Genomic DNA, 54,872 nt, shown 5'->3' with positions numbered 1-54,872 from the left:
GGAGGTAAAATTGCAGCAGAAAAACACTGTTTATAGATAATTGGGAGAGACAGGTAACACTCGAGGAGAAAACAGTGAGATGTTAGGTGGGATCAGAGTCAGAGGGAATGTAATGGAGTTTAAATTAGGTTTACTATGCAGGTATATGGTTGTGCAGAGTGTGGGTAATAAGGTTAGTGAGCTGTAGGTGCAGATAGCCACTCCGAAATATGTTGTGGTGATAAAGAAGTGCTCAAACCATGAGACAACTGGACAGAGTAAAGAGGGAGAAACTGTTCTTGTTGGTGGAACCTGGGAAAGGGAACTGGATAATTATCTGAAAAGATCAGCAAAGCCACAGGGTAAAGACGGGGAAGTGGCAGAGTTTCTGTTGCAAAGTTAGTGTGGACACGATGGGCTGAATGGTCTCCTATGCTGGAACTCTCATCTGTATGGCAACTGATTTGCGGTCAATTATTCATTTTGAAGATGGAATTAATAGTTTTTTGTTAAGCAGGATGTCAGGGGATTTGGGTCAAAGGCAGTTTGTGAATTTAGGTTGCAGATTAGCAATGATCCCACAGAATGGTGTAACACGTTTGAGCCAGTAAGCAGCCTATTCCTATTCATTGACTCAGCACCTCTGGCTGAAGGTGGTGGCAGATGCTTCAGCCTCGTCTTTTGGGAGGAAGGGAAGACTCTGCTACAGTCAGTTATTTAATTCTCCACCTCCATTTCCAACTGAATATGGAAGGGCTGGTCGACTGTTTGAGGAATCGCTTAGCTCTGCCTACAGCCTGCTTCTTACGCGGTTTAGCATGCATGCAGTTTTATTACATTGGTACATCTTTTTAGTTACGCCTCGTGCTTTTCCTGACATTTTCTTCTACACTTTTCATTGAACCACGTTGATCCCCTGCCTTGATGACAATGGTAAAGTGAGGGGTGTGATTACCTATCAGGCATCATTCTGTAAAATAAAATTCTGCTGCTGCTGATGGCCTACAATGCCTCAATATCCAGTACTGAATTACTCTGTTCTGAAACTCTGATTAGCACAATGGTAATGCCGCACAACATAATGGAGGCTGTCCTTAGTGTCAGCATAGGACTTCTATCCACCGACCTTGTCAGGGACAGGTGCATCTGTGGCAGGTAGATTGAGGAGGACAAAGTCAAGAAGGTGTTTACATTTCCTACAATTCTCACCACCTGTCACAGACTCAGTTTGGAAAATGCGTCCCTCATTCTCAGCCAGCTCAAACAGTGCTGGTGTTGCCAAGCCACTTAGTGACAGAGCCAGCGTACATTCTGTTCCTTGCCAAGCTCAGTGCTTCCTGTGTTCACCATGGAGGAGTACTGATTCATCAGCTGGGGGAGGGTGTACGATAAGTGGTACACAAGAAACAGGAGTAGATCATACAGCCTGTCGATCCTACTCCAACATTCAATATGATCATGGCTGATTTTGGATTTCAACTCCACTTTCTCACCCGCTCTGATTTCTCAATTCCGTGAGACTTCAACAATCTGCCAGACTAAAATGGATTCAACGATGGAGCATCCACAACCCCCAAGCTGGAGAATTCCAGAGATTTACAACCTTTTGAGTGAAATAATCTCTCATCTCAGTCCTAAACGATCATGATTTTATCCTGAGACTCTGCCCCCGTGTTTTAGATTCCCTGACCTGCGGAAACAATCTCCCAGCATCTACCCTGTCAAACCCCTTCAGAATCTTGTAGGTTTTAATGAAATTGCCTCTCAATCTTCTAAACTGCAGAGAACGTCAACCCAATTTACTCAGTCTCTCCAGGGCCCCAATCTAGTGAATCTTCACTGTACCATCTCCAATGCAACTATATCCTTCCTTCAATGTGGAGACCAGAACTGCTTATGTTCCAGCTGTGCTCCCATTGAAACTTTAACTGTAGCAAGACTTACTTATTTTTGCACTCCAATCCCTCTGTAATAAAGGCCAACGCGCTGTTTGTCTTCCCGTACTTGCATGCTTACTTTGTGTTCCTTGTACAATCACACCCAAGTCTTTTTAAACACCAACACTTTTCTCAGCTTTTAAAAAATATTTTGCTTTTCTATCCTTATGTGAATAACTTAACACGTTCCCACAATAACTCCATTTTCCATCTTGTTACCCACTCATTAACTTGTCTATATCTCCTTGCAGTCTCTGTCATCCCCACAGCTTACCCTTCCACCTCACTTCATATCATCAGCAAAGTTAGATACATCACACTCTGTCTCTTCTTCTAGGTCATTAATATAGATTGTAAATAGCTGAGGCCCCGGCGCTGATCCTGGTGACACTCCACTATTAACTGCCTGCCAACTTGAAACAGCCCTGTTTGTACCTACTCCGCCAATCCTCTATCTATGCTAATATATTATCCCTAACTCCATTAGTCTTTATAATGCTTAATTAACCTTTTGTGCGCCACCTTATTGAATGCCATTAGGAAATCCAGGTATATATCTACTGGTTCCCCTTTCTCTACCCTACTAGTTACATCCTCAAAAGACTCAGATAAATTTGTCAAGCAAGATTTCCCCTTCGTAAAACTATGTTGTCTTATTCTAATCATACTGTGCTTTCCTTATGCATTTTTAAGACTTCCTTAATAAAAAATTGCAGCATTTTCGCAACAACTAATGTCAGACTAACTGGCCTGTGGTTCACTGTTTTCTCACTCCTTCCTTTCTTCAAAGGCAGCGTGCCATTTGCCAGCTTCCAAACCTGCTCCCAAATGTAAGAATTTTGGAAAATCATCAACTATCTCTGCAGCTCTTTTAGAACCCAAGGGTATAATCCACGAAGTCCCAGGAACTTGTCAAATTTTAATCCCTTGACTTCCTCCAATTCTTGTTCCTTAATACAATCCTTAAATTCCTGAGTGAATCATGGATGGGTATTTCCCGCTGGGTTTTTGTTTTTTAATGGAATGTATTTTTGTTGAATATTTTGAATTCTTTCTTGAATTGTTTCCTACTGTTTGTTTATAGCCATACCTTTGGGGTTGGGACAGGAGAGAAAGCTGTCTTTGCATTGGGATGTAACTTCACTTTCACTTAGTCTATTTATCCAATTAACTGTAGCCACTCCTCCCCTCATACCTATGTAACTGGCTTTAAGATTCTTGCTTGTGATTAGAAAATACCATTTTAACAGGTATTATGATCACTATTTCCCAGTGGATTATTATGACACTACAATTAACCTTGCTTCATTACACATAGATCCCTAGACAGTTCCACAATGTATTGTTCCAAGAAATTGGAACAAAAACATTCCACAAACTCATCTTCTAAACCATTCTTGCCAATTTGATTGTTCCAGTCTATATGAAGTTTAAAGTCCCCCCCAACTATTACATTTCCAATAATGTCTTGTTCAATGGTATAATATTGTCAGGGGCCCTTAAACTGCTGCCAACAGTGTTTTCTCACTCTCCTAATTTCCTAGAATCCCATACCGACTCTACTTCATGATCATCTGAGCCAATGTTCTTATATCACCCTTTACTGTCAGGGCTACCCCTCCTGCTTCACCATTCCGTCTGTGTTTCTAAAATAGTGTGCCCTGGAATATTTATTTTTCACTCCTGATCTCCTTGCAATCATAGAACATTACAGCGCAGTACAGGCCCTTCGGCCCTCGATGTTGCGCCGACCTGTGAAACCAATCAAAAGCCCATCTAACCTACACTATTCCAATATCACCCATATGTAATATCATCACATTTGGAATATTGTGTGCAGTTCTGGTCACCTCACTATAAGAAGGATGTGGAAGCGCTGGAAAGAGTGCAGAGGAGATTTACCAGGATGCTGCCTGGTTTGGAGGGTAGGTCTTATGAGGAAAGGTTGAGGGAACTTGGACTTTTCTCTTTGGAGCGGAGGAGGTTGAGAGGAGACTTGATAGAGGTTTATAAGATGAGGGGGATAGAACATAGAACATAGAACATTACAGCGCAGAACAGGCCCTTCGGCCCACGATGTAGCACCGACCAGTTAAAAAAAAAACTGTGACCCTCCAACCTAAACCAATTTCTTTTCGTCCATGAACCTATCTACGGATCTCTTAAACGCCCCCAAACTAGGCGCATTTACTACTGATGCTGGCAGGGCATTCCAATCCCTCACCACCCTCTGGGTAAAGAACCTACCCCTGACATCGGTTCTATAACTACCCCCCCTCAATTTAAAGCCATGCCCCCTCGTGCTGGATTTCTCCATCAGAGGAAAAAGGCTATCACTATCCACCCTATCTAAACCTCTAATCATCTTATATGTTTCAATAAGATCCCCTCTTAGCCGCCGCCTTTCCAGCGAAAACAATCCCAAATCCCTCAGCCTCTCCTCATAGGATCTCCCCTCCATACCAGGCAACATCCTGGTAAACCTCCTCTGCACCCTCTCCAAAGCCTCCACATCCTTCCTGTAATGTGGGGACCAGAACTGCACACAGTACTCCAAGTGCGGCCGCACCAGAGTTGTGTACAGTTGCAACATAACGCTACGACTCCTAAATTCAATCCCCCTACCAATAAACGCCAAGACACCATATGCCTTCTTAACAACCTTATCTACTTGATTCCCAACTTTCAGGGATCTATGCACACATACACCTAGATCCCTCTGCTCCTCCACACTATTCAAAGTCCTCCCGTTAGCCCTATACTCAACACATCTGTTATTCCTACCAAAGTGAATTACCTCACACTTCTCCGCATTAAACTCCATCCGCCACCTCTCGGCCCAACTTTGCAACCTGTCTAAGTCTTCCTGCAAACTACGACACCCTTCCTCACTGTCTACCACACCACCGACTTTGGTGTCATCAGCAAATTTGCTAATCCACCCAACTATACCCTCATCCAGATCATTAATAAATATTACAAACAGCAGTGGCCCCAAAACAGATCCCTGAGGTACACCACTTGTAATCCACCTCCATGATGAATATTTACTATCAACCACCACCCTCTGTTTCCTATCCGCTAGCCAATTCCTGATCCAATTTCCTAGATCACCCCCAATCCCATACATCTGCATTTTCTGCAGAAGCCTACCATGGTGAACCTTATCAAACGCCTTACTAAAATCCATATATACCACGTCCACTGCCTTGCCCCCATCCACCTCCTTGGTCACTTTCTCAAAAAACTCAATAAGGTTAGTAAGGCACGACCTACCTGCCACAAAACCATGCTGACTATCACCTATCAATTCATTACTCTCCAAATAACTATAAATCCTATCCCTTATAATTTTTTCCAACATCTTGCCGACAACAGAAGTGAGACTCACCGGTCTATAATTCCCGGGGAAGTCTCTGTTCCCCTTCTTAAACAATGGGACAACATTCGCTAACCTCCAATCTTCTGGTACTATACCAGAGGCCAACGACGACCTGAAGATCAGAGCCAGAGGCTCTGCAATCACTTCTCTTGCCTCCCAGAGAATCCTTGGATAAATCCCATCCGGACCAGGGGATTTATCTATTAGATAGATAGAGTGAACGTTCAAAGACTATTTCCTCGGGTGAATGGAGCGGTAACTAGGGGGCATAACTATAGGGTTCATGGTGGGAGATATAGGAAGGATGTCCGAGGTAGGTTTTTTACTCAGAGAGTGGTTGGGGTGTGGAATGGACTGCCTGCAGGGATAGTGGAGTCAGAAACTTTAGGAACATTTAAGAAGCTATTGGATAGGCACATGGAGTACTTCGGGATGATAGGGAGGAAATAGCTTGATTTGGGTTTCAGCAAAGCTCGGCACAACATCGTGGGCCGAAGGGCCTGTTCTGTGCTGTACTGTTCTATGTTTATCCAATAACCATTTGAATGCTCTTAATGTTGGCGAGTCCACTACTGCTGCAGGCAGGGCATTCCACACCCTTACTACTCTCTGAGTAAAGAACCTACCTCTAACATCTGTCCTGTATCTCTCACCCCTCAATTTAAAGCTATGTCCCCTCATGTTAGCCATCACCATCCGAGGAAAAAGGCTCTCACTATCCACCCTATCTAATCCTCTGATCATCTTGTATGCCTCTATTAAGTCACCTCTTAACCTTCTTCTCTCTAACGAAAACAACCTCAAGTCCCTCAGCCTTTCCTCATACGATCTTCCCACCATACCAGGCAACATCCTGGTAAATCTCCTCTGCACCCTTTCCAACACTTCCACATCTTTCCTATAATGCGGCGACCAGAACTGTACACAATACTCCAAATGCGGCCGCACCAGAGTTTTGTACAGTTGCAGCATGACCTCCTGGCTCCGAAACTCAATCCCTCTACCAATAAAAGCTAACACACCGTACGCCTTCTTAACAACCCTATCAACCTGGGTGCCAACTTTCAGGGATCTATGCACATGGACACCCAGATCCCTCTGTTCATCCACACTACCAAGTATCTTACCATGAGCTCAGTATTCTGTATTCCTGTTACTCCTTCCAAAGTGAATCACCTCACACTTTTCCGCATTAAACTCCATTTGCCACCTCTCAGCCCAGCTCTGCAGCTTATCTATATCTCTCTGTAACCTGCCACTTCCCTCCGCACTGTCTACAACTCCACCAACTTTAGTGTCATCTGCAAATTTACTAATCCATCCTTCTACGCCCTCATCCAGCTCATTAATAAAAATGACAAACAGCAGTGGCCCCAAAACAGATCCTTGCAGTATACCACTAGTAACTGAACTCCATGTCTCTGTAATGGTGATTAGGTCTAAACCAGTTACCTCTATTTGTGCCACTATCCATCCGATTGCAGATACTTCATGCATTTAGATAAACAGCTTTTAATTTCATTTTTGTGTTTATTTCCTGCAATAACCTCGATTGCTGATCTGGTAATGAGTAGCAGGTTTCCTTGCCCATATTTGACCTGATGCCATGAGACTTCATGGGGTCAGGAATCAATGTTGAGGACTCTCAGAGCCATTACACAAGTTCCAGATGTTGATGAGGCTTTGCAGAGATTACTAAACTGATGCCAAGGTCGCTGCTGGCCCTTTTCTCTGGTTTAATTATCTTCATTCAGGTGGTCGAACGGAAACCACGACAGAAGTTATGAATGGAAACTAAGGAAAATCAAGATCAGAAACAGAAGAGGGGAACAGCTATGCTAGACCACCAACCAGCTGATTACCAGGAGGCTGAAGGTGCTTTCCTGGTACGTGTGGCCCAGTTACCCCCTCGAGCTATCAGACACGCAGCACGATGGAGATGAGGCACCTGTTGACTCACCGAGAACTCTTTCAATCTTGCCAAGGACCTGGTTGTTGGGAATGGCTTTTCCACATTCATAATCAGCAATGACCTGGGGCTTTTCACTGATTCTCTGAAGAGAAAAGAAACCAGGTTAGATCGGAAAGAGCTCTACTCCTTGCACTCTTGAGTCTTGCTGTGTTGGGTGTGCTTCACATGTGTGAAAGTGAAGTTATACCCCAGTGCAAAGACAGCTCTGTCTCCTGTCCCAACCCCAATGTAGAACATGCAAAACCAACCCCCTAAATCACACTCAGACATCCCATTCTTCATAGCCAGAGTGCACCCTGATTCCCACAGAATGGAATATGCCCTGACCACACCCCCCTCCCAAAGATTTCATTCCACAGAGAAATGATCAAAGGGATCAGTGATGTCAGTGGTGCTGTGTACTCACTGTGGCCAGGTCCTTTTGATTCATTCCCATATTCTGTCGGCCCTGCTGGATCAGTTTGCCAACAGTAAGTGACACTCGCTCGTGATGCAGCTCCTCAGTTTCCCGGTCCAGTTTTGCAGTGTTTTTAGTGATTGTGTGCTGCTTATTTTGTCCTGCAGACCCTGGGCATGAAACAAAGCACAAGTCAGCCCTCACTCAGTGTTTTCTCAATACGGACAGTTCAAGCAAGTGGAGTGAAGTGTTCAGATATTAGAAAAGATTAATGGACATTCATCACTCCCTGAGCTACTAAACAACAGGTTAGCTACCGCGTGAAGCTCTCTCGACATTATAATGATCCTTTCAATATTCCCAGAGCCGCTACATTTGGGTTAGCCAATAGGGTAAAGCTCACCTTACACTGCCCAAACATTCCAGAATAGATAGGTACAAAGTCAACATTCACCCTGAATCTCCAGATCCCTTTGTGCCTCTAGTCCATTTCCTCTTGCCCAAACAGTATGCCTCCTTGTTCTTCCTACCTTATAGCTGTCCATACTGACAATCAGAGAGTCACTACAGTGCACAAGGAAGCTATCTGGCCCATTGAATCTGCACTGACTCTCCAACAGAGCATCTTACCCAGGCCCACACCCTGTTCATTTGACAATTATACACTTACCCCACGAGTTAATGTCCCATATTGTTTTGCAATTTTCCGTATTATTTTCACGCCCAGTAAAGGTAATTCATATTATAAAATTTCAGTCAATGCTTGTAAAATTGAATACAAACAAGCTATAAAGATGGCTGCCAGAATACATTTGACGATTAAACTACTGACCGTCAAATCTCCGGCGAATAGCTTATTAAGCACAGACACAGTTCAGGGCACCTCACAGCCATTTGTGGAATTTATTTCAAGACTATTTAAAAAGTTGAAATCTGAATTACATAAAAGAAAGGCTTGATTTGAATTTCCATGACCACCAAATGTCCCAAGTTGCTTTACAACAATCAAATACTTCCAGTGTTGTCACAGTTCAAATGTGGTGGGTGATTTGTACTCAGCAAGCTCCACAAACAGCAATGCGTAATTTTTGTGAAGTTGACTAACTCGGCAGGGGTATAGCAACCAAAAGAAAATATTAGGGAGGAATACCAAGATGCACAAAATGCTGTGTCCAGTGAAACAGGAAAGGATGCACTGTTGGACCTGGTTCTTGGAAATGAGGTGGGCCAAGTAGATCGAGTGTCGGGGGAGCATTTAGGAGACAGTGATCATTGTATGGTAAGGTTTAAGATGATGAGAGAAAAGGAAAACAAGCAATCCAGAATTAAAATGATTAATTGGGGGAGAGCGAACTTCAATGGGACAAAAGGTTGGCGGAACAAACCATAGCTGAACAATGGTCGACCTTCAAAACAGAAATAGTCCGGGCACAGTCAAAGTATATTTCTTCAAAAGGAAAAGGCAAGACAAACAAATCCAGAGCTCCTTGGATAAAAAAGGAGATAGAAATTAAGATAAGGAAGAAATAGTGTGCCTGTGACAGGTGTCAGTAGGAAATATAGTTGAGAACCAAGAGGAATACAGAAGGTTCAGAGGGGAGGGGAAGTAGCTCATTAGAGAAACAAAGAGGGGTTATGAGAAAAGACTGGCAGTCGACATAAAGGGGAATCCCAAAGTCTTCTATAAGCACAGAAATAGTAAAATGGTAGTAAAAGGAGGAGCAGGACTGATTAGGGACCTAAAAGGGCATTTACACACGGAGCCACAGGGCATGGCTGAGGTATTAAATGAATACTTTGCATCCGTCTTTACCAAGGAGGTAGATGTTACCCAGGACATGGTGATGGAGGAGAAAATTCCGTCTTTAGAAGGGTTCAAAATTTGTGAGGAGGAAGTGTTGAACGATCCTCTTGTTCACATAGTAGACTACTATATAAGCACATGGGATTGCAGGTAGTGTCTTGAGATAGAAAGCAAAGATTTGGAATAGAACATAGAAAGCCACAGCACAAACAGGCCCTTCGGCCCACAAGTTGCGCTGATCATATCCCTACCTCTAGGCCTATCTATAGCCCTCAATCCCATTAAATCCCATGTACTCATCCAGAAGTCTCTTAAAAGACCCCAACGAGTTTGCCTCCACCACCACCGACGTCAGCCGATTCCACTCACCCACCACCCTCTGAGTGAAAAACTTACCCCTGACATCTCCTCTGTACCTACCCCCCAGCACCTTAAACCTGTGTCCTCTCGTAGCAACCATTTCAGCCCTTGGAAATAGCCTCTGAGAGTCTACCCTATCCAGACCTCTCAACATCTTGTAAACCTCTATCAGGTCACCTCTCATCCTTCGTCTCTCCAGGGAGAAGAGACCAAGCTCCCTCAACCTATCCTCATAAGGCATGCCCCCCAATCCAGGCAACATCCTTGTAAATCTCCTCTGCACCCTTTCAATGGCTTCAACATCTTTCCTGTAATGAGGTGACCAGAACTGCGCGCAGTACTCCAAGTGGGGTCTAACCAGGGTCCTATAAAGCTGCAGCATTATCTCCCGACTCCTAAACTCAATCCCTCGATTAATGAAGGCTAGTACGCCGTACGCCTTCTTGACCGCATCCTCCACCTGCGAGGCCGATTTAAGAGTCCTATGGACCCGGACCCCAAGGTCCTTCTGATCCTCTACACTGCTAAGAATGGTACCCTTCATATTATACTGCTGCTTCATCCCATTGGATCTGCCAAAATGGATCACTACACACTTATCCGGGTTGAAGTCCATCTGCCACTTCTCCGCCCAGTCTTGCATTCTATCTATGTCTTGCTGCAACTTCTGACATCCCTCCAAACTATCCACAACACCACCTACCTTGGTGTCGTCAGCAAACTTACCAACCCATCCCTCCACTTCCTCATCCAGGTCATTTATGAAAATGACAAACAGCATAAATGGGTCTTTTCTGATTGGCAGGCTGTGACTAGTGGGGTACCATAGGGATCTGTGCTAGGACCCCAACTGTTCACAAAATGACTTGGAAGGGGGAACTAAATATATTATCTCCAAATTTGTAGATGATAATGACCAGAGGCTGGTAATTAGAGTCATAGAGGTTTACAGCATGGAAACAGGCCCTTCAGCTCAACTTGTCCATGCCACCCTTTTTTTAAAAAAAAACCCCAAAGCTAATCCCAATTGCCCGCATTTGGTCCATATCCCTCTATACCCATCGTACCCATGTAACTATCTAAATGCTTTTTAAAAGACAAAATTGTACCCGCCTCTATTACTACCTCTGGCAGCTTGTTCCAGACACTCACCACCCTCTGTGTGAAAAAATTGCCCCTCTGGACACTTTTGTATCTCTCCCCTCTCACCTTAAACCTATGCCCTCTAGTTTTAGACTCCCCTACCTTTGGGAAAAGATATTGACTATCTAGCTGATCTTATTTTATAGACCTCTATAAGATCACCCCTCAGCCTCCTACGCTCCAGAGAAAAAAGTCCCAGTCTATCCAGCCTCCCCTTATAACTCAATACATCAAATCCCGGTAGCATCCTAGTAAATCTTTTCTGCACTCTTTCTAGTTTAATAATATCCTTTCTATCATAGGGTGCCCAGAATTGCACACTGTATTTCAAGTGTGGCCTTACCAATGTCTTGTACAACTTCAACAAGACATTCCAACTCCTGTATTCAATGTTCTGACCGATGAAACCAAGCATGCCGAATGCCTTCTTCATAACTCTGTCCACCTGTGACTCCACTTTCAAGGAGCTATGAACATGAACTTCCAGATCTCTTTGTTCTGTAACTCTCCCCAACGACCTACCATTAACTGAGTAAGTCCTGCCCTGATTCAATCTATCAAAATGTATCACCTCGCATTTGTCCAAATTAAACTCCATCTGCCATTCATTAGCCCACTTGCCCAATTGATCAAGATCCCGTTGCAATTGGAGATAACTTTCTTCACTGTCCACTATGCCACCAATCTTAGTGTCATCTGCAAACTTACTAACCATGCCTCCTATATTCTCATCCAAATAATTAATATAAATGACAAATAACAGTGGACCCAGCACTGATCCCTGAGGCACACCGCTGGTCACAGGTCTCCAGTTTGAAAAACAACTCTCTACAACTATCCTCTGGCTTCTGTCAAGAAGCCAATTTTGTATCCATTTAGATACCTCGCCATGGATTCTGTGAGATTTAACATTATGCAACAACCTGTCATGCGGTACCTTGTCAAAGGCCTTGCTAAAGTCCATGTAGACACCATTAACTGCACTGCCCTCATCTACCTTCTTGGTTTCCCCTTCAAAAAACTCAATTAAATTTGTGAGACATGATTTTCCACTCACAAAGCCATGCTGACTGTCCCTGATCAGTCATTGCCTCTCTAAATGCCTGTAGATCCTGTCTCTCAAAATACCTTCCAACAATTTACCCACCACAGATGTGAGGCTCACTGGCTTTTCCCTGCAGCCCTTCTTAAACAAAGGCACAACATTTGCCACTCTCCAATCTTCAGGCACCTCACCCGTGACTATCGATGATTCAAATACCTCGGCTAGGGGACCCGCAATTTCCTCCCTAACCTCCCACAATGTCCTGGGATACACTTCATCAAGTCCCGCAGATTTATCTACCTTGATGCGCTTTAAGACTTCCAGCACCTTCTTCTCTGTAATATGTACACCCCTCAAGACATCACTATTTATTTCCCCAAGTTCCCTAACATCCATGCTTTTCTCAACAGTAAATACTGATGAGAAATATTCATTTAGGATCTCACCCATCTCTTGTGGATCCGCACATAGATGACCCTGTTGATCCTCAAGAGGCCCTACTCTCTCCCTTGTTACTCTTTTGCCCTTTATGTATTTGTAGAAGCTCTTTGGATTCTCCTTTGCCTTATCGGCCAAAACAATCTCGTGTCCCCTTTTTGCCCTCCTGATTTCTCTCTTAACTCTACTCCTACACCCTCTATACTCTTCAAGGGATTCACTTGATCCCAGCTGCCTATGCATGTCATGTGCTTCTTTCTTCTTCTTGACCATAGCCTCAATATCCCGTCATCCAGGGTTCCCGACTTCTGCCAGCCTTGCCCTTCATTCTAAGAGGAATGTGTTTATCCTGAACCCTGGTTAACACACTTTTGAAAGCGTGCCAGTTACCAGACGTCCCTTTGCCTTCCCACAGACTCCCCCAATTAACTTTTGAAAGTTCCTGCCTGATGCCATCAATTGTTCTGCTGTTCCTCTTTGACTCGTGCTGTGGGAACCATTGTTTCCAGACAGGGCCCCAGTTCAATGCCTCACCCAAATGCAGAGACCTCTGACAGTGCAACACAAGGAAGTGTTGCACAGGGTATTCGCCTGAAAGTTTGTCCTATGCTCAGACAGATTAGCTGAGGCACAGAAAACAAGGGCAGGGAGGTTGTGACGGAGCTGTATAAAACACTGGTTAGATCACAGCTAGATCACGGTGTGAAGTTTTGGCCGCCACACTATAGAATTTCACCAGAGGGTGTAAAGGAGATTCATCAGGATGTTCCCTGGACTGGAGCGTTTCAGCTATGAAGAGAGTGGCTAGTTGGCTGGGGTTGTTTTCCACTGAGCAGTGAAGGCTGAGGGGGGATCTGATTGAGGTACACAAAATTATGAGGGAGATAGAGTAGACAGGAAGAAGCTTTCTCTTTAATAGACGGGTCAATAACCAGGAGCATAGATCTAAGATAAGGGGCAGGAGATTTAGAGGAAAAGTGTTTCACCCAGAGGATGGTGGGAATCTGAAACTCACTGTCTGAAAGGGCGGTAGAGGCAGGAACCCAAAGGTTTAGAAGAAAGAAAGAAAGAAACCCTACAGTGCAGAAGGAGGCCATTCGGCCCATCGAGTCTGCACCGACCACAATCCCACCCAGGCCCTACCCCCACATATTTACCCACTAATCCCTCTAACCTATACATCTCAGGACACTAAGGGGCAATTTTTAGCATGGCCAATCAACCTAACCCGCACATCTTTGGACTGTGGGAGGAAACCGGAGCACCCGGAGGAAACCCATGCAGACACGAGGAGAATGTGCAAACTCCACACAGACAGTGACCCGAGCCGGGAATCGAACCCGGGACCCTGGAGCTGTGAAGCAGCAGTGCTAACCACTGTGCTACCGTGCCGCCGCTAGTATTTAGATGAGCACTTGAAGTACCAAAGCATGCAAGGCTTCAGACCAAGTGCTGGAAAATGGGGTTAGAATAGATAGGTGCTTGATGGCCAGCACAGACACGAGGGCCGAAGGGCCCTTTTCTGTGCTGTAAAATTCAATGACAGTCAAGAGGATAGAATCCCAGATGAAGAAATGTAGACTCGATACAGCAGCACAGAGCAGGAAGGGGCAAAAACATCATCGATCAAGGAGAAACTGCATCAGCTCTAACTGCGCAGCCAGTTTCCCGGCAGGATTGTAAGCTGCAGCTCAGAAAACAATACTTACATTTCTTTGTAGTCTCCACATCATCTCCTCTACGTTGGGCCGATGTGATTGCCTAGGAAGGAACAGAGAATCGAAAGGTCAAAATGTGAATTCATTCCTGGTTAAAAATAAACTCAGTAAGAAGTCTCACAACACCAGGTTAAAGTCCAACAGGTTTATTTGGTAGCAAATACCATAAGCTTTCGGAGCGCTGCTCCTTCGTCGGGTATTTGCTACCAAATAAACCTGTTGGACTTTAACCTGGTGTTGTGAGACTTCTTACTGTGTTCACCCCAGTCCAACGCCGGCATCTCCACATCATAAAAATAAACTGACATGGAAAAGCCACACCTTTCATTGGTTAAATCAATTTACAGAATCTCAGAATTATTACGGCGCAGGAGGAGGCCATTCGATCCATTGTGTCTGCACTAGTTTTCCAAATGAGCATCATGACTTAGTGCCTTTTCCCCGGACCGCTGCACATTGTTTCAATTCAAATAATTATCTAATATCCTCTTGAATGCCTCGATTGAACCGGTCTTTGTCCCACTTCCAGGCAGAGCATTCCAGAACCAAAAGAGAACTGGGCGAAAGAGATTTTTCTCACATCACATTTCCTTCTTTTGCAAATCACTTAATCTGTGCCCTTTCGTTCTTGATCGTTTAAGGAGTGGGAACAGTTTCTTGATCGTTTAAGGAGTGGGAACAGTTTCTCCCGATCTACTCTGTCCAGCCCCCTCATGATTTTGAACATCTCCATCAAATCTCCTCTTAGCCTTCTCTCCAAGGAGAACAATCCCAACCTCTCCAATTTATCCTCATAACTGAAGTTTCTCATCCCTGGAACCATTCTTGTAAACCTCTTCTGCACTCTCTCCAATGCATTCACATCCTTCCTATAGTGTGGCACCCAGAACTGAACACAGTACTCTATCTGAGGTCTAACTCATGTCTTGTATACATTCAGCATAACCTCCTTGCTCCTGTACTCTATGCCCCTATTAATAAAGCCCAGAATACTGTATGCTTTATTAACTGCCCCCGTCCCCCTGTCCTGCCACCTTCAATGATCTATGCACAGGTACACCCAGCTCAGCTCCCTCTGCTCCTGCACCCCTTTTAGAATTTTACCCCCTTATGTTATGTTGTCTCTCCATGTTCTTCCTGTCAAAATGCATCACCTCAACCTTCTGCATTGAACTTCATCTGCCACCTATCTGTCCACTGCACCAACTTGTCTTTTCAAGTTTTACATTATCCTCCTGACAGTTTACATTTAAGGTCATGGAATCGTAGAATCTTACAGCATACTAAAAGGCCACTCGCCGCATCTCTGACTATGTTTATTCTCACTCATCTCACTTCCCATGCCCTTTAATATTCCCCACTTCTTACTGAAATAGCCACTGGGCCAATCTAACCCCGCCAAACCCCATCTCTCCTGGCTGAACTTGTTCTCACATTTTAAACTTTTCCTTTAACTCTATTCACTTCCTCCAGGTCAAAGGTGTTGCCATGACAATAGTCCTGTGTATACCTGTCATTGTCAAAGGATCCAGACCCCCCGCTGATCCATTTTGGGATTATACAGATGACTGTGTTACACTGTGGTTATTAAGCCACGCACCACACTTCTACAGCTGGCCCTTCAAATTCAGACAGCTGACATAACTCTCAATCATTCCCTTCACGCCTCAACTCCTGTTTCTCTCTTCTACATTTGTAAAGTAATTGAGACTGCGCCTTTAGGCAAAAGATAGAAGTGACTGTTAAATCAGGAATGTGTTCTCCGTCAGAAGCACATGGTGACAGCACAGGCAGTCATTCTACCCGTAGAATCAGTGCCAGTTTATTACGGAGCCCACACTCTCCCTTCCAGTATTGAACTATTCCATTTTGAAAGTGACAATGAAACCTGCCTCCAGTACACTTTCAGGTCGTTCAATCCCAATCACAGCCACATGGTTTCTACATGTCATCTTTAGTGCTGTTACTAATCACCATGGATCTGTGCCCTCTGATTCTCAAGCCTTCCACCAATGGAACAGTGTCTCTCTCTGTCCAAATCCCTCATGATTTTGAATTCCTGTGTCAAATCTACCCTGACCCTTCCCTACTCCCAAGAACACACCTAGCTTCTCAGTCCTTCAACAAGTCCCTCACTCCTGGAACTATTCTAGTAAAACCTTTCTCCAACCTCTCTAAGTTCAGAAACAATAAAAAGTACTGGTGTGTACAGGTCCGTCTCTGTATAAAACTGGGACACAGTACCGGTGGGGACGGGTCTGTCGCTGCATAACACTGGGGCACAGTACTGGTGAGGACTGATCTGTTCACTGTATAACCCTGGGGTACAGTACCAGTGGGGACAGGTCTGTCGCTGCATAACACTGGAGTATAGTACTGGTGGCGACTGGTCTGTCACTGTAGAATACTGGGATACAGTGCTGGTGGGGACAGGTCTGTCACTGCATAACATTGGGGTACAATACTGGTGGGGACAGGTCCGTCACTGAATAACAATGGGTACAGTACTGGTGGGGATGGATCCGTCACTGTATAACACTGGGGTACAGCACTGGTGGGGATGGATCCGTCACTGTATAACACTACAGGATAGTAGAGATAGAACATAACAGCGCAGTACAGGCCCTTTGGCCCTTGAGGTTGCGCCGGCCAGTGGAACCAATCTAAAGCCCCTCTAATCTACACTATTCCAATATCATCCATTCAATTCGAAACATGAACTCTGTTTCTCTCTTCTTCAATGCTCCAGTCATGCTGATGATTTTCAGCACTTAAAGGCAGGAGATTAAATTTGGAATCTTCAATCTATATACTAAATTATCGATTAAATAAGGTCTTATGAGGAAAGGTTGAGGGAGCTAGGGCTGTTCTCTGGAGCGGAGGAGGTTGAGGGGAGACTTAATAGAGGTTTATAAAATGATGAAGGGGATAGATGGAGTGAACATTCAAAGACTATTTCCTCGGGTGGATGGAGCTATTACAAGGGGGCATAACTATAGGGTTCATGGTGGGAGATATAGGAAGGATGTCCAAGGTAGGTTCTTTGATCAGAGAGTGGTTGGGGTGTGGAATGGACTGCCTGCAGTGACAGTGGAGTCAGACACTTTAGGAACATTTAAGCGGTTATTGGATAGGCACATGGAGCACACCAGGATGATAGGGAGTGGGATAGCTTGATCTTGGTTTCAGATAAAGCTCGGCACAACATCGTGGGCCGAAGGGTCTGTTCTGTGCTGTACTGTTCTATATGTTTATCCAATAACCATTTGAATGCTCTTAATGTTGACGAGTCCACCACTGCTGCAGGCAGGGCATTCCACGCCCTTACTACTCTCTGAGTAAAGAACCTACCTCTAACATCTGTCCTATATCTATCACCCCTCAATTTAAAGCTATGTCCCCTCGTGCTAGCCATCACCATCCGAGGAAAAAGGTTCTCACTATCCACCCTATCTAATCCTCTGATCATCTTGTATGCCTCTATTAAGTCACCTCTTAACCTTCTTCTCTCTAACGAAAACAACCTCAAGTACCTCAGCCTTTCCTCATATGATTTTCCCACCATACCAGGCAACATCCTGGTAAATCTCCTCTGCACCCTTTCCAACACTTCCACATCTTTCCTATAATGCGGCGACCAGAACTGTACACAATACTCCAAATGCGGCCGCACCAGAGTTTTGTACAGTTGCAGCATGACCTCCTGGCTCCGAAACTCAATCCCTCTACCAATAAAAGCTAACACACCGTACGCCTTCTTAACAACCCTAGATGGAGACGGGTCTGTCACTGTGGTACAGTATTGGTGGGGTTTGGTCTGTCAATGTGCAACACTGGGGTACAGTACCGGTGGGGATGGGTCTGTCACTGTATAACACTGGGTGACAGTACTGGTGGGGACAGGTCTGTCACTGTATAACACTACAGGATAGTAGAGATGGAGACGGGTCTGTCACTGTATAGCACTGTGGTACTGTATTAGTGGGGTTTGGTCTGTCACTGTGTAACACTGGGGTACAGTACTGGTGGGGACAGGTCTGTCACTGTATAACACTGGGGTACAGGTCTGTCACATAGAACATTACAGCACAGTACAGGCCCTTCGGCCCTCGATGTTGCACCGACCAGTGAAACCAATCTAAAGCCCATCTAACCTACACTATTCCAATATCATCCATATGTTTATCCAATGGCCATTTAAATGCCCTTAATGTTGGCGAGTCCACTGCTGTTGCAGGCAGGGCATTCCACGCCCTTACTACTCTCTGAGTGAAGAACCTCTGACATCTGTCCTATATCTATCACCCCTCAATATAAAGTTATATCCTCTCGTGCTAGCTATCACCATCTGAGGAAAAAGGCTCTCACTATCCACCCTATCTAATCCTCTGATCATCTTGTGTGCCTCTATTAAGTCACCTCTTCACCTTCTTCTAACAAAAACAACCTCAAGTCCCTCAGCCTTTCCTCATGAGACCTTCCCACCATGCCAGGCAACATCCTAATAAATCTCCTCTGCACCCTTTCCAATGCTTCCACATCCTTCCTATAATGCGGCAACCAGAACTGTACGCAATAACTGTATAACACTGGGTGACAGTACTGGTGGGGACAGGTCTGTCATTGTGTAACACTGGGGTACAGTACTGGTAGGGACATGTCTATCACTGTATAACACTGGAGTACAGTACTGGTGGGTCTGTCACTGTATAACACTGGGTCATAGTACCAGTGGGGATGAGTCTGTCACTGTGTAACACTGGGGTACAGTACTGGTGGGGACAGGTCATAGTATAACGCTGGGATACAGTACTGGTGGGGACGGGTCTGTCACTGTATAACACGATGTGGAGATGCCGGCGTTGGACTGGGTAAGCACAGTAAGAAGTCTCACAACACCGGGTTAAAGTCCAACAGGTTTATTTGATAGCACAAGCCACAAGCTTTGGGAGCACTGCCTTTTTATCAGGTGAGTGGGAGTTGTGTTCACAAACAGGGCATATGTAGACAAACCCAATTTACAAGAGAATGGTTGGAATGCGAGTCTTTACAGGAAATCATGTCTTAAAGGTACAGACAATGTGAGTGGAGAGAAGGTTAAGCACAGGTTAAAGAGGTGTGTATGGCCTCCAGCCAGGGCAGTTAGTGAGATTTTGCAAGCCCAGGCAAGTCGTGAGGGTTACAGATAGTGTGACATGAACCCAAGATCCTGGTTGAGGCCGTCCTCATGTGTGCGGAACTTGGCTATCAGTTTCTGCTCAGTGATTCTGCGTTGTCGTGTCGTGAAGGCCGCCTTGGAGAACGCTTACCCGAAGATCAGAGGCTGAATGCTCGTGACTGCTGAAGTGGTCCCCAACAGAAAGAGAACATTCTAGACAATGTTGGCCGAGTTGCAAGAGTATGTACTGTGTACCTGGTGGATGGCGTTCTCACGTGAGATGATGGCATCCGTGTCGATGATCCGGCACGTCTTGCAGAGGTTGCTGTGGCAGGGTTGTGTGGTGTCGTGATCACTGTTCTCCTGAAGGCTGGTAGTTTGCTGCGGACAATGGTCTGTTTGAGGTTGGGCAGTTGTTTGAAGGCAAGAAGTGGGGGTGTGGGGACGGCCTTGGCGAGATGTTTGTCTTCATCGATGACATGTTGAAGGCCCTGGAGAAGATGTTGTAGCTTCTCCATTCCGGGGAAGTACTGGACGACGAAGGGTACTCTGTCCGCCGTGTCCCGTGTTTGTCTTCTGAGGAGGTCGGTGCGGTTTTTCGCTGTGGCGCGTTGGAACTGCCGATCGACGAGTCGAGCGCCATATCGTGTTCTTATGAGGGCATCTTTCAGTGTCTGGAGATGTCTGTTGGGATCCTCCTCATCTGAGCAGATCCTGTAAATATGGAGGCTTGTCCATAGGGGATGGCTTCTTCAACATGTTTAAGGTGGTAGCTGGAGAAGTGGAGCATCGTGAGGTTATCTGTGGGCTTGCGGTACAGTGAAGTGGGGAGGTGACCGTCCTTGATGGAGATCCGCGGGTCCGAGAATGCAACCGATTCTGGAGAGTAGTCCATGGTGAGCCTGATGGTGGGATGGAACTTGCTGATGTCATCATATAATTGTTTCAGTGAATGTTCGCCATGAGTCCAAAGGAAGAAAATGTTATCAATGTATCTATAGCATCGGTTGAAAGTCCTGTGCGGTGAAGAGATCTTGTTCGAACCTGTGCATGAAGATGTTGGCATATTGAGGTGCGAATTTGGTTCCCATGGCTGTTCCGTGTGTCTGGATGAAGAACCGGTTGTTGAAGGTGAAGACGTTGTGGTCCAGGATGAAGCGGATGAGTTGTAAAATTGCATCTGGAGATTGGCAGTTGTCGGCATTGAGTACTGAGGCAGTTGCAGCAATGCCATTGTCGTGGGGGATGCTGGTGTAGAGTGCCAAGACATCCATTGTGACGAGGAGTGCTCTTGGTTCAACTGCTCCATGTGTGCTGAGTTTCTGTAGGAAGTCCGTAATGTTGCGACAGAAGCTTCTTTGTACAATGGGTTTCAGGATGCCCTCAACGTAGCGGGAGAGGTTCTCACACAGGGTCCCATTGCCTGATACGATGGGACGGCCGGGTGTGTTGGCCTTGTGCATCTTCGGGAGGCAGTAGGGGTCTCCAACGCGGGGAGTATGTGGGATGAGAGCACGGAGGTTGCTCTGAAGGTCCGGATCAAAGGTCTTGATCAGAGTGTTGAGTTGACGGGTGTGTTCTTTGGTCGGATTTGCGGGTAACTGTCTGTAGTGTTCCTTGTTGTTCAGTTGTCGGTACATTTCTTTGCAGTAATCCATTCTGTTCAGTATGACGGTGGCCCTACTTTGTCTGCTGCTTTGATGACAATGTTGCGGTTGGTCTTGAGAGTGCGGATGGCATTGCATTGTGCTTGGGTGACGTTCGGGGCTGTCGTGAGTCATGACACACGAAAACGCAGAATTGCTGAGCAGAAACTGATAGCCAAGTTCCGCACAAACGAGGACGGCCTCAACCGGGATCTTGGGTTCGTGTCACACTATCTGTAACCCCCACGACTTGCCTGGGCTTGCAAAATCTCACTAACTGTCCTGGCTGGAGACAATACACATCTCTTTAACCTGTGCTTAACGCTCTCTCCACCCACATTGCCTGTACCTTTAAAACTTGATTACCTGTAAAGACTCGCATTCCAACCATTATCTTGAAATTGAGTTTGTGTCTATTTCTGCCCTGTTTGTGAACACAACTCCCACGCACCTGACGAAGGGGCAGTGCTCCAAAAGCTTGTGACTTGTGCTACCAAATAAACCTGTTGGACTTTAACCTGGTATTGTGAGACTTCTTACTGCATAACACTACAGGATAGTAGAGATGGAGATGGGTCTGTCACTGTATGGCACTGTGGTACTGCATTGGTGGGGTTTGGTCTGTCACTCTATAACACTGGGGTACAGTACTGGTAGGGACGAGTCTGTTACTGCATAACACTGGGGTACAATACTGGTGGGGATGGGTCTCTCACTGTATAACAATGGGGTTCAGTACTGGTGGGGACGAGTCTGTCGCTGTATAACACTGGGGTAGAGTATTAGTGGGGATGGTCTGTCGCTGTATAACACTGGGGTACAGTACTGGTGGGGACGGGTCTGTCACTGTATAATACGGGTACAGTACTGCTGGGGGCGGATCTGTCACTGTATAACACTGGAATATTGTTGGTACAGGTCTATCATTATCGTACAGTACACTGTTAAGGTGTACGAGTGCATAGGCTGCTGCAATAGATGAAGATTTCAGCTCCAGGAAGTATTCAGTTGTCCTCGACAGTGACTAAGGTACAAATGAGAGCATGAGATACAATCAGTGAAGGCACAATTTATACAGTCAATATTCAATGGTAGAAAGCCCGTAGACACCATCATTCAGCTCCCATTGAGCATGGGCTCACCAAACAAAGCTACTTCTAACAGAGTGGACACTGAAAGACTGGTGTTGTATCTGGACATCTGTTACAATGCAGAAGTCATTATGCATGGAGGCACTTTGTTGTGCCAGCATTTACTCTGGATTTAACTCTGTGCTGCACCTGTCCTGCGAGTGTTTGATGGGGGGACAGTGTAGAGGAGCTTTACTCTGTATCTAACCCAGTGCTGTACCTGTCTTGGGAGTGTTTGATATCAGCATAGGCTGGCTCAAGTGGGAAGTATTTTCCTCCCTCTCATTCACGCCAACAGTACAGGTGATAAGCTTGCTGTTTATTCAGGCCACAAGAATGAAAAACATGTGTTTCCCTCCCACTGGGATCAGAGAGAATCCCGAGGGACACAGACAGCTGCACGTCGACACTGGGCTCTCTCTGTGTCTGAAAAACAATCTGGAACTGGAACTTCGGGAGTGATGGCCAGTGGTTAGCACTGCTGCCTGACAGTGCCAGGGACCCGGGTTCGATTCCTGGCTCGGGTCACTGTGTGTGTGGGGTCTGCACGTTCTCCCCGTGTCTGCGTGGGTTTCCTCCGGGTGCTCCAGTTTCCTCCCACAGTGTGAAAGCTGGGCGGGTTAGGGTGGATTGGCCATGGTGAATCTGTGGGATTACGAGGATGAGAGAGAGGGCGGGGGAGGGGGCCTGGGGAAGACACTCTGTCAGAGTCAGTGCAGCCTCAATGGGCCGAATGGCCTCGTGCTGCAGGGATTGTTCAATCATTGGCCTCAGTGGCCGGGGGGAGGAGCGGCGGCTCTGCTGTCCCTGTCCCCCGGGGATCCCAGGCCTGCCCCAGCTCCCTGTCCCCGGCCTCCCGCTCCCCGGCTCTCTCTCTCTCTGCCCCCGGTACCTGTTTGCTTTTGGCCTGCGCCGCGCTCGGCCCTTTCTTCCTCAGCACCGTCACTGTATCCCACTCGCTCTCCGCCATCTTCCCCGCGCGCACTGCGCAGCCGCGGCCCCGCCCTTCATTACACGCAGAGACCCCGGCCAATCAGAGACAGGGAACCCCCCGCCAATCAAAGACAGGGAACCCCCCGACCAATCAGAGACAAAGAGTTGCCCAGCCAATCAGAGACAGGGAGCCCCACCGGCTAATCAGAGACAGGGAACCCCCCCCCCCGACCAATCAGAGACACAGAGCTACCCAGCCAATCAGAGACAGGGAGCCCCACCGGCTAATCAGAGACAGGGAACCCCCCCCCCCGACCAATCAGAGACACAGAGCTACCCAGCCAATCAGAGACAGGGAGCCCCTCGGCCAATCAGATACAGAGAACGCCGCAGCCAATCAGATATACGGAGCGCCGCAGCCAATCACAGATAGAAAGCGATGCACGTTTCGCTGGGGAGGTGATCCTTTCTCAATGTCAGCAGATCCCATTAGGGAGAGGATCCATTCCCAAATGTCAGTAGCTCTCCATAGAGAGGATCCATTCCCAATGTTAGCAGACCCCTGTAGGGAGAGGATCCATTCACAATGTCAGTAGATCCCCATAGGGAAAGGATCCGTTCCTAAATGTCAGTAGATCTCCATAGGGAGCGGACCCATTCCCAAATGTCAGTAGATCACTATCAATGGAGGAAGCTCCATTCCGAAGTCAGCAGATCCCCATAGCAGGATTAAGTTTCTACCTTGCAAAATGAGGAAGATCTATTTCTCAGGGCAGCTGTTGCTAATCTAAGATGTGGAGATGCCGGCGTTGGACTGGGGTAAACACAGTAAGAAGTTTAACAACACCAGGTTAAAGTTCTTCTGAAGAAGGGGCTTCGAGCTCCGAAAGCTTGTGTGGCTTTTGCTACCAAATAAACCTGTTGGACTTTAACCTGGTGTTGTTAAACTTCTTGCTAATCTAAGAGTGAGAGAAATCCCATTTCCAGGGTCTGTAGATTGCACCTCTGGGGAGTCATGGAATCCCTATAGTGCAGAAGGAGGCCATTCGGCCTATCAAGTCTACACCGACCACAATCCCACCCAGGCCCTATTCCTGTAATCCAGTGGTTCCCAAAGGGTGCGGCGTGCCACACTGGTGCGGCGAGAGAGGATGGCAAGTGTGGCGGGAAGATTCAAGGACAATCAAAGAAACATTTAAACATGGATTAGATATTTTTCCAAAGTGATTGTTTTATACTTTCTGGATGTCCCATGATCATATTATAAAGTAGTTGTGTTCTATGTTATGAATCAAGCACTGCTAGGAGTTGTTTGTTTTTGTTTTTGAATGTATTTCTTAGCACGAACAAATTTTTATTCCGAAAGTGCGGCCCAGTGAAGAAAGTTTGGGAACCACTGCTGTAATCCCTCATATTTACCCTATTAATCCCCTGATACTAGGGTCAATTTTGCTTGGCCAATCAACCGAACCCGCACATCTTTGAACTCGGTTCCACAGGATTGAAGTAGATTGCATTGAGTGTAATGGATGTCATCCTGAGTGTAAAATAGATCCAATTTCCAAAAAGGAAAATATTCAATCCTGCAGGTGAGATAGATCCCACCATTGAGCAGCTATCCTAAGATTCAGAGCCCTCGCTGGGCTTGGTAAAGACAGCAGCTTGTATCAATGTGTTTCCTGTGATGTACACATGCAGTGCTACTTATCACTAAGGTGAAGTGGCACAGTTATGGTGCCAACAGTGAGACTGATTGCTCCTTCAGCTGTCACAAAACTGCTTCTCACAAAACACTCTCACTTAGGGTTAATTATGGCAAGTGTTAGTGTAAAGAAGCCCATAGAAAGGATTTTTTCCCGCACAAAACAATGCCAAATTGCTACCATCTTGTCCTATTGTCTCTCCCCATATCTCTAAACTGTCTTCCTTAACTGTTTCCCAATGTGAACATGAAAGTACTCAAGTTATACATCCTGCAGTTTAAGCAAATAATTAAATTAAAGTCAACTAAATTTGATTAATTATTTTCACATGTATCAGTATACAGTGAAATATAGTTTGTTACGCGCTATATAAAGCATGCCATTCATAGAGTACATAGGGGAGAAGGAAAGGAGAGAGTGCAGAATACAGTGTTACAGTCATAGCTAGGGTGTAGAGAAAGATCAACTTAATATAAGGTTGGTCCATCCAAAAGTCTGATAGCAGCAGGGAAGAAGCTGTTTTCGAGTCGGTTGTAGTGACATCAGACTTTGTACATTTTTCCCAACGAAAGAAGGTGGGAGAGAGAATGTCCAGGGTGCGTGGGGTCCTTAATTATGCTGGCTGCTTTTCCGAGGCAGCGGGAAGTGTAGACGGAGTCAATGTATGGGAGGCTGGTTTGCGTGATGGACTGGGCTACATTCATACTCTTTGTAGTTCCTTGTGATCTTGGGCAGAGCAGGAGCCATACCAAGCTGTGATACATCTGGAAAGGATGCTTTCTATGGTGCATCTGTAAAAACTGGTGAGAGACATAGCTGACATGCTGAATTTCCTTAGCTTCCTGAGAAAGTAGAGGCATTAGTGGGCTTTCTTAACTATAGCGTCGGCATGGAGGGACCAGGACAGGTTGTTGGTGATCTGGACACCTAGAAACATGAAGCTCTCAGTCATTTCCACGAATTCCCGTTGATGTGGACATGGACGTGTCCTCCATTACGCTTCCAGAAATCAAAGGCTACCTCATTGAGGGAGAGATTATTGTCGTCGCCCCAGTTCACCGGATTCTCTATATCTTTCCTGTACTACGTCTCATCTTTGTTTTAGATCCGAACCACTACAGTGGTGGTATCAGCAAACTTGAAAATGGAGTTGGAGTGGAATTTGGCCACAGAGTATAAGTGTATAAGGAGTGTAGTAAGTAAAACTGAACCAAACCTTAACGCATCCTGGGAATGAAAAGTTCTAAACCATTTCATTCAATATTTCTACCTACAGTGCCATTCTCCAAACCACGGACCAGGAATAAAAACTAAAAGATTCAATTATTTGATATCAAACAAAGTTCTAATCTTATTTATTTTACAGATTACAATTTAAAGCTAAACTATTCTTCTGAGAGATCATTTTAGCTCCAGTTTTTCCTTCCTAGTATTTTCAGCATCTGTGAGGTGAGACTTGAAACTTTCTTTAAAATGATTCCAATATTAGAATAGCTAAATACCTTAAATAGGCCCAGAATAATTAATCCTAGATTTTAATAACTGTTGACTGCATCTGAGGAAGGCTGTCCTAGCTATAGAGGGAGAACAGCAAAGATTTCTGGCAAGGCTGGCAGAAGTCGGGAACCCTCGATGACTCGGGATATTGAGGCCGTGGTCAAGAAGAAAGAGGCACATGACATGCATAGGCAGCTGGGATCAAGTGAATCTCTTGAAGAGTATAGGGGGTGTAGCAGTAGAGTTAAGAGAGAAATCAGGAGGGCAAAAAGGGGACACAAAATTGTTTTGGCAGATAAGGCAAAGGAGAATCCAAAGAGCTTCTACAAATACATAAAGGGCAAAAGAGTAACAAGGGAGAGAGTAGGGCATCTTAAGGATCAACAAGGTCATCTATGTGCGGATCCACAAGAGATGGGTGAGATCCTAAATGAATATTTCTCATCAGTATTTACTGTTGAGAAAAGCATGGATGTGAGGGAACTTGGGGAATTAAATAGTGATGTCTTGAGAAGTGGTGGTGGTGCTGGAAGTCTCAAAGCGCATCAAGGTAGATAAATCTGCGGGACCTGATGAGGTATATCCCAGGACGTTGTGGGAGGCTAGGGAGGAAATTGCGGGTCTCCTAGCCGAGATATTTGGATCATTGATAGGTGCCTGAAGATTGGAGAGTGGCAAATGTTGTGCTTTTGTTTAAAAAGGGCTGCAGGGAAAAGCCTGGAAACTACAAGCCAATAAGCCTCACATCTGTGGTGGGTAAATTGTTGGAAGGTATTTTGAGAGACAGGATTTACAGGCATTTAGAGATGCAAGGACTGATTAGGGACAGTCAGCATGGCTTTGTGAGTGGAAAATCATGTCTCACAAATTTAATTGAGTTTTTTGAAGGGGTAACCAAGAAGGTAGATGAGGGCAGTGCAGTTGATGTTGTCTACATGGACTTTAGCAAGGCCTTTGGCAAGGTACTGCATGGTAGGTTGTTGCATAAAGTTAAAATCTCACAGGATCCAGGGTGAGGTATCTAAATGGATACAAAATTGGCTTGTTGACAGAAGCCAAAGGGTGGTTGTAGAGAGTTGTTTTTCAAACTGGAGGCCTGTGACCAGCGGTGTGCCTCAGGGATCAGTGCTGGGCCCACTGTTATTTGTCATTTATATTAATGATTTGGATGAGAATATAGGGGGCATGGTTAGTAAGTTTGCAGATGACACCAAGATTGGTATGGGCATGGTGGACAGTGAGGAAGGTTATCTCCAATTGCAGCGGGATCTTGATCAATTGGGCCAGTGGGCTGACGAATGGCAGATGGAGTTTAATTTAGATAAATGCGAGGCAATGCATTTTGGTAGATTGAACCTGGGCAAGACTTACTCAGTTAATGGTAGGGCATTGGGGAGAGTTACAGAACAAAGAGATCTCGGGGTACATGTTCATAGCTCCTTGAAAGTGGAGTCACAGGTGGACAGAGTGGTGAAGAAGGCATTCGGCATGCTTGGCTTCATCGGTCAGAATATTGAATACAGGAGTTGGGACGTCTTGTTGAAGTTGTACAAGACATTGGTAAGGCCACACTTGGAATACTGTGTACAGTTCTGGTCACCCTATTATAGAAAGGATATTATTAAACTAGAAAGAGTGCAGAAAAGATTTACTAGGATGCTACCGGGACTTGATGGATTGAGTTATAAGGAGAGGCTGAATAGACTGGGACTTTTTTCTCTGGAGCGTAGGAGGCTGAGGGGTGACCTCATAGAGGTCTATAAAATAATGAGGGGGCATGGACAAGGTAGATAGTCAATATCTTTTCCCAAAAGTAGGGGAGTCTAAAACTAGAGGGCATAGATTTAAGGTGAGGGGAGAGATACAAAAGTGTCCAGAGGGGCAATTTTTTCACACAGAGGGTGGTGAGTGTCTGGAACAAGCTGCCAGAAGTAGTAGTAGAGGCGGGTACAATTTTATCTTTCAAAAAGCATTTAGATAGTTACATGGGTACAGAGGGATATGGGCCAAATGCGGGCAATTGGGATTAGCTTCGGGGTTTAAAAAAAAATAAGGGCGGCATGGACAAGTTGGGCCGAAGGGCCTGTTCCCATGCTGTAAACCTCTGACTCTATTTACCTGGCTGATTAGCAGGTCTGTTATGTGAGGAGAGACTAAGTTAGGACTGTATTCACTGGAGTTTAGAAGTGAGAGGGGATCTCCTAGAAACTTATAAAATTCCAGCAGAGTTATTCAGCCTGCCATGTGGGACCTTGTCAAACACCTTGCTAAAATCCATGTAGACAACATCCACTGCATTACCCTCATTGATCCTCTTGGTCACTTCCTCAAAGAATTCAATCAAATTTGCAAGGCATGACCTTAAAGTCATGCTGACTATCCTTCAGAAAGAATGTTCCCAATGGTGGGGGACTATGATCCCAGTACTAGGGATCATAGTTTGAGGATAAGGGGTAAACCTTTTAGAACTGAGGTGAGGGGAAATGTCTTCACCTAGAGAGTGGTGAATGTGTGGAATTCACTACCACAGAAAGTAGTTGAGGCCAAAATGAAGAAATTAGCTCTTGGGTCTAAAGTGATATGGGGGAGGGGGGCACAAAGGGGTACAAAGAAAATGCCGAACAATTATATGCCAGTTAGTCTTACTTCAGTGGTGGGCAAATTGTTGGAATCAATCCTGAGAGGCAAGATAAACTGTCACGTAGAAAGACATGGACTAATCGGGAATGGTCAGCATGGCTTTGTTAAGGAAAGGTCATGCCTTACAAACTTGCTTGAATTCTTTGAGGAAGTGACAAGGAGGATCGATGAGGGTAGTGCAGCGGATGTTGTCTACATGGATTTTAGCAAGGTGTTTAACAAGGTCCCACAGGCAGATTGGTCAAAAAGTAAAAGCCTATGGGATACAGGGTAATGTGGCAAATTGGATAAAAAGTTGGCTTGGTAACAGGAAACAAAGGGTAATGGCCGATGGATGTCCTTGCGAATGGAAAGCTGTTACAGGTGATGCTCCACAGGGCTGTGTTGGGACCCTTGCAGTATGCGTTATATATTAATGATTTGGACTTGAATGTGGGGGCCACAATTGGGAAATTTGCAGATGACACAAAGGTTGGCTGTGTGGTGGAGGTTGGAGCTGTTTTCCTTGGAACAGAGAAAAATTAGAGGTGACATGATCTCTCCTTATAGCTCAAATGCTCCATCTCAGGAAGTATTGCCATCCCATCCCCGTCCCTCCGCTCCCACTGCACCTTTGTCCTCCCTTTGCTTCTGCTCTTGCTCCTTTTGCTCACACCCCCTACACCCACCCCACCGCTCCATCACCACTGTGCCCCTCACTCCTGCTCTCACCACTGACCCTATGCTCCTGCTCCCTTTCCCTCAATCCGCACCCCTGCACCTGCCCCCTTCCATGCGCCTACCCTCTCACCCCTTCTCACCTCCTTATTCCATGCCCCCATCCCTCCTCACTCTGCACCGCCACTCTTGCCCCCTCTCCTCACCCCACCACCCTCACACATTCCTCATTCCACACCCTTGCTCCACTCACCCTGCTGTCCATCCCATCTCACCTCAATCTGCACCCCGGTTCTCGCCCTCATTCCATGATCCTGCATCCCTCACTCTTAAGCTCTCCCCCTCCCCCAAGCTCTCTGCAGCTGTTTTTACTCCTCTCCAGGCTGACGAAAGGTGGTGGTTAAGGTTTGACAAAGGGTGTCGCTAAGAGCAGAAAGAGACAATTGCCTTTGAAGTGAGCACTGTGAGAATGTCAGGTTGGAGATCATTAGCAAGGCCTGAAAGGCACTTTATATTTAATAATTGAGGTTACCTGCATCATTGAAGTAAATATAGTTACACACAAATACAACAGACTGATTCACCACACCCTCAGATCACCAGGGATCACTGACCATTTCGATTATTGGAAGGAAAACAGGCAGAGCGCAAGGAGGCACCGGGACGGAAATCTTACACAATATTTGAGGTTGTATCCAAGGCACACTCGCTATCTCAGGGATGGGATATTGTCAATAGTTAAACATGGCATCTCGAATGGCTACCTTCACCTGCTCCACAAACAGCTCGATTCTACATCAGTGGAACTTTTCATCTCCACCCCGCTGTGCAGGGGTGACCCGGGGGAGGTGACCCACCCCTTTCCTGATGTGCTGGGGGTGACCCAGGAGGAGAATGAGAGGTGGTCCTATTGAAACATATAAGATTCGCAGCGGGCTGGGTTTAACAGAGTGGAGTTTGAGAAGGTGCTTCTCCTTCTCCCCCTCCCCAGCTGGAGTCTAGAACGAGGGAGATTGCGTCAGGAAATTGGGGGGGGGGATTCAGACCGAGATGAGGAAGATGTTCTTCACAGCGAGAGTTGTGAAGACCGCGCCGGCCGAGGGCCCCGGCCCCGCGCAGGCCGAGGGCCCCGGCCCCGCGCAGGCCGAGGGCCCCGGCCCCGCGCAGGCCGAGGGCCCCGGCCCCGCGCAGGCCGAGGGCCCCGGCCCCGCGCAGGCCGAGGGCCCCGGCCCCGCGCAGGCCGAGGGCCCCGGCCCCGCGCAGGCCGAGGGCCCCGGCCCCGCGCAGGCCGAGGGCCCCGGCCCCGCGCAGGCCGAGGGCCCCGGCCCCGCGCAGGCCGAGGGCTCCGGCCCCGCTGTGCTTGAGGAGAATTGAAGATGGTGATTGGAAGGGAAAGTTCTGAGTTTCGAGATGAAAGAACAGTCACAATCGTACTGAATAGAGAAGAAACTAGAGAGGTAATGGCCAACTGCTGTTGCTACTGTGTTTTGGGGGGTTGTGAGAGTTAGGGTGTGGTCAGTGACTCCCCATTGCCCCCTGGCTGGTTTTCCCAGGGTGATGTGTCCCATGGACTAGTCTGGGTGTACAGATTGAGTGCATTGTGAGTGAGCGAGTAGCTGAGCAGGGTTGGTCCTATCCGGGTCCGGGTAAGATACAGTCTCATTTAATGGATAAAGCCACAGTCACACATTCAAAGTCTGGGTAAAAATCGATAATCCTTTTTATAAATTGACTATCAAAATAAAGGCACTTGATCCAGTTGTATATCTAAAATCCCTTCATTGGCCAGCGAGGCTGTTCCTGTCACTGGCCCTGTCCCAGTGCAGCCACTGCTTTTTCAGTGAGTAGCAATGGAGAATGGAACTCCTGATCCTTCAGGTACTTCTCCAAACCCTGCAAACAGAGGAAACCAAGATTAAAGCAGCTCACTCAGCACACACACAGTCCAACAAACCTCTATTGGAGCAAACCCAGTCCCATTGTCTTGCCGAGACTCAGCCTGAACCCAGGCACCATCTGAAAACCACCGTTCATCAGTCGATGCTGAGGGTACAGAACACAAGCCACACAGAACTGGACTTGCCAGTGCTGTGGAATCATTCAGTAATGCAATGGAAGGCGGCCATTTGGCCCATCGTCTGTGTGTGGGTTGTTAGAAAGAGCTATCCAATTATTCCCATTGCCACACTCTTTCCCCAGAGCCTGTTTGTGTGCCTTTTGAATCCAATTCCCTTTTGAAAGTTATGACTGAATTTGCTTCCTCTGCCCTTTCAGACAGAACATTCCAGATCACACTTACTGCATTAAAGAAAGCTTTCCTCATACTTCCTCAGGTTCCTTTCCAACCACCATTAAATCTCTCTCCTCTGGTTATCGGCATTCTGTCAGCGAAGTTTTTTAAATCAAAACTGTTCACATTTTTGTACATCTTCATTAAATCTCCTTTTCACCATACTGCTCCATTTTCTCTTGCCCCTGAAGTCTTACAGCATTGTTACAGCACAGAAAGTGGCCATTCAGCCCTTTAGGTTTCTGCTCACTCTGCTAGAGAGTAATTGACTTTATCTTTCAGATATTCAGAAAATTCACAATGTACAGCACTGAAAGCGGCCATTCTGTCCATCAGCTCTGCGCTGGCTGAGAAACAAGCCACCCCAGCCCAACTGGCACGAGGTGCAAATCCAGACTCCTTTTTAATGAGTTGAGGGTTTCTCCCTCTCCTCCCCTTTCAGACAGTGAGTTCCACACTCCTACACCCTCTGGGTGAAAACATTTTCCTCACCTCCCTCTAATCTTTCCACCAATCACGTTAAACTCATGCCCCAAGTCACTGAGCTATCTGCTAAGGCAGATAGCACCTTCCCATCCACTCTATCCAGGCCCCTCACAATTTTGTACAAATCAAATCTCCCCTCAGTCTCTCCTGATCCAAGGACAATTCCAGCCTTTCCAATCTTTCCTCATAGCTGCAATTTTCCAGCTCTGGCAAAATCAAGCAGGCAATTGGGATTAGTTTAGGGGTTTTAAAAAAAAGCGCGGCATGGACATGTTGGGCCAAAGGGCCTGTTTCCATGCTGTAAACCTCTATGACTCTATCTCCTCGCCAATGTAATTACATTCTTTCTGTAATGAGGTGACTGGAACTGCACACAGTGCTCTAGCTGTGACCTAACTAATGTTCTATTTAGTTCCAGTATAACTTCCCTGCTCTTATATTCTGTAAGAGTTTTAACAACACCAGGTTAAAGTCCAACAGGTTTATTTGGTAGCAAATACCATAAGCTTTCGGAGCGCTGCTCCTTCATCAGATGGCGTGGAAATGTGCTCTCAAACAGGGCACAGAGACACAAAATCAAGTTACAGAAGACTGATTAGAATGCGAATCCTTACAGCCAGCCAGGTCTTAAAGATACAGACAATGTGGGTGGAGGGAGCTGGGCTAATAAAGGAAAGGATTCCATTTGCCTTCTTAACCACCATATCGACCTGTCCTGCTACCTTCAGGGATCTGTGGGCATTCACTCCAAGGTCTCTCACTTCCTCTACACCTCTCAGTATTCCCCCATTTACTGTGTAATCCTTTACCTTGTTTGACCTCCCCAAATGTATCACCTCACACTTCTGCAGGCTGGATTTCATTTCCACTTTCACCCATCTGAACAGTCCATCGATATCTCCCTGCCATCTACAGCTATCTTCCTCATTATCTACTGTGTGGCCAATTGTGCTGTCTGCAATACCCTCCCACATTCCCTACATTTAAGTCTCTGCCTCCATTTCAGCAAATCTCATCTGCACCCACTACAAACCTTTCCTGAATGTGGTGCCCAGAATTGGTCACAGTCCAGCAGCTGGGGCCTATACAAGTGTACGTCACAGGTTTAGCATAAATTTTCTTTTGCAATGTGCTTCTTTTCATAAAGTCAAGCAGCCTATATACTTTCAAATACCCTCTCATATTCACACACACACAGCCCTAGGCTTTTGAAAATGGCCATGTAGTTTATATCACCACTCCTCATTCTTCATCCATACGAATCCCTTCTCACTTTAGCCCCATGTCTACATTCTCCTGAGCTTGGATCCTTCTCAATACATTTCTGAATTGTGTGTCATTGCAAACTTTCAAATTAAGCTCTGTGAACCCATATCAAGGCTATTAAAGATATAATCAAAAAGACCAGTGATCTTACAGTTCAAATGAGCATAAGATGGAAACCTCACACCCAAGGTGAGCCCCAGGATATGGTTTAGTCTGTTCAACACACACTGCACACAACCTCCAGATGTCACTGATTAATTCAGAGATTTTTAACAATTCATTCTCGGTTCTGGTCATCACTGGCTAGACCAGCATAGGTTGCTCATCCCTAATTGCCCTTCAGGTGGTGTGGTGAGCTGCCTTCTTGAACCACTGCAGTCCATGCAGTGTGGGTACATCCACAGTGCTGTTAGGGAGGGGGTTCCTGGATTTTGACCCAGCGACAGACAAGGAACGGTGATATATTTCCAAGTCAGCATGGTGAGTGACTTAGAGGGTCACCTCCAGGTGGTGGTGTTCCCAGGTGTCTGCTGCTCTTGTCCTTCTAGGTGGTAGTGGTTGTGGGTTTGAAAGGTGCTGCCCGAGGGGCCTGGCTGAGTTTCTGCATTGCATCTTGTAGATGGTACACAGGGCTGCTACTGAGTGTCGATGTTGGGGGGAGTGGATGTTTGTGGATGTGGTGCCAATCAAGTGGGCTGCTTTGGCCTAGATGGTGTCAAGATTCTCGAGAGATGTTGGAGCAAGTGGGGAGTATTCCATCACACTCCTGACTTGTGCCTTGTAGATAATGCAAGAGAGTCAGGAGGTGAGTTACTCGCAGGATTCCCAGCCTCTGGCCTGCTCTTACAAACACAGTATTTACATGGCTGGTCCAGTTCAGTTTCTGGTCAATGGTAATTGTCAAGATGTTGATAGATTCAGAACCAACTACCCATTCACCTACCTCTCCTTCACAAGAGACGAGTGGAGAGATCTCACAGACTGCAGGCGGTTCCTCAGCCCCCTGACACCTGCAGAAACACACAGCATTTCAGGGGCAGTGTCGTCCTTGTATCCAAACTCTTGTTTTCATCAATTCCCCACTCTGGGTAAAATGCCAGTGTGTCCCCTCTGCTTCCTTCACAGCCCCCCCGCGTCAAAATCAAGACCTCTCCCATCAAGCATTCTAATGTTTCTCTCCCAAACAACCTGCATTTATATAGCATCTTCACTGGAGTGTTATCAAACACAACTTAAGCTCAGACCACAAAGGGATATTGGTACAGGTGATCAAAAGCTCATTCTAAGAGGTTAGTATGAAGGAACACCTTAAAGGAGGTAAGTGGGAGGCAGAGTGCTTAGCACTGGTGCCTCCCAGCACCAGGGACCCGGGTTCAATTCCCGGCTTGGGTCACTGAGGGGAGTCTGCACGTTCTCCCCGTGTCTGCGCGGGTTTCCTCTGGGCGGTCCGGTTTCCTCCCAGTCTGAAAGACGTGCTGGGTAGGTGCATTGGCCATGCTAAATTCTCCTTCAGTGTACCCAAACAGGCGCTGGAGTCTGGTGACTCGGGGATGTTCACAGTAACTTCATTACTGTGTTAATGTAAGCCTACTTGTGACACTGATAGATAAAAACTGGGAGGTCGAGAGACAAAGAGACTTAAGGAGGGAACTGCAGAGCTCAGGATCTTGGCTGCCAATGATAGAGTGAGTGAAATCTAAGTGCTCAAGAAGCCAGAATTGTCGGAATGCAGATCTCTCAATGGGGACAGGAGGAATAGTGAGGGGAGACCTCCTGGAGTGTTTGACATGAAACTGTCCATCTCTCAGCATTTTCCCTCTCCATTCCTCTTACAATTTTTAGGAAATTAAACTTGGTGCTTCTTTTAAGAGGATTGTGATTTCACTCGTCTTCCCTCTACCCCACCATGTCCTGCCTCTAGACTCTCCCTGTTCCCCAAGCCCCTGCCCACCTTCTCAGTTTGAATTTGGGGTCACTTGCTGGTCAGCACACGGGCATGCGCGGGGGGAGGGGTGGGGCTAATGTGTTTTCCGAGCTGGACCTCATCTGACCCTCATACAGCTTCACTGAAAGTCTGCCACCGAGCCCTACCATCATCCTCATTACACACTCCCAGGATGGAGAGCCCTGTTCTCACACCAACCTTCCCGTGGCCTCTAGAAATTGAGATGAGCAATGTCAGAGTTGTACAGCGCAGAAAAGGCCCTTCGGTCCATTTCCCACTCCCCCCGACCCCAACCCCTCCGATTCTGTCCCCTCCCCGCCCCCTCCCAGTCACCCCGCCCCCTCCCAGTCACCCCGCCCCCTCCCAGTCACCCCGCCCCCTCCCAGTCACCCCGCCCCCTCCCAGCCCCATCCCCGCCCCCTCCCAGCCCCATCCCCGCCCCCTCCCAGCCCCATCCCCGCCCCCTCCCAGTCACCCCGTCCCCGCCCCCTCCCAGTCACCCCATCCCCGCCCCCTCGACCCGACTGGCCTAACCTGTCCATATCACGCGGCACGGTAGCAGTGGTTAGGGCGGCACGGTAACACAGTTGTTAGCACTGCTGCTTCACAGCTCCAGAGACCTGGGTTCGATTCCCGGCTTGGGTCACTGTCTGTGTGGAGTTTGCACATTCTCCTCGTGTCTGCGTGGGTTTCCTCCGGGTTCTCCGGTTTCCTCCCACAGTCCAAAGATGTGCGGGTTAGGTTGATTGGCCATGCTAAAAATTGCCTCGTGTCCTGAGACGTGTAGGTTAGAGGGATTAGCGGGTAAATGTGTAGGGATATGGGGGTAGGGTCTGGGTGGGATTGTGGTCGGTGCAGACTCGAAGGGCCGAATGGTCTCTTTCGGCACTGTAGGGTTTCTATGATATCCCTCTGCAGATTCTATGTCAACCTCACCACTTGCCTTCCCACCTATTTTTGTGTCATCCACAAACTTGGCAATAGAACATTCACTTCCTTCATCCAAGTCATTAATATATATTGTAAATAAATAGATGAGATAAGCTAAGGTTTAGTTTAGTCTTAATTTCAAAGGAGAGTGGACGAATTCTCAGTGTCCAGGCCGATGTTATCCCTCAAACATCATTAAAACATACCCAGTCATTATCACATTCCTGTCTATGGGATCTTGCTGTGCTAAAAATTGGCTGCCACATTTCCTACATTACAACACTGACTCCACTTCATTAACTGTGAAGCGGTTTAAGACGTTCTGAGGTTGTCAGAGGTGCTACTGTAACACTGCTTTTTCTTCCATTGCTGTGTATACGGCGCCATCTGTTACTCAGCCAGGGACACAATTCAATTCAGGAACCTACTGGTTGAGGGGTGGGATCCGGTTGTTCTTCTGATCCAGGAAGTGAGCCCCAGCCTGCACTGCCCAGCGATAGTGCTGCCACAACAGGGCTTGCCGTGCACTGGAGGGTGTGTCTTTGCTCCCAGCCTTGTCTGCATTCTTCAGAGGAGAGAATTCATCCTCCCTCAGCACCTCAAACACAACAAACTTCCTGCATAAGAACACAGCAACACCATCAGCAAACCAGCACAGCTTTCACCTGTAGAATTGATAGCAACTTCTGGGCAGATTAACCAATGGGAACAGAGCGCAGGGAGTGGGATTAACCAATAGGAGCAGAGTGCAGGGAATGGTATTAACCAATGGGACCACAGTGCAATATTGACTTGAGCACCAATAAGAGCATGGGTCTGGTCACCTCATCCCACACACCAAACGCAGAGTGCTGACAGTCACCGTCACTGAGGAACCCATCCAGCTCCAGCCTACACTGAGATCTCAACCCATCAACTTCACCTGGATTTGAACAAAGAAAATTACAGCACAAGAACAGGCCCTTCAGCCCTCCAAGCCTGCACCGACCATGCTGCCCGAATTAACTAAAACCCCCTACCCTCTATTCCCATCCTATTCATGTACTTGTCAAGATGCCCCTTAAAAGTCACTACCGTATCCGCTTCCACTACCCACCCCCCCGGCAACGAGTTCCAGGCACCCATCATTCTCTGTGTAAAAAATCTGCCTCATACATCTCCTTTAAACCTTGCCCCATAAACCTATACCCCCTAGTAATTGACTCTTCCACCCTGGGAAAAAGCTTCTGACTATCCACTCTGTCCATGCCTCTCATAATCTTGTAGACTTCAAACCAAGTTTCTCCAACCTCTCCTCATAGCTAATGCCCTCCATACCAGGCAACATCCTGGTAAATCTTTTCTGTACCCTCTCCAAAGCCTCCACATCCTTCTGGTAGTATGGCGACCAGAATTGAACACTATATTTCAAGTGCCGCCTAACTAAGGTTCTATAAAGCTGCAACATGACTCGCCAATTTTTAAACTCAATACCCCGGCAATGAAGGCAAGCATGCCGTATGCCTTCTTGACTACCTTCTCCACCTGCATTGCCACTTTGTGACCTGTATACCTGTACACCCAGATCTCTTCGCCTATCAATACTCTTAAGGGTTCTGCCATTTACTGTATATTTCCTATCTGTATTAGACCTTCCAAAATGCATTACCTCACATTTGTCTGGATTAAACTCCATCTGCCATCGCTCCGCCCAAGTCTCCAACCGATCTATATCCTGCTGTGTCCTCTGATGGTCCTCATCCCTATCCGCAAATCCACCAACCTTTGTCGTCCACAAACTTACTAATCAATTCAGTTACATTTTCCTCCAGATCATTTATATATATGTTACAAACAGCAAAGGTCTCAGCACTGATCCCTGAGAAACACCACTTGTCACAGCCCTCCATTCAGAAACGCACCCTTCCACTGCTATCCTCGAACTTCTGGGACCGATGTGGAGATGCCGGCGTTGGAGAGGGGTAAACACAGTAAGTTTAACACCAGGTTAAAGTCCAACCTTATTCTGTGACCGAGCCAGTTTTGTATCCACCTTGCCAGCTCACCTCTGATCCCATGCGACTTCACCTTTTGCACCAGTCTGCCATGAGGGGACCTTGTCAAAGGCCTTACTGAAATCCATGTAGACAACATCCACTGCCCTACCCTCGTCAATCATCTTCGTCACTTCCTCGAAAAACTCGATCAAGTTCGTGAGACACGACCACCCCTTCACAAAACCATGTTGCCTCTCACTAATACGCCCACTTATTTCCAAGTGGGAATAAATCCTGTCTTGAAGAATCCTCTCCAATAATTTCCCTGCCACTGATGCAAGGTTCACCGGCCTGTAATTACCTGGGTTATTCCTGCTACCCTTCTTAAACAAAGGAACAACATTGGCTATTCCCCAATCCTCTGGGACCTCCCCTGTATGATGTGGAGATCTTCCACCCACCTGACGAAGGAGCAGCGCTCCGAAAGCTAGTGGCGTTTGCTACCAAATAAACCTGGTGTCGTTAAACTCCTTACTGTGTTAGGAGAGGCATGGACAGAGTGGATAGTCAGACCTTCCCTGTAGCCAGTGAGGATACAAAGATTTCTCTCAAGGCCCCAGCAATTTCCTCCCTTGCCTCTCTCTGTATTCTGGGGTATATCCCATCAGGCCCTGGGGACTTGTCTACCTTAATGTTTGTCAAGAACCCAATACCACCTCTTTTTTGATCTCAACATGACTCAAACTATCTACACACCCTTTCCCAGATTCATCATCCAAGTCCTTCTCTTTGGTGAATACTGACGCAAAGTATTCATTTAATACCTCGCCCATTTCCTCTGGCTCCACGCATAGATTCCCTCCCTTGTCCTTGAGTGGGCCAACCCTCTCCCTGGCGCCCCTCTTGCTCTTTATGCTTCCAGTTCAGCCTCTAGCTGCAGGAGGGGCAGTCAGCATGGATACCATCTTACCCTCACTGGGTACTTCCTGCCCAGTTACTAGAGTAGGCTGCAAGTTAGCTGTGACAGTCACCTGCACCTGGATAACTGGACGTCCCAAGGCGCCTTCTCCTCTCTGCCACTGTTTCCATGCCTCCCTCCTCCCCTGTTCTGCTATTGCCAGCTCCTCTGGATCGAAATTTATTTATTTACACCATCCTTTGCCTTCTACCATCACCCTTTAATCATTTAATCTCTGCTGCCCTCCATTCTTTGCCCCCATTGGTTGAATCCACTCCATGCATTACATTCTGTGATTCCCTGCCTCTGTATTTGCTGAAAAGCTGTCACATCCCCAACCCCTCCCAATTCTAACCAAGTGTCAGCAAGCTGGAACATTAACTCTCCTTCCACAGATGCTGCCTGACTCGTGAGGCATTTCCAGCATTTTTGCTTCTATTTCAGAATTCCGGTATCTGCAGTATCTTGCCTTTGAGTGTTTCTCCCGCGCTCTCTCTTGCCTGTCTCTGGGCCGGTGCAGTAGGGAGCTGTTCCTGAACCAACTGATTGGCAACATTGCAAACTCCTCAGGAGTTCCTCCACCAGAGGGAAACCTCAAGGAAAGGGAAGTACAGCTGAGCGAGGTTGCAGCAAATCCTCTGTCTCAACATACTCACTTGGAAAACTGAAAAACATCAAAAACAAACTTCTCCATCTTGATGCCGTTGGGTGTCTCTGGTTTCACAACATTTCCTTTCTCATCGACATGAGGAATCTTCTTCACAGCCACGTGAAGCTTCAGCTGAGGTTCAAACTCTCTATAGGAAATGAAAAGAATGAAGAGAATGAGTCAGCACAGGAGGCCATGCAACCCATGTCAGTGCTGAAGGAGGTAACCAGTTTGTGCCACTCGCCTGCTCTCTCTCCACAGCCCTGCCATCGTTCCACTTTTCAAGTATTAGTCTAATTCCCTGTTGAAAGTTCCAATACAACCTCTTCCACCGTCTCTTCAGGTAGCACATTCCAGATAATAATTCACTGCAAAGAATTTCTCATCTTCCCTCTACCTCTTTGCCCCATTACCTCCCCGCTGTGTTCTTTAGTTCCTGCCTAGCCAGCACACTTTTCTCTCTTATCAAAAAGCATTGTAATTTAAGACTCCATTACATCACCTCATAACCTCCTGCTCCAAGAACAACCTCTATTCTCGAGTCTGTCCAGAACTGAAATGCTGTCGATGTGACGCACACAATGTGAACCCATCTCACTAATCATCCAGCAATGGGTTAGGGTGCTGGATCAGGAACAGTTCCTGATGGATAAGCACCTGGGTCAGGCAGCATCGACTAGGAGGTTCACTATCACCTTCTCAAGGGCCAATTAGGGATGAAAAATTCACAGGATCCCTACAATACAGAAAGAGCCATTCAGCCCATTGAGTCTGCACTGACAACAGTCCCACCCAGGCTTTATCCCCATCACACCACATACTTCCCTGCTAGCCCCCCTGACACTAAGGGCTAATTTTTTTAGCATGGGCAATCAACCTAACCTGCGCATCTTTGGCCTGTGGGAGGAAACACCGCACAGACACGGGGAGAACGTGCAAACACCGCACAGACACGGGGAGAACGTGCAAACACCGCACAGACACGGGGAGAACGTGCAAACACCGCACAGACACGGGGAGAACGTGCAAACACCGCACAGACACGGGGAGAACGTGCAAACACCGCACAGACACGGGGAGAACGTGCAAACACCGCACAGACACGGGGAGAACGTGCAAACACCGCACAGACACGGGGAGAATGTGCAAACACCGCACAGACACGGGGAGAATGTGCAAACACCGCACAGACACGGGGAGAACGTGCAAACACCGCACAGACACGGGGAGAACGTGCAAACCCCGCAGACACGGGGAGAACGTGCAAACACCGCACAGACACGGGGAGAACGTGCAAACACCGCACAGACACGGGGAGAACGTGCAAACACCGCACAGACAGGGGGAGAACGTGCAAACACCGCACAGACACGGGGAGAACGTGCAAACACCGCACAGACACGGGGAGAACGTGCAAACACCGCACAGACACGGGGAGAACGTGCAAACACCGCACAGACACGGGGAGAACGTGCAAACACCGCACAGACACGGGGAGAACGTGCAAACCCCGCACAGACACGGGGAGAACGTGCAAACCCCGCACAGACACGGGGAGAACGTGCAAACACTGCACAGACACGGGGAGAACGTGCAAACCCCGCACAGACACGGGGAGAACGTGCAAACACCGCACAGACACGGGGAGAACGTGCAAACACCGCACCGACACGGGGAGAACGTGCAAACACCGCACAGACACGGGGAGAACGTGCAAACCCCGCACAGACACGGGGAGAACGTGCAAACCCCGCACAGACACGGGGAGAACGTGCAAACCCCGCACAGACACGGGGAGAACGTGCAAACCCCGCACAGACACGGGGAGAACGTGCAAACCCCGCAGACACGGGGAGAACGTGCAAACCCCGCAGACACGGGGAGAACGTGCAAACCCCGCAGACTCGGGGAGAACGTGCAAACCCCGCGCAGACACGGGGAGAACGTGCAAACCCCGCAGACACGGGGAGAACGTGCAAACACCGCACAGACACGGGGAGAACGTGCAAACCCCGCACAGACACGGGGAGAACGTGCAAACCCCGCAGACACGGGGAGAACGTGCAAACCGCACAGACACGGGGAGAACGTGCAAACACCGCACAGACACGGGGAGAACGTGCAAACACCGCACAGACACGGGGAGAACGTGCAAACACCGCACAGACACGGGGAGAACGTGCAAACACCGCACAGACACGGGGAGAACGTGCAAACACCGCACAGACACGGGGAGAACGTGCAAACACCGCACAGACACGGGGAGAACGTGCAAACACCGCACAGACACGGGGAGAACGTGCAAACACCGCACAGACACGGGGAGAACGTGCAAACACCGCACAGACACGGGGAGAACGTGCAAACACCGCACAGACACGGGGAGAACGTGCAAACACCGCACAGACACGGGGAGAACGTGCAAACACCGCACAGACACGGGGAGAATGTGCAAACACCGCACAGACACGGGGAGAACGTGCAAACACCGCACAGACACGGGGAGAACGTGCAAACACCGCACAGACACGGGGAGAACGTGCAAACACCGCACAGACACGGGGAGAACGTGCAAACACCGCACAGACACGGGGAGAACGTGCAAACACCGCACAGACACGGGGAGAACGTGCAAACACCGCACAGACACGGGGAGAACGTGCAAACACCGCACAGACACGGGGAGAACGTGCAAACACCGCACAGACACGGGGAGAACGTGCAAACACCGCACAGACACGGGGAGAACGTGCAAACACCGCACAGACACGGGGAGAACGTGCAAACACCGCACAGACACGGGGAGAACGTGCAAACACCGCACAGACACGGGGAGAACGTGCAAACACCGCACAGACACGGGGAGAACGTGCAAACACCGCACAGACACGGGGAGAACGTGCAAACACCGCACAGACACGGGGAGAACGTGCAAACCCCGCAGACACGGGGAGAATGTGCAAACCCCGCACAGACACGGGGAGAACGTGCAAACCCCGCACAGACACGGGGAGAACGTGCAAACACCGCACAGACACGGGGAGAACGTGCAAACACCGCACAGACACGGGGAGAACGTGCAAACACCGCACAGACACGGGGAGAACGTGCAAACACCGCACAGACACGGGGAGAACGTGCAAACACCGCACAGACACGGGGAGAACGTGCAAACACCGCACAGACACGGGGAGAACGTGCAAACACCGCACAGACACGGGGAGAACGTGCAAACATCGCACAGACACGGGGAGAACGTGCAAACACCGCACAGACACGGGGAGAATGTGCAAACCCCGCACAGACACGGGGAGAACGTGCAAACCCCGCACAGACACGGGGAGAACGTGCAAACCCCGCACAGACACGGGGAGAACGTGCAAACCCCGCACAGACACGGGGAGAACGTGCAAACCCCGCACAGACACGGGGAGAACGTGCAAACCCCGCACAGACACGGGGAGAACGTGCAAACCCTACAGCGACAGTGACCCAAGGCCGGAATTAAATGTTGTCATTTCCAACATCCCACAAATAAAAAGAAACTGGTTGCCAACGTGTGCAGCAATTCCTGTCAGTGTGGATAAGAAAAGGAGTGAATGGTTTAAAGTGATGACTGAGCTGTGATAAAGATGCAAGTTGATTAATTTAATCTCTTACTGGAAGCAGTAATGAACCTTACACCATAAGATGATATTGTGAGAGTCCTTTAAGTGCAAAGATTTTAAACAATCTTATCTACTGTTGATATTGACCTTCTGGCAATGAGCAAAACTGACTGACAAACTACCTGATAGAGACGACATAGAGGGTAACATAATTCTGATTACAGATTAACAGGCAGAGGATGAAGGTCATTTCTCCAAAGTGAATTAGATATTGGAGAGGCGGGAGAGCGGTGCTGAGGTGGAACTGAACTCCAAGTGTTTCCAGATAACGGCACAAGGGGCAACGGATAGATGGGAAACAGGAAGGGGTTGTCAGAGATAGACACTTGAGGGACACCACAGGGAATGGTGTGGAGTACGAAGAGAAACCACCGCAGGTCAATCTCTGGCTACCACAGACTCCGAGTGTGGAATCGGAGCAGTCCACTCCCTGTACTGAATACTGATGAAGGATCAACTGTGCCTCAGGGTGCAGGCAGATCAGGAAGGATGAGGGGGGATAGTTTCCCCACAATCACATGAAGTTTGTGATGTTGATGGGAGCTGTTTCAGCACCGTGACAGCGGCAGAAAGCTGATGGAAGTCAAACATGGCCTAACGAAAAAGATGGTCACATATTTGGGAGCAGCAGATATACAGGAATGGATTAGGGAATAGCAAGAAAGAGGGGCAGGGCCCCCGGGGCGCGAAAGGGGCAGGGCCCCCGGGGCGCGAAAGGGGCAGGGCCCCCGGGGCGCGAAAGGGGCAGGACTTTCGGATACAAAATGTTCAAAGATTTGAGGGAAAGGGCAGGCTGGGGAGGAGCGTGTGGGTTGCTGAGACGGAGGGAATAAAGATGGATGTGGGGTGAGGTGGCAGGATGGGTGGTCGATTTGTGGAGAATAGTTAGGTCTGAAGATTGAAAGGGGCCGGAGGGCAGTACCCAAGGAGAAGGAACCATGAATAATATCAGCCAACATAGGGGCCAGGAAGGGTTGGGTGATCAGCAAATGATTGGAGAGCTACGTGGGTGGCTCTCAAATATACAGGTAGCTGATAATAACAGTCTTACTCTGTCACAGATTTGAGGAACTCCACAGTGAAGAAGTGGTTGCAGATGTTGCCAGCATTGAAGGTCAGTCGTCCATCAGCATTCCTCTGCTCCACAGTCTCCTGGCTCACCTCACTGTACTCCACAACCTGGTAGATACCATCCACACGACACACCACTCCAACTGGCTCAGTGGGGTAAGCCTTCTCAACGACCTGTGGACAAAATGGAGCAAGAGGGTTAAGGCACAGAGAACATTCTTCACCTCTGGAACTCGCACTAAGAGGGCTATCACCTGTTCCAAGGTAGGGTCAAGTGGGCAGCTTCTCAGCTCAAACACTAAAACTCGTGACACTACACCAGGACCAGAGCATGCACATTGAGCAGAATGCAGAGCAAGCTTCACTAGGATATATCCAGAGTTTGGACAGTGATTATCTTGAAAGGGAAAGTTGTCCAATCCCAACACCAACATCTATCTTTCAAAGGCCAAGTTCAAATAGGCACATAGCATTGTAAACTTCATAATGCCCCCTCTCCTTCTGCTGCTGTACAGTTCCATGAATAAAGGGGTTTTCTTCTTGGGAACTGTGCTTAAGCTAATGGGCCAAAAGAATGCACCATAACCAGAAAATGCTGGAAAATCTCAGCAGGTCTGACGGTATCTGTGGAGAGAAAACAGAACCAATGATGACCCTTTACCCAGCCTTTCCTGTTTCTGAATCAGATTTCAGCACCCACGTATTTGTTTTTATCCCAGTGCATCATAACCAGGACTGATCCCACCCTCAGGCAATATTTGTAGTCAGTCTTTTGGAATCAAGGAGACTCTGGCCAGCTGGGGGTTGGGGAGAGGTATGGCCAAAGTCAGGGCGGTGCCTGGCCAGAGTGGAGTAGGCCTGGGACAGGCGAGGGGGGGGGGGGCAGGCTGGGCCCTGGCTGCAAGGGGAGCGGAGGCAGGCTGGGCCCTGGCTGCAAGGGGAGCGGAGGCAGGCTGGGCCCTGGCTGCAAGGGGAGCGGAGGCAGGCTGGGCCCTGGCTGCAAGGGGAGCGGAGGCAGGCTGGGCCCTGGCTGCAAGGGGAATGGGGGAGTGGGGTGCAGGGCCAGGTTGAGACCTGGCTGTGGGGAGAGTGGTGTGGGATGTGGGGCAGCTCCTAGCCGAGGGAGGGTGGGGCAAGGGCGGAGCAGGGTCTGATAAGTTTGGGGAAGAGTCAGCTGGGCGGATATTTAGAGGCGCCTTACGCTGGACGGATATTTACAGGGACCTCACGCTGAGCTCCAGCAGCAACACAAATCTCTCCCACTTGCCCTGGCTCTCAGCACCGCAGAGTGAAAGCAGAGAGGCTGACCTTGGCTCCACAATCCGCTTCCTTCTCCACACAGAAGCCAATGAAGATGGGGTCTGCCATCTTCACCAGGATGTTGTCCACACAGTACACATGAACAAAGCGAACGCCGCGGCGGTCCATGTCCTCCAGAACCTTGTTGTTAGTCAGAGCTCGATAGAGACCACCATTGCCATCTGTCAGAGACACAGGACACACACAGCCTGAAAGCACAGCTCCAGACTGCAGCCCCAGCCTGTGCCCAGCCCCCAACCACCCCACACCCACCCAGTACCACCCTCCCACCTGCACCCACCCACCCCCCAACCCCCCTGTACCCACCCAGCCCCCCACCCACCCCCCAACCCCCCTGTACGCACCCAGCCCCCCACCTAACCCTCAACACCCCTGCACCCACCCACCCAGCCCCCATCCCCCCGCCCCTCCCCCACCCCCCACATGCACCCAGCCCCCACCCCTCCCCGCACCCACCCAGCCCCCACCCCACCTTCTCTCCATGTCGATAGGTTATTCTCTGGAAATCTTTACAATACATCCGTCGGCTCCCCATCATCCCCTCAAAGAAATCCAATAAGTTGATTTTCACAAAAACATGTTGACTCTACCTGATTTCCTTGGACTTATCCAAGTCAGCTGCTATGACCTCTTTAATAATAGCTTCTAACTGCTCTGTGTCCTGCTTTCTATCTCCCTCCCTTTTTGAATAATAGAGCTACATTTACCATCATCCAATCTAATGGGACCTTTCCTGAATCTAGGGCAAATTAAAACCAATGCATCAACTTTCTCACAGGGATGAAGTCTCTCAGGACCGTGCTCACCACAGCACCTGCAAATCATTCCCATGATCCTAGCTGTGTGGATGTAAAGCGTTGCTGCAAATGTTAACGTGCTGGTGGCAAAACTGCACGATATGCAGTTGACTCGGGTTGCATGTTGGTGTTCTGCCTTTCACATTGCACAGGTACCACATGCACCATTCGATGCTGACCTTTCCAATGCTGATACCTTTATAATCATTGAGAGTTAGTTAAAAGCAACTCGGGAACAAGGTTTGTTGACCAAGTGTTTGAATCAATTCCTGCCCATTTACAGGAATAATGCTCACTCGACAAAATAAGTTTATCTGGCATTATTGATGACTAAACGACAATTACAAACAATATTCAACTTATTAAAAACACCAAATACAAAAGAAATCATCATGGGTGGCACGGTGGCACAGTGGTTGGCACTGCTGCCTCACAGCGCCGGGGACCCAGGTTCGGTTCTCGGCTTGGGTCGCTGTCTGTGTGTTCTCTCCGTGTCTGCGTGGTTTCCTCCGGGTGCTCCGGTTTCATCCCACAGTCCAAAGATTTGTGGATTAGATGGATTGGCCATGCTAAATTTCCCCTTCGTGTCAGGGTAAATGCATGGTGTTACGGGGATAGGATCGGGGTGGGATCAGGCTGGCATACAGGAAGCAGAGAATACATACAAATGGGTCTTTTTCAAGTTAGCAAGATATGATGATTGGTGTGCCACCGGGATCAGTGCTGGAACCTCAACTATTTACCATTTATATAAACGACTTGAAGAAAGGGATTGAAGGGATGGTTACCAAGTTTGCTGATGACACAAAAATGGGTAGGAAAGTAAATTGCGAAGAGGAAGAGGTTACAAAGGTACATAAAGAGGTTTAGTGAGTGGGCAAAAATCTGGCAAATGGAGTTAAATGTGGACATTATGTGAAACTGTCCATTTTGCAGGAAGAATAAAAAGAAAGCTTAATATCTAAATGTTGAGAGATTACAGAGCTCTGAAGTCTGAAGGGAGCTGGGTGTCCTGGTGCATGAATCACAAAAGGCTAGTATACAGGTACAGCAAGTAATCAGGAAAGCTAATAGAATATTGTTTGTTTTGAGGGGAATGGATTACAAAAGTAGGGAGGTTATGTTTCAATTGTTCAGAGCGTTGGTGAGACCATATCTTAATCAGAAGGGGACCAATATCCTGGGGGGTAAATTTGCTAAGGCCATGCAGGGAGGTTTAAACTGATTCGGGGGGGGGAGGGATCCTGAGTAGTGGGGCTGAAAGTGAGGGATGCATGGATGGGGACTGCAATGCACGGCATTGCAGAGGTGGGGTGGAGCAGGGTTTGAAATGTGTATACTTCAATGCCAGGAGTATTCGCAATAAAGTGGGTGAACTTGCAGCGTGGATCAGTACCTGGGACTTCGATGTTGTGGCTATTTCAGAGACATGGATAGAGCAGGGGCAGGAATGGATGCTGCAGGTCCCGGGGTTCAAATGTTTTAGTCGAAGTAGGGAAGGTGGTAGAAGAGGGGGAGGGGTAGCATTATTGGTCAGAGATTGTATCACAGTGTCAGAGAGGAGGTTTGATGAGGACTTATCTGTTGAGGTAGTATGGGCGGAGATTAGAAATAGGAGAGGAGAGGTCACCCTGTTGGGAGTCTTTTATAGACCTCCTAAAAGTTCTAGAGAGGTTGAGGAAAGGATTGCGGAGTCAATCCTGCTTAGGAGTGAAAGTAATAGGGCAATTGTTATGGGGGATTTTAACTTGACTAATATTGACTGGAATTGTTATAGCTCTAGCTCGTTAGAGGGGTCAGTTTTTGTTCAAAGCGTGCAGGAAGGTTTTTTGACTCAGTATGTAGACAGGCCAACTAGAGGTGAGGCTATATTGGATCTGGTGCTGGGAAATGAGCCAGACCAGGTGCTAGACTTGGAAGTTGGTGTGCATTTTGGTGATAGTGACCACAATTCGGTTACGTTCACCTTAGTGATGGAAAGGGATAGGCATGAACCTCGGGCCAGTGGTTTTAGCTGGGGGAAGGGTAATTATGAGGCTATTAGGAGAGAATTAGGAAACATAGGTTGGACTAGGAGATTACAGGGACTGGGAACGTCCGACATGTGGAGTTTTTTCAAGGAGCAGCTACTGCGAGTCTGTGATAGGCATGTCCCTGTCAGGCAAGGAGGAATTGGTAGGGCTAGGGAACCGTGGTGCACCAAAAAAGTTTCTTTGTTGGTTAAAAAGAAAAAGGAGGCTTATGTTCGGATGAGACGTGAGCACTCGGGTAGTGCACTAGAAAGCTTTAGATTGGCTAAGAGGGAGTTGAAGAGCGAGCTTAGAAGGGCTAAAAGGGGACATGAGAAGACTTTGGCGGATAGGGTTAAAGAGAATCCTAAGGCGTTCTATAGGTATGTCAAGAACAGAAGGTTGGTTAGGGCAAGTTTAGGGCCAGTTATAGATGGCAGAGGGAAGTTATGTGTGGAACCGGAGGAGATTGGTGAAGCATTGAACCAATATTTCTCTTCGGTGTTCACGCAAGGGGACATGAATATAGCTGAGGAGGACACTGGGTTGCAGGGGAGTAGAATAGACAGTATTACAGTTGATAAGGAGGATGTGCAGGATATTCTGGAGGGTCTGAAAATAGATAAATCCCCTGGTCCGGATGGGATTTATCCAAGGATTCTCTGGGAGGCAAGAGAAGTGATTGCAGAGCCTCTGGCTCTGATCTTCAGGTCGTCGTTGGCCTCTGGTATAGTACCAGAAGATTGGAGGTTAGCGAATGTTGTCCCATTGTTTAAGAAGGGGAACAGAGACTTCCCCGGGAATTATAGACCGGTGAGTCTCACTTCTGTTGTCGGCAAGATGTTGGAAAAAATTATAAGGGATAGGATTTATAGTTATTTGGAGAGTAATGAATTGATAGGTGATAGTCAGCATGGTTTTGTGGCAGGTAGGTCGTGCCTTACTAACCTTATTGAGTTTTTTGAGAAAGTGACCAAGGAGGTGGATGGGGGCAAGGCAGTGGACGTGGTATATATGGATTTTAGTAAGGCGTTTGATAAGGTTCACCATGGTAGGCTTCTGCAGAAAATGCAGATGTATGGGATTGGGGGTGATCTAGGAAATTGGATCAGGAATTGGCTAGCGGATAGGAAACAGAGGGTGGTGGTTGATAGTAAATATTCATCATGGAGTGCGGTTACAAGTGGTGTACCTCAGGGATCTGTTTTGGGGCCACTGCTGTTTGTAATATTTATTAATGATCTGGATGAGGGTATAGTTGGGTGGATTAGCAAATTTGCTGATGACACCAAAGTCGGTGGTGTGGTAGACAGTGAGGAAGGGTGTCGTAGTTTGCAGGAAGACTTAGACAGGTTGCAAAGTTGGGCCGAGAGGTGGCGGATGGAGTTTAATGCGGAGAAGTGTGAGGTAATTCACTTTGGTAGGAATAACAGATGTGTTGAGTATAGGGCTAACGGGAGGACTTTGAATAGTGTGGAGGAGCAGAGGGATCTAGGTGTATGTGTGCATAGATCCCTGAAAGTTGGGAATCAAGTAGATAAGGTTGTTAAGAAGGCATATGGTGTCTTGGCGTTTATTGGTAGGGGGATTGAATTTAGGAGTCGTAGCGTTATGTTGCAACTGTACACAACTCTGGTGCGGCCGCACTTGGAGTACTGTGTGCAGTTCTGGTCCCCACATTACAGGAAGGATGTGGAGGCTTTGGAGAGGGTGCAGAGGAGGTTTACCAGGATGTTGCCTGGTATGGAGGGGAGATCCTATGAGGAGAGGCTGAGGGATTTGGGATTGTTTTCGCTGGAAAGGCGGCGGCTAAGAGGGGATCTTATTGAAACATATAAGATGATTAGAGGTTTAGATAGGGTGGATAGTGATAGCCTTTTTCCTCTGATGGAGAAATCCAGCACGAGGGGGCATGGCTTTAAATTGAGGGGGGGTAGTTATAGAACCGATGTCAGGGGTAGGTTCTTTACCCAGAGGGTGGTGAGGGATTGGAATGCCCTGCCAGCATCAGTTGTAAATGCGCCTAGTTTGGGGGCGTTTAAGAGATCCGTAGATAGGTTCATGGACGAAAAGAAATTGGTTTAGGTTGGAGGGTCACAGTTTTTTTTTTAACTGGTCGGTGCAACATCGTGGGCCGAAGGGCCTGTTCTGCGCTGTAATGTTCTATGTTCTATATCTGGGATATTATGTACAGTGTTAGTCTCCTTATTTAAGAAAATACATTGGAAGCAGTTCAGAGAAGGTTTACCAGACTCCCGTATAGGACTGATTAATAATCTTGTAAGAGAATCCAAAGGGAAAAGTGAACATAGAATCCCTATAGTGCAGAAAGATGCCATTTGGCCCATCGAGTCTGTAGCAACTCTCTGAAAGAGCAACCCACCCAGATCCTCCCCTTCACCCTATCCCTGGAACCCCATGCATTTACCATGGCTAAATCATCTAATCTATACACCTCTGGACACTAAGAGCATGGCCAATCTATCTAACCTGCACATCTTCGGAGTGTGGAAGGAAACCAGAGCACATGGAGGATACCCACGTAGACAAGGGGAGAACGTGCAGATTCCACACAGACAATGACCCAAGGTCCATGGTGCTAAGATGCAGCAGTGCTAACCACTGTGCCACCATGCCTTACTATAACGCTATAGAGTTTTTCATTAAGTTCGAAAACAATGTATTTGAATCCAAAACTAGGGTCTTCTATCTAAACAAAGGAAGCTATGAAGAAAAGTTGGCAGTGGTGGATTGGGGAAAACACATTAAAGGATATGATGGTAGACAGGCAATGGCTAGTATTCAAAGGATTAATATACATGGTTAACAACAAATGTACATTCCTTTCAGGTACAAAAGCCCAACAGGAAAAGTGAGTCAACTGTGACTAACAAAGTTAATGATTGAATTAGATCAAAGGAAGAGGCTTATAAAGTTGCCATAAAAATCGTAAACCCGAGGATTGGGAGAACTTTGGAATTCAGCAAAGGAGAAATTGAGGGAAAGAGAGAATAGCAAATGAATGTAAACTGGCAAAAAACATTAAAAGCTTCTACAGATAGGTAAAAAGGATTAGCAAAGACAAATGTAGTTTAGTTACAGGCAGGGGCAAGTGAAAGGGTAATGAAGACGCGAAATAGCAGAGAAGCGAAATAATTACCTTGTGTCTGTCTTCATGGAGGAAGATACAAGAAATCTCTCAGAAATAATAGCGAACCAAGGCACTAGAGAGAACGAGGAACTGGTGGAAATTAGTATTAGTACAAAAGTAGTATTGAAGAAACTATGGGAAAAGGTTGATGAATCCCCAGGACCCAATAGATAATAGCCTGTGGAGATAGTGGATGCATCTTTCAAAATTCTATAGATTCTGGAATGGTTCCTGCAGATTGGAAGGTGGCAAATGTAACCCCACTGTTTAGGAAGGAGGGAGAGAGAAAACAGGGAAACACAGATCTGTTAGCCTATCAGTAGTAGGGAAAATAGTAGAACCCACTATAAAAGATGTGATAACTGGACACAGAAAATAATGATCTGATTGAGCAGAGTCAGCGTGGATGTATAAAGGGTAACATGTTTGAATGTTGCTAGAGTTTTTTGAGGATGTTACTAACAGAATAGGTAAGGGGGAACCAGTGAATATGGCGTATTTGAATTTTCAGAAGGCTTTAAATAAGGTCTCACACAGGAGGTTAGTAAATACAATTAGATTGCTTGGAATAGGGGGTGATATTCAGGCATGGATTATGGATTTGCTTAAAACAGAAAACAGTGTATGAATAAATGGTTCTCTCTCAGGATGGCAGGCTGTGACTAATGGGGTTCTGCAAGGATCAGTACTTGAACCCCTGCTGTTCACTATATCAATGTGGGAACCAAATTCGTGGGAGACACAAAACTAGGTGAGAATGTGTTGTGAGGAAAATGCAAAGAGGCTTCAAGGGATTTGGACAGACTTAGTGAACATCTCAAGTCATGGCAGATGGAATATCATGGAGAAAGGAGGTTTTTGGTTGGAGGAATAGGTGTGCAGAGCATTTGTTAAAATGGTGAGAGATTGAGAAGTGATGTTCTAAGGGAGTGGGAACCCTTGTTGTAGGTCACTGCAAACTAACATGTAATGGAACAAGAGGAGCACAGAATCAGCAATGGAGCAGTGATCGCAGACATGGCTGCAGCCAGGCACCGCAACTGGCACGAGTACTCTGCTGAATGATGAGGGAGGAGAAGGAGTGACTGATCACACTGCGGATCACAATACTGAGCTGTACACATTGCCAGGGAATCGGGCTGTGGGGATAAAATCTCTGTTCAGAATGGAATGGGTAATGGAATAGGAGCTCCGAGGAGGGAAAATTAGTGATTTTAAAACAATGACACCAACCTGGAGCCATGGCAATCCTCCCCTTCTGTTCCAGAATGATCTTCCCATTAAAGTCAACAGCTGGCAGCATCTGCTGTTCAAACATGATGATATTGGACTTGAGCAGACCAAAGTAGTTGTTCTGAGTGAAGAATTTCTGTGTGGGTTCCAACGTGAATTCACTAGTCATAATGTACCTAGAGATGGCAGAGAAATGGCACTGTCAATGCTGACAACTCTGCCTCACCGTGACTGACAGGTACTGGTGTCCACATGCACACACTGACTGTATCCGCCAAACCCTCCCTCCCCACCGCCTCCCCCCCCCCACCCCGCCCATATCCCCAGGGGCACACACCCCACACCCAGGGGCAAACACCACATGTGCCTGTGGATTATACAAGTTTAACATAACATCCTTGCTCGTGCACTCTATTGCCCCGATTAAGGTGGTATAGGGTCCTGTTTTCTTTATTAACTATGCTCCCAAAAGGTCCTGCTGCCTTCCTGTGCTGGCAACCAGGTACATAAAGGAAATGCCCAGCGCTACTCCAGATAACTGACAGATACTCACCAAGGAATTGTGCATTGCTTGCCGAGTTTTTCCTCAGCTAACTGCTGGACTTTACCAATGCGCTCTGCCTGGATTTGGTAAAGGGTTTTCCCACTCGGTAGCCCAACATCATACATTCCCTTAGGATAGGGCACGCCCAGCCGGGTGCCCTGCCCTCCAGCCAACAGCAGAACAGCCACCTGATTTTGAGAGATCGCATGGAAACCTAAAACAGAAGGACAAGTAGTAAACCAGCAGCTACAGAAGGAAGAAACACCCCCACACAGTACCCCAATGTTATACAGTAATAGACCCGTCTCCACCTATATAAAATAACAAGGGGCATAGATCAGGTAGATAGTCAACATCTTTTCCCAAAGATAGGGGAGTCTAAAACTAGAGGGCATGGGTTTAAGATCAGAGGGGAGAGATACAAAAGGGTCCAGGGGGCAAATTTCTTTTCCCCACACAGAGGGTGGTGTCTGGAACAAGCTGCCAGAGGTAGTAGTAGAGGCGGGTACAATTTTGCCTCTTTTAAAAAACATTTAGACAGTTACATGGGTATGGTGGGTATAGAGGGATATGGACCAAATGTGAGTAATTGGGGCTAGCTTAGTGGTTAAAAAAAGGCAGCATGGACAAGTTGGGCCGAAGGGGCTGTTTCCATGCTGTAAACCTCTATGACCGTACTGTACTCCAGTGTTATACAGGGACAGACCCATCCCCACCACGACTGTACTGCAGTGTTCTGGTGACAGGCCTATTCCCACCAGTACTGTAACCCAGTGTTATAGTGACAGACACGTTCCCACTGATTCACTGACGTTCTTTAGGGAAGGAAATCTGCCGTCTTACATGTCTGACTCCAGAGCCACAGCAATGTGGTTGACTCTTATCTGCCCTGTGAAATGGTCGAACAAGACACTCAGCTGTATCTAACCGCTACAAATGGAACAAAAGTAAAGAAATCAGACAGACCACCCAGCATCTTCCGAGGCACTGGAAACGACAATGGCAACCCCAGCCCTGACGACCCTGCAAAGTCCTCCTAA

General features: G+C 47.5%; 2 protein-coding genes across 2 annotated transcripts; both read right to left on the bottom strand.

Moving 5' to 3' along the window:
- Positions 1-7,153: 7,153 nt before the first annotated feature.
- Positions 7,154-23,287, bottom strand: edf1 (endothelial differentiation-related factor 1). The gene is made up of 4 exons (XM_078207574.1): positions 23,002-23,287; positions 14,167-14,218; positions 7,677-7,837; positions 7,154-7,352 (listed from the first exon to the last, which is right to left on the bottom strand). Exons 1-4 carry the CDS (start codon positions 23,077-23,079, stop codon positions 7,200-7,202), a joined length of 444 nt encoding a protein of 147 aa, XP_078063700.1. The 5' UTR covers positions 23,080-23,287; the 3' UTR covers positions 7,154-7,199.
- A 7,948-nt stretch (positions 23,288-31,235) lies between these two features.
- On the bottom strand, positions 31,236-54,041 carry uap1l1 (UDP-N-acetylglucosamine pyrophosphorylase 1 like 1). The gene is made up of 8 exons (XM_078207573.1): positions 53,842-54,041; positions 53,289-53,464; positions 46,087-46,259; positions 44,759-44,952; positions 40,047-40,187; positions 36,885-37,073; positions 34,525-34,591; positions 31,236-31,432 (listed from the first exon to the last, which is right to left on the bottom strand). Exons 1-8 carry the CDS (start codon positions 53,955-53,957, stop codon positions 31,343-31,345), a joined length of 1,146 nt encoding a protein of 381 aa, XP_078063699.1. The 5' UTR covers positions 53,958-54,041; the 3' UTR covers positions 31,236-31,342.
- Between the last annotated feature and the right edge of the window lie 831 nt (positions 54,042-54,872).

Source organism: Mustelus asterias, unplaced genomic scaffold (assembly GCF_964213995.1).
Source record: "Mustelus asterias unplaced genomic scaffold, sMusAst1.hap1.1 HAP1_SCAFFOLD_2471, whole genome shotgun sequence".
Lineage (NCBI taxonomy): Eukaryota > Metazoa > Chordata > Chondrichthyes > Carcharhiniformes > Triakidae > Mustelus > Mustelus asterias.
Note: the sequence above shows the minus strand (reverse complement) of the source record. Positions and strands in the feature narration are given on the sequence as shown.

Coding starts and splice junctions, on each gene's coding strand:
- edf1 (XM_078207574.1), bottom strand. CDS start 23,079: ATGGCGGAGAGCGAGTGGGATACAGTGACGGTGCTGAGGAAGAAAGGG. Junction 14,219..23,001: donor CGCAGGCCAAAAGCAAACAG/GTACCGGGGGCA, acceptor GTTCCTTCCTAG/GCAATCACATCGGCCCAACG. Junction 7,353..7,676: donor ATCAAAAGGACCTGGCCACA/GTGAGTACACAG, acceptor TTTTCTCTTCAG/AGAATCAGTGAAAAGCCCCA.
- uap1l1 (XM_078207573.1), bottom strand. CDS start 53,957: ATGTATGATGTTGGGCTACCGAGTGGGAAAACCCTTTACCAAATCCAG. Junction 44,953..46,086: donor AAGCGGATTGTGGAGCCAAG/GTCAGCCTCTCT, acceptor TTTTGTCCACAG/GTCGTTGAGAAGGCTTACCC. Junction 31,433..34,524: donor TCGTCTCTTGTGAAGGAGAG/GTAGGTGAATGG, acceptor CTCTGTTTGCAG/GGTTTGGAGAAGTACCTGAA.